Source organism: Conger conger, chromosome 8 (genome assembly GCF_963514075.1).
Source record: "Conger conger chromosome 8, fConCon1.1, whole genome shotgun sequence".
Taxonomy (NCBI): domain Eukaryota; kingdom Metazoa; phylum Chordata; class Actinopteri; order Anguilliformes; family Congridae; genus Conger; species Conger conger.
Genome location: NC_083767.1, coordinates 55,383,894 through 55,455,411, shown reverse-complemented (window position 1 = coordinate 55,455,411; position 71,518 = coordinate 55,383,894). Strand labels below are relative to the sequence as shown.

Here is a 71,518-nt window from a genome sequence, read left to right as displayed (position 1 = left end):
TGTAAGCAACTCCCAAACACACAATCCCCCACCCCCAAACACACACACACACACACACACACACACACGCACACACAAAATATATGGCATGTGGAGCCAGGGACTTTGATTTAGCTTTATTTCCCTGCCCAAGTTAACACACTCCTAACGTTCCTGCTTCTACCCACCATGAGATTTATTACAATAAGAGGCCTCAACACAGGAATGCAAAGCCATTTCTGAGAAGCCTTGAACTTCCTCCAATCTGCTATTTATTACCTTGAATTGCTTGAAAAACAAAAACACCAGCTCCAAAATACCTGAAGGGGGTTATCCCTCATGTTGCTCGAGTGCTATGCTGCTTCGCTAAAGAACCGAGAACAGCGTGCATTCAATTTCACACTAAATGAAGACTGACACTCTGATCCAATTAAAGTCTGAGGCTTATTTTCTTCAATATGAATGCGTAAATTAATAATATCAGCAGGTAATTATTAAATTTGCCTACCCCCCTCTATATATTTGTATTGCATCAGAAGTTATTGTTTGTGTGATAATCAAGTCCACGTTTTGTTTTGCCGCCAAAGGATAATGGTTATTATGCTAATCCAACAAAGCTATTTGCATGTTATGGAATTTAACAGTAAACCTGTGACCTTATTAACCCCTATAATCCTTGCACTGTACGCACTTGATAAGAGGCTTACACTCACACTTATTGACAGTTGCTTTGTTTCCATGCTGATCGTTCACTTCAAAAACGAGCCAGTTTGGTTCCATATACCTGAAGATCAGACGAAAGGTGATTTGAAGTAACTGCAGGAAAGGGAAAAAAGCCCAAAGCAGTCAATGAGGGAAACGTTTTTACGTGGCGCTACAGAAACTAAAAGTCAGCATTAGATGGGGAGGGGGATTAAGTCATTAGATAAGAGCCCAGTCAGAGTGGTAAGGCCGGCCATGTTAATTTGAATGAATTACTTGTCAGTGTAGATAATTCTCTTAATAGACTGACTCCAGCCCTGAGTGACACTTTGGGTGAGAGACAACATGGCCGAATGGATGTATAACAATGCTTAGAGTTAATTAGTCAATACATGCCGTGGCAACCATTTCGCTCTTTCAGTAATAAGTTGGGAGTGTCATTATTTATTCATGTTGATCTATTGGCTGTACAGTATAGAAGGGAAAAATACAGCAAGAACCCAAAAATGATCATGTGACCATGACATTGAATTTGTAACATATAAACCGTATTTAATCGCTAGTTATATAGGAAGTTAAAATTTCATAAAGAATTTACATTGATTGAATAACTAAATATGATGGGTTTTTAGTGAAAATCTCACATAGGCAAAAGCGTGTACATTATGTGTTGGACAGTCATAACAAGCAAAGTGTGTCTTTGCTTTCATTTCCGACGGTGTTTGTTGACATTTACAGTGGAGAGAAGTGAACCCCCCAGCATACTAATACAGTCACCCGTTGGTCCGCTTCATATCTATTTATATTTTCACAATTTTTTTTCCCCCTCTTTCTGCCTGGCTGCCTGGTATCATTGTGGTCTATTAAGTCTCCTTTTTCTATATGCCTTGAATGTGAAATGAGCCCCCGTCTCCTCCCGCGGTGGTGAAGAAGCGCACCGTTCTCCCTGCTCACAGGGGGTCTCTCCTTCCTGTATCACACCCGGCTCTCCCCCCCCCTCCCCTCCCAACATTCAGAATACCAATTACCACACACAGCCCTGCCTGCTTGAACAGCCGTATCAGAATATTCTAATGATGTGTTTTAATCTCGCACGGGGACGGGATCTGTGAAGCATTGTCATCGCACGGCAGCGTGACGGGTCAGGCTCCTCGCTCGAGTGCCGCCGCGGCCCCGCAGAGCTCTCGGTAAGACACAAAGGGACGAGAGCTTTTGGGAACTTTTCGTAGTTTATTATTTATTTATTTTTTTCGTTTCGTTCGCTTGGGCGCTGGTGAACGTCAACAGAGCCATCCCCGTCCCCACCCTCCCCATATGCGTCAGCCGTCGCCCAACTCAGAAATCAATGTAGCGATTTCAAAAGCCGTCTAAAACACATTTTAACTTCAATGTCACGCTTCTTACGGCGTTGATAAAGCAGAGGCAGGGCTGCGAAAGGACGGGTAATGCCACGGAATGTACTTATTCCCGCCACAATGTAGCACACATATCCGCTTAATGGGATGTGCAGAGGCAGCCTGGAGCTGATAGAAGGGGGATATTGATAGCAAAGAAAAAAAGAAAAAAAATTAAGAAAAACACATATTTTTCCACAGCATAGTTTCTGCATTAATAGGAAATCCCCAAAATATCAGGCAAAGTAGGTCAATAGGATTTAGAGTCGGGTGCTTTTATGTAGATGGAGAAGTACGGTGAACAAGGGTGAGATCTGAACACAATGGGCCTATTTCTTTAGGACCGTCTCTAGCCACTCTGAGAGAGAGGGAGAGGGAGAGGGAGAGGGAGAGAGAGAGAGAGAGACTGACTGTATACAAGTATACACTGCATCTCTTTATCTAGATATTAAAGAAACAATTTAATTACACCCTTTCTCCAGGGAATATGCATATGAGGATAATCGGTAAATAGAAAAGGTAATTATTTGCCAGAAGTCAGTGCCTCTGTACCTGTAAGCAGTACATCAAAAAAAAATAGCTTAGATTTTATAATGTATTATGGAGATAGTTAATTAGCAGCTAAATTATTCAGTTAATTTATATTGAGTAAATGAGTTCACTTGCTATTGAATATTTCATAGAGCCTGTCAAAATATAACATGTTTTGTCAAATACAAATGTGACTCTCTTACTAATTTGTATGTTCATCTCTATACATGATATATTTGCAGTTTAATTGGAAAGCACTGTTAGAAATGGCTTTCACTCGTATTTTATCCGAATAGGAATAAATTGTCCCACAATGAAATAGTGCAATATTCTTGAGGTTATTAAACTGCACCAGTGAATTATTAAAATGTTAATTAATGTTTTAATATAACAACCTGAAGTCAGAGCATAAAAGTCTAAACTGTAACAGGGGCCAATTGCGCTTCTCATTGGATTGAAAGTAATCTTTCTCCCTCGGAATTCTCTGCCGTTTCATACAAAGAGACTATGCAATATTGTACTTTGAGAGGGCATCTTCTGTGGCCTTTTGACTAAATTTACCTTCTTTAAAAATCACGATCCAGAAGTAATTATAATTCCTAAGTGATTGCACTGTCAATGTCAAAGCTTGAGTTGGGAGAGAGAGCAAAACAATATACTCGGGCTGCAGAATTGTGAAGTGTACCATGGAAACGGTTTCCAGGAATTGGATCAGCGGCCACACTAATTTTGTGGCCGATATTAGGTCCCGGAAAATGGCTTCCTTAAGGAAAAGCTGACCGCTGACTCTCTTCACTCTCCCGGACTGTGGAATGATTAACCGGTGATCTTGGGAGAGGGTGGCCGTTGGCATAAATCACATGATCGGGGTCGGTGGCGCACGGTCCGGGGGATCAGGCCGCTGCATGCTACGGCAGAGGGTCACGGGTTTGAGTCCTTGACAAAGAGGCATTTCCCCCCCCCTCCCCGCCGGCGGCTACAGGCGGAGAATTAAAGGATGCATAAGACGCGGGGGTGGAGGTGTGAGAGTGCCCTTTGAGAAGGACGCGGACGCTAATGAGCCCCTCTCTGTCATGTGTGGGGGGCCAGACACACCTTCCCCTCCCCCCCGCCTCTGGGAGCGCGGCCCGGAGATTACGCTCCCTCCTCCTGCCTCCAGGGGGCGCTGTGGTCCTGAGGCTTCGCTGCTATAGGTGCTTCTCCATACAGGTCCAGCGGGTCGGTGGAGCTACAGAGGCCACTGTGAGTGGGCCCCCTCTGCTGGCCTCCGCAAGTTGAACGGAAGTGAAGAATAGCACAGAGCCCTTCATTATATGGCTAATATGGCTAATGCAGTAGCCATATAATGAAAGCTTTGTAACGCTTCCCAATCAAGAGTGCCTAGGTAGCCATCCTTATCTTATCGTGATGATCACCCTTGTTCCAGAGAGCACCTTTTTGGATTTTACCAGACACGTTTCTCTTCATTTTCTCTGAACAATAGCACACTTGCAGCAAGGGCTTTTTTTTTACCAAGGGCTGACCACAAATGATTCCCAGCTTCCTCTCAAATTCTGACTAACAATGTTTTTATTTCGGAATTAAATATTCCTACCTGTATGTATTTTACCCCTTCATATCTTACAGTCTATTACTACCATGGGAAAAGTGTACTGCATATTGCCATTTGACAACATTATTAGGTTAGACTATGAACTGCCTATAGCCAATTTATTCCTGTTGGGAAACCGGTAGAAGTAGGGTGAGTGACTGTACCAGGTTGAGATTTTGACTTTTCCTCTTGGCACATGTTGACATGTCATATCTCAAGCCCCAGGGGCTGGAAGACTGAAACCCACCCTTAAAGAGACAGATTAAACAATGGGAAGCGCCTGCTACTGGTAGACACTGAAGGTTTCTAGATTACGAAGGAGAACGTTCCTTGCTGTCTTTGCTTCGAGTGGGGGATGGAGTCAGGGGGGGTGGATACCTGGTTCTGTGACACAAGCTTTGCTCAGCCCTTTAAGGTATAAGGTAGTCAAGAAAACACATTATTAGTACGTTCTTGACTGTGAACAGTCTTAATGCCGGCGTTACACCCACAATGGCAATTGAATGGCAATTGAAAAGCAATGGACTTTACGGACTTATTTACTGAATTCTGGAATAAATAAAAAAACCTGCTCTTGAAAGGGTTAAGCCCTGCTCGCAGATGCGGAATGATGTGGCACCGGAGCCCGGGGTCCGGGCAGTGGTACAGTCCGCTGATTCGCTCATTTCATGCTAGAGCGGGGAGCGGGAACAAGCAGTAACCTCCAGAAAGATCATTGGGGAGGGCCCGCCGTTAGCCATGCACCTCTAGACTTTACAGCTCAAATAATGATAATGGAAATGTGTGGGGGCCGGACGCGCGGACTGAAAGTCACTCTGTGTTTCAGACGGAGCGAAGGGCTGGAAATGACCCTCGCGAAGGATGGGTAAATCATTTTTCATTGGGGACCACTCGCTGACGCTAACCAGCTTGGACTGGGATTGGACCGCAGTGAGAGAGGAGGTACTCTGGGGGCACAGAAGGGTTTTATGGGGGGGGGGGGGGTTCACTGTTTTTTTTTTTTATACCTTCCATAAAAGTACCATAAATCCACCACACAATTTGCATGCCTTCTCAAACGCACAGGATATTGTCATTATCAAGCCGTGTCGAAGTATAACAGAAATAAACACGAACGTTACATGACACAAAGACAATTTACTAACTGCATTGTACTTGTGTGTGCGTGTGCGTGATAACTGTGCGTTCCAGAGACCAGTGTCACAGTGAAGTGCGTTCCCTTTGTGTAGCGTTGCCTTGCCTTATCTCAGATTCCTCAGACGTACTGGAGACAGAATACGAATACCCTGGCCCTGGCTAAGACTGATAAACAATACATGACTAAAAATCTTCATGGAGTCCTGCTTGTTGTGGCACGTGCTGTGACACCTCATTCGACCACACGAGGGCAGTACAAGTCAATAGAAATAAAACTGATATTCAGATCAGTCTGCACCTGGATGGGGTTCTCTGGTGAACAGGGCAGCACATAGTATTCCACTTAATTATTTCTGTGTGACATTTTCACAACATGTATCATTACATCACTTTAAAGTATATTTATCTGAATTGTAATACACCTAAAACAGAGCGTATCCATTACTTTAAGCCATTTCATAATTTTCTGGGAAATTTTATTTAACAATCGTGGTTCTAGGTTACCACTATGACACCCACAAAACTACACAGCAGGAGCTCGGCAGCGAAACCGTGCGCAGTCCTTCTTGCCTGAAAGCCAGTGACCATTTTACCACCCATCATCCACACAGATTTAGCACCAAATGGAAGAGACAACTGTTAGCCTGTGGGCAACTGGCAGTTCCTTTGGAAGAATTAACGCAGAGGAAAGCCAGGAAAACCTGGCCAAAAAGGATTGCTTACTTTGCAGAGTTTTTAAAATATTATTTCAATTTCAGTGCATGTTGTCTATTGGCCCAGACAGTTTTTGTGCGCAAAGAATATTTTAGATACTTAAAGTTTCTCGCATCCCGCTGTTTCCACAACGCCCGGTATCGATGGGTTTGCGGTTTAAAGCCAGAAAATAGTTCATGCACCTCGAAAGCAGTTTGGACAGAAATATTACACTTTCAGCTGGTGCGTACATTCTTACATGTAATCTCAATGCCACTATAGCACGCGTTTAGGAAAGAAAGGGCACGGTGTCCATGTTTAAACACCTCATCCATAAAGTCAGGCTTCGATACATAATACTTGCCGAACACAGCCAAAGTCGCTCATCCTGTATATAGTAGGACATAATCATAGCTTCAATTTCACTTTGTTACTAACTTGGCTTGCATCACGCGTGGAAGAGCTGGCAGTGCGGTAGCAACCGCTTGGCCCGGCCAGCTGCGTGTAAACCACACTTCCCTGGTCCTTAACCTTGAGAGCGAAGAGCCACTTAAGAACTGAGAAGGAATGAAGTACGGGCACAAAAATTAAAAAACGTGTACGCATAGCCTCCGGAAAAATAACATCACTGGGCGCACTTCTGGAGGAGGTAGTTTAAGTGTATTTTCTTGCGTTAAACCACAAGTCTCTCAATGCTCGTACACGAGCCAATGTAAGCAGGCTAGTCCATGGTTCACTGCATACAAAACAAAGTTCTTGGTGAATTGAAAACACTAAAACTGGAAGAAAGAAAAAATATATATATATATATATATATATATATATATATATATATACACACACACACACACACACACACACACACACACGGACAAAATTGTTGGTACCCCTCTGTTAATGAAAGAAAAACCCACAATGATCACCGAAATAACTGACAAAAGTACTAATAAATAAAAATTTACTGAAAATTAACCAATGAAAATCAGACATTGCTTTTGAATTATGGTTCAACAGAATCATTTTAAAAACAAACTAATGAAACAGGCCTGGACAAAAATGATGGTACCCTTAACTTAATATTTTGTTGCACAACCTTTTGAGGCAATCACTGCAATCAAACGATTTCTGTAACTGTCAAGCAGACTTCTGCACCTGTCAACAGGTATTTTGGCCCACTCCTCGTGAGCAAACTGCTCCAGTTGTCTCAGGTTTGAAGGGTGCCTTCTCCAGATGTTTCAGCTCCTTCCACAGATGTTCAATAGGATTTAGATCAGGGCTCATAGAAGGCCACTTCAGAATAGTCCAATGTTTTGCTCTTAGCCATTCTTGGGTGTTTTTAGCTGTGTGTTTTGGGTCATTATCCTGTTGGAAGACCCATGACCTGCGACTGAGACCAAGCTTTCTGACACTAGGCAGCACATTTCTCTCCAGAATGCTTTGATAGTCTGCACAGATTCAAGACACCCTGTGCCAGATGCAGCAAAGCAGCCCCAGAACATAAACGAAGCCTCCTCAATGTTTCACAGTAGGGACAGTGTTCTTTTCTTGGTATGCTTCATTTTTGCGTCTGTGAACATAGTTGATGTGCCTTGCCAAAAAGCTCCAGTTTTGTCTCATCTGTCCAAAGGACATTCTCCCAGAAGCTTTGTGGCTTGTCAATATGCATTTTGGCAAATTCCAGTCTCGCTTTTTTATGATTTGCTTTCAACAGTGGTGTCCTCCTTGGTCGTCTCCCATGAAGTCCACTTTGGCTCAAACAACGACAGATGGTGCGATCTGACACTGATGTACCTTGACCTTGGAGTTCAACTTTAATTTCTTTGGAGGTTGTTCTGGGCTCTTTGGTTACTATTCGTATTATCCGTCTCGTCAATTTGTCATCAATTTTCCTCTTGCGGCCATGTCCAGGGAGGTTGGTCCCGTCCCTGACAGTCCTGTGTACCTTAAACTTCTGAATAATATGTGCAACTGTAGTCACAGGAACATCAAGCTGCTTGGAGATGGTCTTATAGCCTTTACCTTTAACATGCTTGTATATAATTTTCTTTCTAATCTCCTCAGACAACTCTCTCCTTCGCTTTCTGTGGTCCATGTTCAGTGTGGTACACACCATGTCACCAAACAGCACTGACTACTTGTCACCCTTTAAATAGGCAGACTGACTGATTACAAGTTTGAAGACACCTATGATGCTAATTAGAGGACACACCTTAGTTTAACATGACCTATGGTCAAATTATTTTCAATCTTTTCTAGGGGTACCATCATTTTGTCCAGGCCTGTTTCATTAGTTTGTTTTTTAAAATGATTCTGTTGAACCACAATTCAAAAGCAATGTCTGATTTTCATTGGTTAATTTTCAGTACATTTTTATTCATTATTACTTTTGTCAGTTTCAAGTTATTTCAGTGACCATTGTGGGTTTTTCTTTCATTAACAGAGGGGTACCAACAATTTTGTCCATGTGTGTGTGTGTGTGTGTGTGTATATATATATATATATATATTCATTTATAATTCCAGAAAATTAACTATCCTTTTAAAGGCACCCTGCCTCCAGCACCAATTCTGTTCCACCTTAAAGAGTTGCATGAAGGCCGTCGCCAGAAGGTTCAGACCGGGGCATATCCACAGGAACAGGAAAAGGAGAAACAATGAGGGAAATTATAATGCGGTTTGATTAATCAGGTTCCTGCTGTGTCGATTACACCAGCCACAGCATCGAGCGAACACGGCAACCTGCATCTCCTCCACCTGTCCGTCACCCGAGCTCCTAGCCAACGCACACACCAATGATGTCATGTCAAGTTGAGCCAGAGCATGGAGGATAGCTGACCGAATAACCAATTTGTCTTAAAATACAGTAAAGCCTGTGTGAAGCCATGGAGATACGTTCCAGTCGGGTCCGTGTTGTAATTGCACTGCTGTTTGCAGCCTCGCGGATTTTCTGCCTATTCTTCACAACCTCTGTTCTGCATCCAGGGTGTGTTTGTGCAGCTGCTGGGATCCCACTGGAGCGTCTGGCTGGTGTTGAAACGCGGAGTGTTTGACTGAGGCAGTCCCCCACCGGCGCCCAGTCCGCCTCCTCTAATTAAAAGCTGCGGTTTTATTTCTGGAGAACCGCCGGGAGATTCATGGGAACATACAAACATAAGCTTCTTGCAGCTAACCTCTGACCTACGAAGCCAATTTGCGGTTGTTCCTTCCAAGTATTAAACCGCTGCGTGCAGCACGGCGAGGTTTTCCCTCCCCGCCGTTCTGAGACGGTGGATCTCGCACTGCGGGCACCAGGAAGTTCAGACGCAGCACACAAACAATGGGGGGGTTCCTGCCGGCCATTACAGTGCAAAATACGTATTATTCCACGTTGTCACGGGACAAAACAATAAAAGGGATACGGTTGATGAAATAATGCTTCCTGCTTTTATCTTATGACGGTGTCCATTCTGGGGCATAAGGAGGGCGAGGTGTGCCACTTCCTGAGAGCCCGGGCCTCCGTGGCGGGGTACAGGCAAGGGACACGAGACAGAGGAACCGGGGGGGCCCGTGGCAAAAGGGCCAGTCAGCCGAGCCGAAACCCAGCCCGTCTCCGGCCCCGACAACCCATTCGTCTGACGCCCGGCTTCGGGACGAGTGACATCACCCCGCGGGCCTTCGGCCTATTAGAGAGAGCCCACTCCCCTGCGCCCAGCAGCGCCGCGACCACTCGGGAGCTCCTCTCTCCGCACTACCGCTCATCCCGAAAGCGAAGTTTCCTCATGTGTTCTTAACCCGCTCCGCGGCCCAGAGCCAGAGACCCGGAGACCAAGGGGGGCCTGACTGTTCCATCAAGGTACACGCCTGGCTTAGCGCAGCCCCCCGGACGCAGAACATCGCCTTCAGCCAGATATAACATTCAAACCTGTTACAGCACCTGTGCTCCTGCCCTTCTGCTACGCCCGGGCACAAATCCTCTACGCTCACAGCGCAGGTGTGCGAAGAAAGTTAAGATGGTGTGGCATTGGCACGTCTAGCGCGGAGGTAATGTTAGACTTCACAATGAGAGGGTATTTAGCCTGCAGGTAAAACACTTATTTAGGGCTCTTGGGTATCATCCTTGGGCGCAGTGATCCAGACTAATATCCCGACCCTGATGGTGCTTTGTGCTGATGGCAGCGCAGGGACGTGATGCACCACTGATCACAGCACTGGCTGGAGTGGGAGGGAGTCTCGCCTACAGTTAGTCTGCATTCATTACATTACATTATTGGCATTTGGCAGACGCTCTTATCCAGAGCGACGTACAGTTGATAAGATTAAGCAGGAGACAATCCTCCCCTGAAGCAATGCAGGGTTAAGGGCCCAACAGCTGTGCGGATTTTATTGTGGCTACACCGGGATTAGAACCACCGACCTTGCGTGTCCCAGTCATTTACCTTAACCATTACGCTACAGGCCGCCCGCATTTAGATTAACAGACCTGGATGAATGTAGTGACTGAGCAGTGTTTCCCCCGCCCCTCCTTTCTGATATCCCTATCCTTGTGTAACCCCCTTTGCACTTATGACGACTATGTTGAGAACAGCATTTCATGTGTATTTTCCTAGTTCTGGATGTGATGCTTTGACTTATGGTAGAACCTATGCACTTGTAAATCGCTTTGGATTAAAAGCGTCTGCCAAATGACAAAAATGTAAATGTAAATGTTTCTCAACTCCAGTCCTCGGGACCCACCTTCCAGAAGTTTTTTTTTTTTTGTAGTAACCAGGAACTCACACACCTGATTTAATAACTGAACGATTGAAACCACCCAAAAAATGTTGTTAAATCAGGAGTTCCTGGTTACAACAGAAACTTTCTGGCAAGTGGGTCCTGAGGAGCACTGCTGTGGTGAATTCCCCTTCAACGAGTCATTTCCTCAAGCCTGACGAAAACAAATTTGACGTCAGAGCTTGATGTGAAAAGGAGATATGAATGCTGGCGTTTGCAACGCAGTGACTTTTTGGATAGGTGCTGTAAATTCGTTTGGATTGAGTGCTCATCAAATGCTCCCGTTAAAAGCAAAAAATATAGACTTTTTCACTTCAAATACAACATTCAGAGGAGCAATTGTTTCCCCCTTTTCAATAGCTTGGATTAACCACATAGTCCTTGAGCATGTAACATTGTGTTAAGTGGATCTATACCTACGACTAGTAAATTAGCTAGCAAAAATGAAATGCATCCTCACTTAAAACACTGGCTAGCTAGCTAGTATTGCTTCCTGGATAGGCATCACAGCAAAGCATTGCAACCGTTCCATTACCTGTGTTTTCATTTAATATGCCTCACTAAGGAGATTTTATTTGGGGGTACACCCAGCTTGTAGCCGAACTAGGGGGATAAAGTGTTTCACTTCTCATGTTAACACACTTCCATTCTGCCAATGCACTGGCAAAGCCTAACTATTGCAAAAGAACTTCATTAGCACTGGTTAGGTGCGGCGTGTCTCCATAATGTACAGTATATAGCATGTCCTAATAACCTATACGACACCAGTCGATTGTGTTCGGTGGGCAGATGGGAACAACCTAGCATGCAATCTCTGCCTAATGAAAAATAAAGACAGTTGTAACTTGGGAGAATGAAGCACATCTATACCTGGCTGGTAAGAACAGCCCCGGGAGGACAATAAGCGGGATTCCTAGGTGTGACAGTAATAGTAAAATCTTTCGAGGACATAAATTCCCTGGAAATTACACGGTGATTATGTTTTCTGAGCGTGAAGTTTCTTTACGACTAGGAATGTGCAGTACAGTCGACTCGCAGCTTATGAGCACTAGCAATGGACCTACTCTAGGGCCATTCGCTGTATGCGTGTAGGTATGTTGGGAGTAACATGGAGTCCTTATTCACATGCGTAGTCCGTTTCTGTTCTTTATTAGCCGCATAGCAGCGGAACCCCCACCCCCACACCGCCACGCGGAGCGGAATAGATGGGTTTTGTCGAGGTATGAATGTAAAGATTCGCTTCCAGGCCAGCGGTACAATGCCTAGCATTGTGCGTTTCCATCCGAACGCGAGCGCAATCGGATTTACAAACCCTCATGCGAGCGATAGGGGCCTGCCCGCTGGCTGCCTGAGGTTTGCCTGCCATATCGGGTTACCCCGCGCCAGCCCTCATCTGCACCGTTGACATTAGCAGTCTGCGGTGGAGGGACTGCATCTGGCAGGGCCTCTCTCTGTGGGGAGCACTCTGCACAGGGCCGTACCCAGATTCACTTGGAAGCGGGAACCTCCGCCTTATTAAAATTAAACATTACGCCGTTCCTTGCTTAACTTGGAGAACACCCAACGCAAGGAAAGAAAATAATTTTCTCCTAACTGTCTTTTTGAATTGCCATTTTGCATATTACACAGCGCTAGCATAATAGGCCGCATTTAAACCGGTTATATTTCCAGGGTAACTGGAGAGCTTAACAAAATAAAAATGACACTTAAATTATTATTAATTCTTTTTAAAGTATACCAATTTAGGACAGCAGTTGAAAGTTTTCCCAAAATAAGAGCACAAAGAAAATTCAGTTCATGACTGACCCCCTTTTGCTAGGAAAGACTCCGCTCACTTCTTCATGGCGGACTGAGAGTAATTTCTCTTAATGATGTCGGCGTAGTCTCTCCCTGAGCGGTACATGGTACGTGTCAGCTGCGGATGTGCAAAGTCCACGTGAAACAGGCCAAACCGAACGCTGAATCCATCAGCCCACTCGAAATTATCCATCAGGGACCAGGCAAAATAGCCCCTGACACTGACTCCATCTTCACGGACAGCTGGAAAAAAATGGACAATAAGGTTATTAATATCCTTGTGACAGCTCAGCTATGGAAACCCTTCGGGACCTGACCTGTTCTGAATCCCAACTCCCATCACCTCCACTCTACATGCCTCCACATAATCAATATGCCTTTGGCCTGACAGTGATGCTACTCTCTTATAACTAGACTGTCATTAAAATCAGGGTATGAAAGCATGCAGGATCCTTTACCGTTAAAGGTACAACAGGTCATTTCGGACTTCTAACGGTCAAGAGAGGAATTGCAGCAACAAACACGCTCAAACCAAAACACTGTTTATCACACCCCTTTTCTGTGAACGGGCTGACATTGAAACGCCATTGGCTGTGGCAATTAGAACCAATGTTCAACCAATGAGCTTGAATTATTGTACTGCTATACAATTTCTTGGTACAGCTTGCCGGCCTGTCAACTGTATATTTTGAAACATATACTTCTAACAATGTTTTAACACAAAAATCGTACCTATTGTACGTTTAATGCTTACCTCTGGAAGCACATTGATGTTATATGCATTCAACACTATATGAATAACTCCAGTATGTATAAGCAAACATATTCCTACATCAACCACTAGGGGCACCCTTCCACAGCATGGTACCTTTAGAGACCTCCAGGAGGGTGTCCTGGTAGAACTGACCACGCTGAGAGTCTTCCAGGTCAACCGCCCCAACCTGAGCAAAGCCATTCTCTGTGATATAGATGGCAGGCTCTTGGCAGGTGTCCTACAGGAACAACAGGCGTTCAGTTGACCATCCTCACACGGTTCGAGGCAATAAATATGTATTAGGCTGCCATGAACTCGAGGGGGAAGCCGTTTAAAGTAACTTGATACTACAGCACTCACTTGGGCCTTCGGGTTCTGACTGCTGCCAATGACTCTGCTGCTCTGCGTGAACTGGCAAGCCAGCGCCACAGGAAATTGAGTGTTTTCAGACAAAATAGTCTACCAATGTTTTTTAATGTGGAAACTATGAAAAGACTGCACATCTGTTTCGGAGCGTGCACAGATACTTTTCATATCAATAACAGAGCGCTTACCGGGGCATCAATCACGCCTCACGTTTTCCCCCCTTTACCTTTATGTACTTCAGCAACTTGCGCAAGCCGTCGGGAACGACAGCCAGCCAGGGGACCCCGCACACGGGCCAGGACGGGTCCAGCACGTCCTCCGCCTCTCGGTCGCCCTTAAAGCTCAGAGTCCCGGGGGGAGAGCTCACAGCTCTCACCCGGCGGGACGTGTAGTAGTTCAGAGCAAAAAAGTCTGCGGTGCCCAGAACCCGTGGCTCCGTGTCCACGAAAACTGGCAGCCTGTCCCTCGGGAAGCCTTGCGCTAGGTTCCTGGCCTCTATCTGGGACCTCATGGTGGCTGGATAGTCTCCAGTCATGAAGACAGGGCTGGCGAACCAGCCTAACGTGAAGGCCATGTATCTCTCCGTGGCAGCCACGTCCTGAGGGCTGCGTGGATCGAGAGGCTCTGCCCAGTCGCCGTTGAGCGCCAGGGACACTAATCCCTCCTGCTCGGGCCTGAAGAGGGCGTCGTAGGCGTGCCAGGCCCTGGCGTGCGCACGCAGCATGTTGTGCCCCGCGCGGTACGCGGAGACGCCCGGGTCCCTGACGCCGGGGGCGAAGAGACCGTCCTCGTGGCCCAGCTTGGCGCAGACGTACGGCTCGTTCAGAGTGAGCCACAGCCTCACCCGGTCCCCGAAGGTCCGGAAGCAGAGCACCGCGTAGGCCTCAAACGCGTCCGCCACGCCCGCCCACGTCCACCCGCCCCGGTCCTGCAGCGCTTGCGGCAGGTCGAAATGATACAGGGTGACCACGGGCGTGACGTTGCCGGCTAGCAAATCGTTTATCACTTTGTTATAGTAATTCACACCTATTGGTTAAAAAAAGAAAAAAAGGGGAGACGTATTCAAATTACCAGTCAATTTTCCGACCACCTTTTGAGTTTAAAATGTAAAAAAATGATAATAATTATGAGACTGTGATATCACAAGTCTGAAAATAAGACAAGACTGCTGATAAGGCCAAGTAGTCGATTTGTTGCAAGTGTCATGCAAAGACAAGCCCTGAAGGCCGTCTGATAACTATATCATTTCTATTAAAGGATAACAATTTGAGTTACTCTTGAGTTTCTGTGAACAAGCAATTCCACAAAAATTACACGGCATCCTAAAATGGAGCAGCCTCATTTAAACAGAAGATGATGGTACAAATGAGACAATATTGTAGGGAATGTTTGACATGAGGAACTGTTGGCTTGTGAGGGTCGAAGACAAATTTGAGGGTGATCCTGTCAATCGATGAAGCAGTTACAATAGGACTGTATTTACACCTGGATTTAGGCCATTACCATATGGCAATTAAACACAATTGTGCATCAGTGATTATACGGGATTTTGGGTTCCATTTTGATCTATGCTTCTTTATCAAACTGTGTTTATATTAGAAGTGAGCAGCTGCAATGACTGGTCCAAGTGACATTCCCTTAATCCCTCATCCTGACCTTTTTCAGATTTTGTTGACAGCGGCAATCATCTGTCAGACCCTGCAACAGGTGTAACACATTGTGACTAGTATGACTGTTTCATAAAGTATGCTCCACAAATGGGTACGACAACCAACAACAGGTTTGTTCGCTAGCCAACAAAAGAAACAGTTTCAAGCTATGGAAAATGTGTGAATGAGCGAGTTAGAACTACAACTGGTAACGGTGTAATTTGAGAGCTGAAGGGGCCCCAAGGGCTGATAGCCAAAAGTATGTGGAAAAACAGCAAGCTGAACTACACTCAGTGAGCACTTTATTAGGTATTTTAGATTTTAGTATTTTTCTGACTTCTACCGCCGAGTTATGATGCGTTGTGTGTCCAGAGATGCTCTTCTGCATACCGCTGTTGTAATGTGTGGTTATTTGCATTACTGTCACCTTCCCGTCAGCTTTGACCAGTCTGGCCCTTCTCCTCTGACCTCTCTCATTAACAAGGCGTTTCTGCGGTGTCTGCAGAGCTGCTTTTTTTGTTAGTTTTTTTGCATCATTGTTTGCAAACTCTAGAGACTAGTATGTGTGAAAATCCCAGGAGATCAGCAGTTTCTGCCACCAACAATCATTCAACGGTCAAAGTCACTTAGATCAAATTTTTTCCCCCATTCTGATGGTTGATGTGAACATTAACTGAAGCTCCTGACCCGCATCTGCATGACTGTATGCATTCCACTGCTGCCACACAACCAGTTCATTAGATAATCACATGAATAAGCAGGTGTAATAAAGTAAAAACGTTCGTAATTAAGTGCTCGGTGAGTGTATATGCCTCTCCCCTTTACATATAGATATGCATTTTCTTACCTGTTAGAATGCAGCACGTAAAACACTCTTAGTAAAGCCCTGCTGGACCACATAGTTACAGTCGATATTATATCACCATCAGCTACAGCAGCGTTACTGAAGGCAGGAGTACCTTTCTGGTTGACGTGTCTTGTGGTCCCATCAGGCAGCAGGCGGGACCAGGACAGTGACATACGGTAGTGTGTCAGACCCAGCTGCTTTATACAGCGCAGGTCCTCCTCCCAGAGCGTGTAGCTGTTACAGGCCACGTCTCCGCTTTGGTCTTCAAACACCATGCCCTTCCCATGGCTAAAAGTGTCCCAAATGCTCAGACCCTTATCATCTGCATTCCACCCGCCTAGAAAGAGACAATAAACACGGCCGTTATAACCATTCACGTGCACAGATTGACACCGACATACGCTGAAGCATATGCCCCCTCCTCCCCTGAGACATCAAAACTTTTGGCCCTTATAAATGATCGATGCACCCCCTCTCCCCCTCCTGCCGCAAAAGCAAGCTACCCCCCAAGCAACCCCACAGCTCAATATTAGTATATTCCCTCCAAAAAGTATGTCCACCGCACTGGTTACAACGTACAATTCAAACTACAATTCTATTCACCCAAAGAAATAGGCAGTGACGTTTGTGGGAAAGTAAAGCCTTTGCGTGAACCTTAGGTTGATTTATGAGAGACGCTACATGATCATTGGCAGCCTTGTTGAGCCCACGAAAGCTGCAGCTTGTTAACTTTATCCTTTAACAGCCACATTATACTGCATAATATAATGTTGGGCTTCCTTCCCAGAGATCAAATTACAATAGGCACGGAGGACTCGAATGATGGATATTTTATAATACAAATAAATGCATTGTTTAGTAACACATACCCTCTATCTGATAAGCAGAAGTTGCAGCTCCCCAAGCAAAGTCATGTGGAAAGACGTTTTCTCGTTTATCACAGATAGACATGCTCTCGTTAAGTAAGCTATCCCACGTTTTAGCTAGCAAAATAGCTAGTACATCAAAACGACATACTTTCTTTTCCTGTTACCAATGGTTTGTGAACGTATACACCCGTTTACTATTCATACGCCGTACCATTTAGCAAGTTGCTTTTCTCAATAGACAGCTAACTGCATTAACTTTCCATGCAGCATGAGCGAAAAGTAGCGCAGCAGTTTACGTCCCGTAACGTCACGTAGTTTACGTCTCTACGTATGGCACGCATGTAGATTACGTTGCTCACAATTCTGCCAATTACAATTACATTTTATTTCAGAGTGGTTCCTATATGCGTTAAACTCTTTAAATGACACATTTTAAACGGTCGATTATGTATATTTTGTATTTATATTTTACTAAATTTTAAAGTCGTAGATTAATAAACGTTCATGCTCATATTTTTACTCTCTGCCCAGAGAGTGTGATCTAACAAATGCGTAGCTTTGCTTGCTAATGCTATTGGTGATACTGCCGATGTACACTCATTGAGCACTTTATTAGGTATTTATTAGACTTGTCTTTTAGACTTATTGATCTTCCGCTGCTGTAGCCTATGGAGCTGGGGTCATGATATTCAATCATTTCCATTACAACTTAAGCAAACAATAGATCACCATCTCATAATCTATTTATATATGTAAACTGTATATGTAAATATGTAGTAAAGTAATGTGTAGTGCATTTAAACGATTTAATTCCTGGGTTTTCAACAGGGGTACTGTAAGGGGTCCTTGGCAAGAATTGATATGAATTCATGATATAGATTTGATAGCGATAGGTTTGGGGAAATATTTATGAAATCTTTTTTAATTATAACTCTTCTGACTTAGGTTTGGGCATCCCCTGGATGCCTTTGGGCTGGGGTGGGGGTCCCTGGATCAGAAAAGGTTGGAAACCCCTGATTTAACGGTTTCTTCTTGTGACCTACAGCTACTCCTGGCTGCCACAAGGAGAAGGTATATCTGTGCGTATCATTCACACTGTATTTCTGTCAGGCAGCTTGTCTATGCTTTATTGAACATAAAATGCATTTTATTTCACCCAAGGGCAGTATTATATGGGGTTATTGTGCTGAAACTTTCACACAGACATAACCCGAGATGTTTGTGTCTTCCCAATCGCTTGATTCATGGTGGCAATGTTTGCCCTACTCTCTGTTTCATTATCTTATGTGAACATTGCACTCTTCTCACCCTGTGCTGTCATTTCTCACAGGAAGGCATATCTTTATGTTGTCTAAAGGTAAGGCAATATGAAGGTGGATTGTGAAATAAGTTCATGAGATAGTCCAGGTCATATAATGGCATACATGAAACCAAATGTATATTTTTTTTGCATATTGATAACGGAAATATTGAATTTTAAAATTGTAAAATGAATAATGTGTTGTACTGATACAAATTACCCGTATCAAACACTAGGGAGCAACTTAGAGGGAAAATGTTTATTTCATACGGTCATTTTATAAAACATTTCCTGTTCCATATTTTGGGCGATGGGGATGTCATATTTTTGGAAGGCCTGTAGCATAGTGGTTAAGGTACATGACTCGGACCTGCAAGGTCAGTGGTTCGATCCCCGGTGTAGCCACAAAAAGATCCGCACAGCCGTTGGGCCCTTGAGCAAGGCCTTTAACCCTGGGGAGGATTGTCTCCTGCTTAGTCTAATCAACTGTACATCACGCTGGGTAAGAGCGTCTGCCAAACACCATTAATGTAATGTAAAAAGGTAATGTCAAGAAGCACTGTTGTCTGTATGCTGCCGGCCCTCCTTCAGCTCCAGTCAAAGCTCTCAGAAAGAAGAGCCTGAAAACAAATTAAGACTAATGGAAGTGAAAGCCGCGTGGCCCCAGGACAGAAGAGGACCCTGTATTCCACACGAATGTACTGTGGGGCTGATGCTGTAGTTTCTAATGTGAAGGCCCTTAATTGCACTCATCATAACAAAGATGAAAAGAATGACAGGCCCCAGGCAACCTGAGCCTTATTTCTTTTTTTTTTATTATTAGTCCCTTCACATGGTCATCTCATAAGGAAAAAGCAGGACTAGCAGTGAATGAGCTCCTGGTGAATGTGAGTACTGTCCATGGGCTTTTAAAAAAAAAAAACATTAACAGACAATACAGGAGGAGCTCGACTTTTATAGGAGGAAACATTTTATTTCAAGCTTGCAAAAGGGGTTTTCGTCTATGAGTTAGAGCACCTAAGATATTTTCACAAGGAACATTTTTAGAGTCAAAATGGTGCCTCCCATGGGCTACAGCAATACTTTTGTAGGTGCCACAGCTCTGTAGTGATACCCACAATGTTTACGAATGTAACTCTAAATTATTCACATTGAGAACATATCTATTTAGCTAAAACACTAAACAAACCGTGCAAAACCTTGAGACTCCTCTCTCGGATGAGGGAACACTGTCTTTTGAAAAATTCCTTGAAGGTTTGTGAACACATTTTCTTGTATTCTAGTTTGAGTCAGTACTGTAAGCAAAAATAAATGTTGAGTTGTGGGAGATGGGGAATGTATACAATCACTAGAACGTCTGTGGACCCGCATGTTGTGTCTACGTGTTGTGGAAAACCTGTCCATCAGCAGGCTTCCATTACACTTTAAATTGTGCGTTATACATGTTGAGAGATTGCAGAGAGAAATGCTAAGAGTTTTATTTCCTCTCCTTGTTTCCATGGCTCGTGGCATATCCCGACATAACATCATTGTTCGAGCAGTTCATTTGAAGTTACCAACGTGATGTCATCATACTTATCATGTAAACAAATCACAAACCCATACTTTGAGGCAGAGGGATCAGCTTAGGAGAGCTTATCCTCTGTCAGGTTGAAACTTGGCGCAAGGACCCAAGAGCCGGCCGATGCCGTCTCTCTTTCAAGCCCGCACAGTGCTCTGCCTTTGAAGCTCAAACCATGAATGATTTATTTGACGGCCTGCAAACAAAAACGGGGCTGTGATCAACATCAGCACATCCCATCAAAATTCTCAAGTTACCTTAAGATTCTCCAGAGTAGGACATGCAAGCAGGATGACATGGGACCATAAATAACTCAGATAAATATCAGCAATACAAATGACAGGTATTGTTTTCAATGTACATTTCCTTCGTTGTTATACTTTACCTGTGTCACTCTGGCATAAACTAGCGAAACAGACTATTCAGGCAACATTATGTGAATATACACTCAGTGAGCACTTTATTAGGTAGACCTGTACACTAGCTTGTTAATGCAAATATTTAATATATGGCAATCGTGTGGCAACAAATAAATGCATAAAAGCATGCAGACATGGTCAAGAGGTTCAGCTGTGTCTCAGACCCAATTTCATAATGGAAAAAAAAAGTGATCGATGTGACTTTGACCGTGGAATTATTGTTGGTGTCAGACAGGGTGGTTTGAGTATCTCAGAAACTGCTGGGATTTTCATACACAACAGTCTCTAGGGTTTGCATATAATGGTGTGAAAAACAATAAAACATCCAGTGAGCAGCAGTTCTGTGGGCAAAAACGCCTTGTTAATGAGAGAGGTCAGAGGAGAAGGGCCAGACTGGTCGAAGCTGACAGGAAGGTGACAGTAACACAAATAACCACACATTACAACAGTAGTATGCTGAAGGGCATCTCTAAACACACAACACATCAAACCTCTAAGTAGATAGGCTATAACAGCAGAAGACTTAATAAGTAAAAGAAATAGGTCTAATAAATACCTAATAAAGTGCTCGCTGAGTGTATTTTCAAGGACTGTGTGGCATAGATATAGTAGCACTAAACATAATCCTTGTCAGGCCCATACTGATGCCAAAATTTGTGAGGTATAGCATTTATAATGGTAATTCAGAGAGACAATTGAATGACCTCAGTAGATGGAAGAGGACTTGATGCAAGACAAGTGCTCTTGAGGGACATGGTTTCCAGTATTATGAAGGTACTGTATGTGTCGCTCAGCCTAAGTATGTCACTCCCATTTCACAGGAATGCTGCTTCAGGATGGAACATTTTTAAAAGGCAATAAAACACAGGTCTATTAAAAGAGCCGTTCCCATTTAAAAGCCTTATCTCAATGTGAAGCTGTTAACTCAGTTTTACTGTTCATAAGTACTGGGCTACTATCAACCAGTGAAGGAATGATTATTATTCACCATTTTGTTTGGCTGTTTCCTATGACTGCTCATTCCATCATGAGTCAAAGGTCATAACAATGTGTTTTATTCATTATGCACACTCAACGCAATTCAACAGGCCCAGTATCTGTCAGTATTGTTTGTTGGGGATGGACTAGTTAACTTGGCTGCGTTAGTGGAATACCAACCAATCACTCACACAATCGGCCTTTCTTTTAATGAGAAACACTACGAAACTGTTTTTATTTATGACAAACATGATATTTTTAACACATTACCAAAGCGACCAAAGGGTCACCCTGCGTGTATCCTGTTTGGAATTCCCCGAAGATACACATAACCACGTCCAGTCACCAGTTATCACAATGAACCCCAACAGACTCCTTTGTCTGGTTCTGTGGTGAACCAGACACTTCTCTTTTGCGGCAGGATTTTGCTGTATATCAGCAAACATGGCTTTTGGAAGATGTCAATACTTACTCTGAGCTTGGTGGACAATAAAGCAATACCACATTTCATTTAGACACATAATTATCTATTTCTTTTTGTATGTGTAAATTGCAAGATAAACTTAATTAATGATCTACTGCAGATGGTTTCCCAGTGTGCTCAAACATATTTTTTTCCAAAACAAAGATGGATGCATAATTTGGCGATTCCTTGTTTTTGTGTTTTTGACCTCTTTGTGCGCAATTTCAATAATCTCTTTCTAAAAATCACTGAGACACATTTTATGGGCAATCTTTTTTATTTAAAGATTAAGTATTAATTATACATTAAAATTGGAGAATACAACGATTTCCAACAGATGACCACTATTTTGCCAGCTGTGATAATAGGAAACAATTGGTATGAATTATTAAATGAATATTAAATATTAAAACCCTGAATTGCAGTGATGGTTAAATCGGCATAAGCTTCAGTACTTTCTTCATAAAGAAAAGTGGCGATTAAAATATACCCATTGACTGTAAAACGATTACAGTTGGATGTACAACGTAACATGAAACTTTCATGGGAGGTTGTACGCAAAAAGGACAGACCTGTGATGACGTCAGGGGGTGGAATTTCAACATGGAGCCCGGGGCACGTCTGTGAGAGTGGAGTTCCCAATGGATAGCTTAAGAATAACTGCAAGGACTGAATCGAGGAGTCGCTAACGCAGGAGAAAGTACAAAACCTGAATGTTGTTGCCAACTTTTACGGCATTAAATGTACGACCTGTTTATAATTTTAACTATAATACCAAACTTCAAAGGATCGTTATAAATGAGAAAGAAGTTTATGCGTTTTGTTTGCTTACTTTGCTAGGAATTGTTTTTGCTTGACGTCGTTTAAGATTTAGCTCGCTCGCTACTTCTGTGAAAAGTTAAGTTAAAGTAGGCGAACTTTAAGTTATTCATCAGCCTGTTGAAAACGGATTTTTCTTCACCGTATACCTAAGCTAAACACTGGGCCGTAACGAGTGGATTGTGGTGTTTGTTCAATGGATGAACTCTGCAACCAGAAAGTTTTCTGTCGACTGGGGCTTGATCAGATTTTCTGAAGTTACAGTCTTCGCGTGGAATGACTGCAGCTGTCTCCTCGTGAAAAGGAAAGCAAGATCCCGACTTCGCTTCACTCACTTGGCAACAAAGGAAATGTAACTGGAGTTAAAACTGCATGTTGTGTTGTGTAACCATTGTCGCTCCGACAAGAATAAATGCTACACTTTTTCTACACCCGTGACATAGTGAGAGCTACAACGAGATGCATTGGTAACGTTAGCTGAATCCAACCGTTCGGCAAACAAAGAGGATGTCGAGACGGTCTGTCGGTTTGATTGACGCCGACCACATACAACCAAATCCATGCAAAAAATGGAGAGAAATGCTACAGTGCGGAGGACGATGTGGTTGCGACATTACTGAAACATTTTTCTGAAACATTGGTTTTATTTGAACTGGATTATCGTGGACCACCAGGCCGTTTTTAAAAATACACCACCTGAAACATTTTGCGTGCATTCATCTTGTTTGGATTTACAGTTACCCCCTCTTATGTGCGCGGTTTTATTTCTAATATTCATTAGAGATGAGGGTCCACATTGCAGACGTCTTGCGAGTCATTGCATTTTTGTTTTTGACGAGCGATGGCCTGACAATATCTTCTGATTGTAAAACATCTGAAGAACGTCAAAGAAACACTGGGAAAGGTTCCTCTCCCGCAGCGACGTTGGAGAGGGTGGTGTGCAGCAATATGGACCTCGATCAGGTGCTGCCTTCAGATTCGTTTACCAACAGGACAGTGACCCTGTAAGTAAAAGAAAGAAACGGCGATGCTACGTTTACTATGTCCTGAACGTTTCCTTTCCAGCATCCCATGGTGACAAAATGCATCGTACATGCAAAATACAGGTCGTCACACAAACACAGAAAAAACGACTCCTTATTTATACAAATATGAATTATCTAGATTGCCCCTATAGTCAGCGATTTGATGCATTTGACCTGTTTGACCCTTCACATTAGGCTACTGGCGAAAAGGAAAGTTCAGATTGCACAGGAACTCGGCTATTGTCCCGTAACTAAGACTACCAAATATTATCGAGTATTTTGACTGGCCTTGAAGACGGTAGGCTGCGTGTTATTTGTGCGTTAACGTTGTAATGTGCAACTTTGTCACGAGTAATGAACCTAGATTGTCTGTAGTCTGTAAATTGTCAGCTGCCATCTGCTGCTGACATCACTTCATTGTGCTTCATTGAATCTCTTCAGTTTGTGTATTCTGTCTAATAATGACAACTGCCACATTTCTACACAACAAAATGACCACTCTGAGCTCTCTGACATGGGTAGAAAAAAAAATAGACCGACTGCCTCTCGACACCCAGGCAGTGCTCTCTAAACTAGAGTATCGCCTATGGGGCCCCACTGAGTGTTTGTTCATCTGGGCTCTTATTCTGGACCCCCTTTACTAGTATGTGGTTGCTGTTACAATGCTTTTCTTCACTATACAAGTGCCGCAGGGCTGACGGAGATGCATCCTGTTTAGTGCACCAAAAGTCTGTGTTTTTTGCTGGGTTAGTGTTCTTGTGCACAGATGATTTCTGTAAATCACTGCAGCTGCTTGCATGCCTAATTAAGCATGTCTGTTTAAACTGGCCAAAGTAGTTTTGTGACAAGAATACAAGACACTCTCTTTCTCCGGGTATGAATGAGTAACCATTGAGTGTTTGAAGTTTGAAGTTTACTGATCACGACATTAACTGAGTAAAGTTTTGTCGTAGAGGTTAGGACATGTATGAGAAGCTATTGTGTGAAGTTTACTGGTCATGGCATTGACTGAGTAAAGCTTTGTAGTAGAGGTTTGGGTATGAATGAGAAACTATTGAGTGAAGTTTACTGATCACAACATTAACTGAGTAAGGTTTTGTAGTTGAGGTTTCTTCAGCTCTGTGGTACTCGGGTAGGTAGGTGCAAACGGAGTTAACTGCTGAGATGAACAAATGGGCAAAAAAACTAAAGGTGAGAATTAGTCTTGCTTGTGGGTGCTAATTATAATTTAGTATCCAAGTCTTTTTAAAAAACGACACATAAAAAGTATTGTAGTCTCCTGTAATGGAGTGTCTCATTTGAATGCCTCATTTTAGATTTAAAGGAACTTTTTTTTTTTTTTTCACTGTTTACATTTGTTTCCTTTTAGCGGGCTGACAAACAAAAAAACCCACACATTTCCTAGGCCTAATCTGATATCCACTGTCGTGGGTGCTTTTTATTTTTGTAGATGCTTCTGAAGCATGCCTAGAAAGTTCTGTGTTTTGTATCAATTTAGTAGCTATTATGAGTGTCCTATTCCTCGGTAGTTCAAGGAAATGCTTCTATTCCCTGGATTCCTTGGAGGTAAGGAAAGAGGGTGCTATTGGTAGTTTTCAAAGTTGTTTAATACATAATACTTATCCCTGTGTTGTTGCCAGTGAGGTGAAATTGTAGTGTTTCTTAAGGAGGGTTCTCTCATGGGGCATGACAGTGACTGATGTTTTGTAGATGGCAGTGAAAATGGTGCCTTCCTCCAGAGACAACAGTGGGCCAACTTAACTTGTTTATTTGAAGGATGTCTTTCACATACTCGCTGGAGTAAAATACTCACAGCCCAGCGGCCCCTCTTCTCCGCCAGCTTTACCATACCCACGGCATGGACGAAAATAATTAGGTTTTGTTTGGAAATTATTCCACCTCCTTGTTGTTTTTTTGAATAGCTGTTTTGGGGGAGGGGTGGGTGTTGAGAAGGGGGGCTGAGAAATGGACTTGCTAATTCTGTCCAGACATGCAAGTGTAACAGAAAGGTCCGGCGTAGACCAGGGCTTGGGGTGTCTATTAACGGCCTGTAAAATGGGTGGCCTGCCCGTTTTGCGCTGGTTTGGGAGGTTTTACGAGCCTGCTCCAGTGTCCCGCGGAGGAGCGGTTAGGGCTGTCCGCTGGCTGCAGGGCTGGGCTCGCATGATCCCGGCCAGGTTCCCCGCTGCTCCTGTCAACCTCCCGCGACCCTGGAAATCAATCACTTCCCCTTCCCGGACACTGTAAATCTCCCTTTCTGTAGGCTACTTTGCGTCTTTGCTTGGACTTTCTGTGTAGCAACAGGGAACGCTTATTGCTAAGGAAAATGGAGGGTCAGCAAGAAGGAATGAACATGTCCTGTGCGGAATATTACTTGTGATGGATGGATTGTAGTTTCTGACACTCGAGTGAATAATGATATTTACAAATGCGTGACCCCCCCCCCCCCCCCCCACCCACGCGCCCTGTCTAAGTTAGTGAGATGGTATCGGCTTGAAATCACATTTGCGCTGAAACAAAAGCTGTGTTGTGCTGCACTGACCATGTGAATGGAATAGTTTTTTTGTTTTTCTTTTACCATACGGGCCATAGGGGAAAGTTGTCGGGTTTTTTTTCACTCAGTTTGACCTGAGTGTGGACTTCCGGAATGGGAAATGCGGGAACGTGGATGTCTGACGCTCAGCCTCACCTTGCCGCTGTGGAAAAATAAACTCCGTTCCCCTCGGTTTCTCTCAGGACCTCTGCTACTAGTCGACCGGGGCAATAGGTGACGGAAATGTTTATACTGCTTTTTGTGGGGGAGGAGGGGCAGGGGCCAGGAAGAGTGGTCCATTCTCTCCAAGCTTCTCAGCCCATCACACATTCCCAAAACCCCCCCCTCATTTCACACCCGTACTCTGCACCCAGGTCATAGCCTGCCTCTCGCCAGGCGGGATAAAACAATTGGCCCGTGTGAAACCTCCTGCTGGGGTCAGAGCTGTATTGACAGGGACTTCATTCCTGTTTCCGTCGGCACATAGCCGCCTTTCATGTGCGGGGCGGCCGGTGCGGCCCGGGCTTGTTTGAGCCCCGGTGTGAAGCTGTGAAAGACCCAGGTGGGGCCGGGGCTCGTACAGGGGCTCCACGGCGCTCCCGTGTTAGGAGCGTCTGCTCCTGATTGATGAGTTGATGATGCTAATTGCGATGCAGTAGCGTGCTCCTACATTTTTTATTTATTTATTTGTATGTCAACTTAAAAAGCCATGTGAGCTCCTTGGGGGAAAATCTGTTAGGGTGAGAAAGTGTTACGTATTACTGACCTACTGTTATATCCGTGGGGCTGTACTCAGCCGTAGGTCCATTTCGCAAAAATGTACAATGGAAAATAAACCAGTAAATATTTGACTAGGAAATAAATTTTATTTTATTTCTCTGTGTGATCAGTGCACAGATTGTATTCGGTAGTTCTACATCGTAAATCTGCTTATATGAGGTCTGCATTTTATGTGGTGATATAAAAATGTTTCATTCCTTTTCTCTGACGTGTCAGACACAAGTTAAATTGCGCTTCAGTAATAATCGGGTATATCGGTTTGCTCATGTTTTGCGGGGCAGGGGAATTGCTCTAGTGAAGTTCTACACGGCAGGAGATGTGCATGGCCTCAAGCGCATTCAAGTGCTAGCCATTCAATCTCGCATCTCTTTAACGTCCTACACTTACACTGATAAACAAAATCATGGTGACTCTACCGTGTATACATCTTGTGATGCATGTAGTCTGTATTTGTTACAGAATGATAAGTAATACATAGCACACAATAGCAGCTTTAGCAATATGACACCCCACTGCAAAATGTGTTGTGTGGACCATTAATGGATTTTAAGAAACTTGGACACACCTAGGATAATATAACTTTATTGACTATAACGTTAAATTAAATATCAGCACCTGAGCTATGCATTGCCTTTGGCAAGAAGAGTGTCAGCTGTCAAGTCTTTAGTCATGGGCTTCAATGAATGCAGGTTTTTTTTGTTTTTTTTCATAGGACCCCACCACTGTTACTGAGCGGACTTCATTCTGATGTTTCCCCGAAGTATTTCCACTAGTATTCCGCGTATTTTCCCTCCGTTCTGGAGAAGTTGTCATTCGGTGACTCAGTCGAAGACCAGCTCAGGAATCCACAGGCTGACTGACGGGCCCTGGCCCCGGCCGGCTCTGCTCAGGTTTCTCAGCGGGATGTGTTGAGCGTTAATGGGTTCCCTTCCCAGCAGCACCTGAGCAGTCCTGTCTGTAGATGCCCGTCTCCCACGGGCCGGAGAGCTGGGTTTGAAGAGGGAACCGTTTCCCGCTGCCTCCGCAGAGTAACTTTAATTTGATTGTACGTTCGAGCACTGTAAACCACCGCGATTCACTGCAGTGTAGAATCGGCGAGATGCCCAGGCGTTCCAACATGTTGAAAACTTTGGCCCGGTCCAACGCAGGCAGTTTTTTTTCCTTTTTTTCTTTTGGATAAAATAATTTCTTTTTGCTGCCATAAACCAGTTTAAACATTCCACTGGGGCAGCAGCCTAGTGTAGTGGTTGGAGAACTGTGCTTGTAATTAAGAGGTTGTGGGTTTGATTCTCACTGGAGCACTGTTGTTGTACCTTCTTGAGCAAGGTACTTGATGTGAAATTCTTCAGTAAGCTGTCGATCTGTCTTAATGGATTGCATGTGGTAAATATGTTACCTGTGTCACTGGATAAAACTCCTAAATGCTAGAATGGATTATTATTGTAATGTTGATGTGGAGTGTGGTGAAATATTTTGCTGCAAATTTATTTTTTGGAACCCTCTCCATGGAAGAAGCGTATCTGCACACACTTTGAGCCTTGTTGTTAAACCAGTGCATGTGGTCATGCCTGGCCTGTGAATAGCAAGTACAGATCTGCCTTACAGAGCTGAGCTTTCCTGTGTGTTTCTGTAAAAAAAACAAAACCGCCAGACTGTAGAGTGAACTAAGAAAGGAGGAGGGCTTCAGTGAATGGCATCTTTCTGTACTCTAAAGGATCAACGTTTCTGTCATTCATAAATGGATTACACCAGCTACAAGTCTGTGTTTGTAAGAGTTGTTCACTTGTTGTTGGATAGGCCATAGGTGGGGTATGTTCAACATGTACAGCTATAATGCATTTGATATGCACACCTTTAAACGCTTATTGTTGGGTGGTATAGGGGATCACTTCGCTCTGAAAACAGCTATGCCTTTCAGTGAATAGGCTGTCTAACTGGAATCGAAATACGATATGTGGAGACCTATGATTTCCGTAGAATGTCCAGGCACCATTTATGCCCTAGTGGAAACAGTACTCTATTCAAAGTCTTCTGCAACAACACAAGTGCTCCTATGTGAAACAAGGCGTTTCATAAAAAAACGGAAGTCTTAAGCACGATGATTTGACTTCCAAGTTTTCACTTTTGTGCTGCTTTATTAGAAGCTGTGAATGAATATTCCCTGGTTGGAATTCTCCCCTGTGTCAGGGCTTTGGCATGCGTCTGTCTGCCTACACCGGATTGCTTACCTAACCCTTGTGGGGCCACATTAAAGCCATATTAACATGTGTTAAGACGCATTCTCTTCTGTGAACAAAATGTCCTCTCCCAGAATATTGGATTGGCTATTCCACGCATGTATTCGCAACTTGATTTCAGGAGGAATTTTTGCACACACTACAGGTTGCAAGCCTTATTGGTCTTCTGCTGCTGTAGCCTATCCACTTGAAGGTTTGACACGTTGTGTGTTCAAAGATGCTCTTCTGCATGCCACTGTTGTAATGTGTGGTTATTTGCATTACTGTCACCTTCCTGTGAGCTTTGACCAGTCTGGCCCTTTTCCTCTGACCTCCCTCATTAACAAGGCATTTCTGTCCACCGAATTGCTGCTCACTGGATGTTTCAAATGTTTCAAATGTTTTTCACACCATTCTCTGCAAACTGTTGTGTGTGAAAATCCCAGGAGATCAGCAATTCCAAGCTTCTCAAACCACTCTGGCACCAACAATCATTCCACAGTCAAATTCCCTTTTCCCCCCCATTCTGATGGTTGATGTGAACATTAACTGAAGCTCCTAACCCGTTTCTGCATGATTTTATGCATTGCCCTGCTGATTAGATAATTATAAGGAGTGTAAGTAGGTGTACAGGTGTAGATGTTCCTAATAAAGTGTTCGTATGGCACGTTTTGCATCCAAAGACCAATTTAAACAGACTATGAATGGATTTGTTTTAATTTTTACCCAGTGTAAAATGGGTTGAATTAATTCATTTCACACACAGTGCTTCAATACCATACTGTCTACATTTATTCCGATATTAGATTTGGTTTTTGCTGAATACTGGAGAACCTGACGGTTAAATATTGATACTCAACTGTGTGCAACTTGGTGTGGAGCAGACCTGGGTCAATTATGTAATTGATTTGGATTCAAATACTTTTCTACTGAGCTTGTCTGGTGTATTGGAACCAATTAATTGCTCTGAAAAAGTGCAAATCTCACCATCTGGTCCACTTGGTTGGCTGAATTGCCCCAGGCAAGATTAGTTGAGCACAGAAAAGTATTTGAATCTAAAACAATTCTGTAGTTGACCTAGGTCTGCAGTGCATTCTGTGAAACTGCTCCCATCATGCTATTCAACTTTACACTAATCAGAACTACAGCCAGGAGGAACATGGTGACATACCTGTAAGATGCAGTTTGCTGTCAAACGTCATTGAAATAAGAGGCTTGTTAACACTGATGTCCAGCTGGGATTTGATCTTGGCCGACATTGAGACTGTAGTTCATATTTGTGGGCTGATGACGAGATTCACCAGAGCCTGAGGGAGAGTAGGCAAAAGGGAATAAAAAATGTTCCAGTCAATGTGAGTCACCGTTACTTTTATGTGCATTTCCTACGGTGTAATTAGACATTAGATCAAAAAGGTGTAATTGAGGCTCTAATGGTAACTTGGTGACATCAACTGCAATTTCCTTTCACCCGTACAGTACAAGTTAGTAACGTAGAACCTTAAAAATGCATCGGATCAATGAGTAGCATTAGCAGTAGCGTTAGCAGCAGGGAAATGGCGAACGGGGGGAATGAGAGTGCTGATTTGACTGTGAAAGGCTTGCTCACCGCCACGTTTGCATGTTGGGTTGTCCGCTATCATTTCAGAGCTCTGTTGGCCACAATGACTCCGGGGTGAGTCTGAAGGTGACGGCAGTCTCAGTTCAACGTTTGTCGGGTCGTCCTGCTATAAGGTAGGGAAACGGCCGTGGCGTTTTTCGCCCTGTCCTGTCGGGAGACGCCGCTCTTCTCCCACAGGTCCGGGCGCATTCCTTCCGGAAACGTGCCGTCCCGGGGGTTTATGGGTGGGCTCGTTTTGGGAGACGACTGCAATTTCAGCCATTAGGCAGGCTGCCGGTGACCCCCCCTTTGTCTGGGCCGAGGAATCCGCTCCACGCCGCTGAGGGGGGGGGGGCCGAAGGTTAGCCCAGCCGATTTTTTTTTTTTTTACGAGCTAACAGCAGCCACAAACCCGCTTCCTCCTTTGTTTTCAAAGCCAGGAGTCTGCATTTATCGAGTCTGCTTTTGTTTACAGGATCCGGCGCGGAGACGCGTCGACCGGAGAGCGTCCCTCTTCTGCGGCGGGAACGGGCAGTGAGGCCGGGGATGTGGCGGCCATTTGCAGCGTGTCCCCGTCCCTTATGAGAAATCTCTGCCCAGTCATTCTGTGGTGTCTTCTCAGACGGAACTCACCGGAAATTACCAGTTTTGAGTGGCCGATAAATCGTATTGTCAAGGACGATTGGATAGGAGGTAGCGTGCAGTCTATATGTCTGTGTCCTCTTATTGCATTAGCGTATGGGCTATAGCCTGCTGTCTCTGTTTAACTGCACCGAGCTTCACAAAACAATGGGATATTGTTATCGCATTGTATGTACCGCTGCTCAGAGTTTTAAAGTTAGAGGGCCAAATTAAATTTCCTCTAATTAGCGTCATTAGTCCGCATAGTACACTCTTTTGACCGAAGTCCGTTTAGCAAGTTAAAAAATAAAAATAAAACTGTGAGCGCGTGCCGTTGTTGCGCAACGTTCCTTGAAATTTGAGTAGAAAAACACCGCTTTTACTTTGAAATAGTTTCCCGATCCGTCAGCTGGAAGGGGCTGTCAGCTGCCCAGGTGCCGTCTGCACTGTTTGTGAATGGCTGAGTTCTCCACACAGGCTGTGTGGGTGGTCGGGCCCCTTCCTTCGGACTTTGGGTTTACGTAGAGGCATTCAAATTATTCAAAACTTGCACTACAATGCACAAAGATATTCTATCGGGCCACATTTTGGATATTCTGACCGCACTGCAGTGCTGTGCTCAGGGAATAGCCTAGGTTTGCAGGCAGGATGTGTGAGTGATTAGGCCGTTGCCTTTGTGAACGATCAGCAGTTTTAGCCGAGTGCCTTGTGGGAAGGAAACGTTGTTCTAATTGGCAGGTTTGTGAGTCTTGCAGCAAGTTTTGAAATGGGATTTGAGTTTCCGCGAAACTGCACATACGGTGTGTTTATTTCGAGAGCACCTCCGTGGCTTCCTGGAAGCGGGGCCATTGCAGGCTTGAGCGAGAGGTGGCAATCTGATCCCGGACGTGCCGGGACACAGTTGTTCACGGAGCGCGGCACGCTCCCTCTTAAGCTGCGTCGGAACGCCGGGAGAGAGCTGGGCTTTTTAGCCTTTGGTCAGGCATTCCTGTGTCCATCACTGCATGCCCGGGCTAAACCACCCAGCAGCGCGGGGCCAACCCCGGCTCTCTGGGGCCTGTAGCGTAGTGGTTAAGGTAAAGGACTGGGACACGCAAGGTCGGTGGTTCTAATCCCGGTGTAGCCACAATAAGATCCGCACAGCCGTTGGGCCCTTGAGCAAGGCCCTTAACCCTGCATTGCTCCAGGGGAGGATTGTCTCCTGCTTAGTCTAATCAACTGTTCGTCGCTCCGGATAAGAGCGTCTGCCAAATGCCAATAATGTCATGTAATGTGTGCCGCAGCTCTTGAACTGCGGCCGTTAGGGAGCGGACGGGAAAGACTCCCTTCCCCCCGGTGCCTCTGTCCGATGGCAGGATTTGTTCCATTGATTGATTACAGCCAGTTGTTGGTGGAGCGATGATGGGTCTGCCCTGTTTCCTGTGGGAGTGGCCCGTCTGTCTGGGGCTCGTGCTGATTGGCTGGCGAAAGAGCGGCCGGGCCTTGGTGGAGACGTCAGTTGAGGTTCTCACCTTGCATGGCTGATTGCACTGCTCAGGGTTTGGCTCTCCTCTGCAGACCTGGCTCAATTGCGTAATTGTTTTGGATTCAAATGCTTTTTTGTGCTTGATTGATCTTGCCTTATGCAAGTGAGCCAACCAAGAGGACCAGGAGGACACTTTGAGAGTGTTTCATGGGTTCTAATTTGCCAGACAGGCTCAGTAAAGCATAGACATAATTATTTTGGATCCAAATTATTTCACCCAGGTCTGCTCCTCTGTAGTTTCCATTTCCCCTCCTCTCTCTTGCAGCTAGTTGAGACAGGAAGACTGAGCAGTAGAGAGAGAGGGAAGATTGAACCGATGAACTCCTGAACTGATGTCCATTTTGTGGGATTGCTGAACCTTGGCATAACCTGGCAAAAAACATATAGGATGCATGCACATCCCCAAAGCTAGTACAATCACTTAGCAGATGCTCTTATTGTGAAAGTCTAGGCCATCAGCTTTCATATCTGGAATACAAATGTATGATCTCGCCAAGAAAGCACAGGAGGCAATTTTATTGTCAAGAAGTGTGACGTTAACCTAACAGACCAACAACAAGTATTGTAACACGTGAAAATACCTGACCAGGTTGAAGACCCCAAGTCGGTTATTATCGCCCTTTCCTTCTGACTGTTGTCAGCCTCTAATTTAGGTTCCTCTCAACCTCCGGGCTGGTACGAGCTGGTACACAGAGGTGCCCAAACGAGGCTTGTTACGGACTGGTTTGACAGCAGTGAGTTGTAAACGTGGGTGTGTGTGTGTGTGTGTGTGGGGGGTGGGGGTGGGGGGGGGCGGGGGCGGGGGGGGCGTTCTGCTAGGAGCGAATACCTAGCAAGGCCCTCAGAGCTTTTCTCCGGCGCGGGGTCATACTGCAGTCATGGGAGAGAGCTCTGAGCTTATGACTCTGACGGAGCCCCTTACAAAGATTTATTTTGACAGCCAGGGAGTCACAAGGCCGCCCGAGCACATTTATCCAGCCGTTCCTTTCAAATTTCCCCCAATTTGGTCTCTCCGCGCTCGCTGTTTCTCCAAACTAAGCCTCGCATAAACGCGAAGCCCAGTGTGCGAACGTAACCGTGCCTCGCCGAACCGTCTGAGAGGCTGCTGGATGTCTTGTGTCAATAAACAGACTATAATTAGAACATGCTTTTTCCTGAGGTCACGCAGCCGAGAGACGCTTATGTCAAGCTGTTCAGTGTTTTGTTTTGTTTCTCTCCCCCCCCCCCCCCCCTTTGTCGTCTGTTACCCTTACTTCCCTGGTTTATTTACTTTACTTCCTTCCTTAGTTTACTCTCTTTTTTTGAGCACTTAGTTTTATTACACCACCGTTCGCGTTCACACGCGGTGTGCACAGAAAAGTTGTGTATGAGCCCCCCCAACGCGATGACGCCGTCAGGTAGGAATCCAGACCCGACCTGTAGTTTCACAATGCAAATCGTGGTTGCTCCAGTATACCCTTGGGTGAGCGCCACTGTCGGTATCGCTTTATTATTTATTTACAATATTATGGTTCTGCGTTTGTCTGAGCCAAATTTCGACATCTGGAGTTTTGTGGCTGGGCTTATTCGACTGCACGCTGAGGTTTTGGAATGGAAGGCAGCATACTGGTGTCGGTCCTGGGTGCGCTACCCCTCCAAAGCCCGAAAAAATGTCGACCGCAACTGGGCTCTCTCTCTCTCCCCAGAATGACTTGAGGGCTTTTATTGGGCATCTCGGTGTAGCCTTCTCTGGGGGGGGGGGGCAAACAAAAATATGTAGCAGTGAGACGTGGCCGGCAGGAAAGCTAGAAAGTGCTAGAAAGCTTCTGCTCGGGCATTCGACGCCGCGCGGTTTGGATCAGGACGTGCTGCGCAGGCCCGCGTGGACACCAGTAGGTTTGCTTTGGACAATTTGCACTTGCGTGTTGTAGTGCGGACCCAGTGAAGCGGCCCTGTGTTCGGGGGGACGTATTTAAAAAGAGCAGCAGCTTCAGACTGACGGAGCTCCAGCCAAGAGCCTCTGTCTGCTGTTGTAGAGAGGGAGGGGGGCCTCCTCTGACCCCACCCCACCCCCACCCCACCCCACCCAACCCCCAGCTTTATTACCAGTGCGTTCACGTTTTGAGTTTCTGCAGCCATTCCTCTGTTTTTCTTTTTCCTTACAGTGCGGTCGACTGACTCGTGATTATGGACATAATTGCCCCCGGTGATTATCTGCATTCCCGTCACACGTCGAATGCGACCGTTTCATTTTCACTGCGGTTAATATGGAAATTTCTTCTAAATATTACTGCTTTATTTTTTTTATTTTTTTTCCTCTCCCCCTCCATCATTTTCTACTGTTTGGATGGGAGAGGGAATTTACTGCTTTTTCAGTTGGGATGAAAATGAGTCGAGAATATTTTACCGCTGCTGTTAATGTGTGAGAGCAGATGCAGGAACTGCCGATTTAACGGTGGCACAGGGGTTTATTTGACGCTGTTCACCAGCACACGGATCCTAATTGGCCTGCATTATAAGCCACTCTGGCGGGGCATCAGCGGGGAAAGCCCTGAGACACTTATTGACACTGAGTGGTGTGGGAGTGTGAAATCTTCTCCGTTCACAAGCATTTTGTGAGTCTGTTTTTCTTCAGCTGTGCCTTCAGAAAATGTGTTTTGTTCATTAAAGAACGTCCCCTACCTTGTTTTGAACAGATGATGAGATTGAAAGTGCACGTTTGTGAGTAAACCTTTTTCGTTTTAAGACTTATTTCTCGGGAGGTAAGCGGGGAATGTGTTTGAACTTGCGTTCGGTTACACCTGGGAGCGCGGCTACACCGGAACTAGACGATTTTACCTCTTCAGAGGATGCCACAGTACCGTGCTGCACTGCAGTTTAATCAAAGTATCAAAGACATCAGAACTACGTTTGACAGGGTCAGTCGAGCATATAATCTTGCTTCAAACAACTTCATACGGCACATAAAGCTATGAAAACAAGTGGTAAATTAGTCATACTTGCTCTGAGGCTGTTTATCATACCTCGAGCCGGCTCTGGCTTCGGGGGTTTGGATATTATCGTTTTAAGGAAAATATGCACGTTATCACTTTTGAGATACGTGATTGAACCGTACGCTATAGAGGCTGGTGTGCAGAGCCTAGGATTAGGGAGGCTGCAGCAGAGCAACGGCCTAGCAAGGAAGCAAAACAAGCCACAAAATGGAGGCTGTAGCTACCCGTCAGACACCGGAGAACATTCCTCACATCCCCCATTGAGGAGCATCTTGATTGAGGAGATCTGAGAGGTTTCCGAAGATAACGTAGCCTACATTTACTTATCTGGGGAAAAAGAAAAAAAAAAGAAAGAAAAATGTGTATTAAATGTATAAATGAAAACCAGTCGGTGTTGATATAATTTATCTGGTGATCCCAACCCTGTGTTGGGTTTAGTCATGCATATTAATAACCATTCCTAATGATCATACTGTTATCACCACCACATTATGCGTAAGTGGTTACATGTAGCTATGAATGGACATTTTAAACAGGGCATCCATCTCATAACTGAATTTCATATCTGTCATCAGCGGATTTGTGCATTGGTGAATCAATATTTGTATTTGAAAGAAATTCATTTAATTTATTTATCTTTTACTGAAATACTTCATTTTGTGCCATTTTTACTTCCACAGGATTTTAAACAACAATAAAATTCAAGAACTGAAGAATGGCTCCTTTCTTGGCCTCTCTGCACTGGAAAGATTGTGAGTATATTATCTTTGCCCTAAAAGAGCCTGGTTGCCCACATTGTCACTGAAATGATGATCCTCGGATATTAGCTGTGAATGTTCTCACCGACAGACATCTATATATCAACGTGTGTGTGTGTATAGCACACACACACACACACACACACACACACACACACACAAACACTGTTGAGGCTACTCCTAATTGTAAGATTTTATAAGATTTTTCTTTCTTTTTTTTTTCTTTCCTGTTATTGACATTTGAAGATTCATTATTCCTATTGAATCCAATATCACATGCAAACCGGTGGACACAAGGGTTTCTGAACAGGTTTTTCAGGAATAGGGCTGGCATGTGCTCTGCCTTCTCTCTGTCCTGTCCTGCCCTTTAGGAACCCTGCCTAAAACACAGGCCCCACTGAACCTTTGTTTTCCCTGCGTCGGCTGAGAGCGATGGAGTAATCACAGATCTGCAAACTTTAAATTGATATGTAGACGAGTGATTCTTACAGAAGTTTCCGCTCGGCCAAAAGTGATGCAACTGTCTGTAGAATTTGAAAATCTGTTGCTGATGCGTCCCCAGAGGATTGTGGGAAATAAGTTTGCCATGTGCGCACAGGTTTTCATGATTTATTGGGCAGAGATTACTTCATGCTGATAAAATAACCAGAGCATTGATTGCCTGCTTTTACAGAGGCTTGGAATAACACATGATGAAATTAATGTGGAATGTTAAGGACATCTTTTCCATGCAAGTACTCCAGGTTTTTCTTAAAAAGAAAATAAATGAAATGAAATATAAAATATTATGTTTAAAAAAATAAATATAATGTGACTGGCCAACAGAGCCCACAAGCAATTTTCGTCCATAATACGGTCATAATTTGGCCGTTTTTTATTGGTTCTAAAACCTCAGGTTGACAGGGTTAGGCTGAAGGAAGCCACCATTGTAATGTGAGCAGCCCACAGTCTCCTGTCCAAACAATACCACTCCACTGACTAGCGCAAGTAGCCAAAATGGCTGCCATCTTGCCATGTTTTCTACCCCAGTCGCATTTTAGCAGTCATAATGACCAGCCCTCACAGAATAGCCCCTGCTTTTCTTTTTTTTTAAATTATTTTACCGCTTCTGTGGATGACAGGTGTGATGTATGGTCATGCCTCGTCAAATAAAACAAAGAATTGGGAGTTCTTCTCGAGCGTCATCCATCAAGAGAAAGTCAATTAAAGCCATATCTGATTCTGACTCGGGTGACTTGGCCCTGGAAGCCGGCCAATCACACGCTCCAGCCTTGTGGCTCTGCCCCACATCCCAAGTGGCCAATCTCGTTTGAAAGGCTGTGGGCACTGAAATATTTTTTGGGATGTTTTGCAGCTGGTAGACCAGGGGAGCTTGGCATGCCTGTCTTATTTCGGTTTTCTTTCAATTACACGCCACGCTGTCTCTGCACTCCATAAGAGTACCGTGCGGAAATTATGTCGGGGATTGGAAAGATGCCATTGTGAGAATTTCCTCCTTTAAAGCCTGTGTCCTAAATGTCAGAAAGGGGAGAGCAGAATATGTGGTGGGAGTGTAATAAGCTCAGGCTTTCTATCTCCCGAAAGTGTAAACAGCTTTGATCCTCCCAGTGTGCTGAACCCATCGGCATTCAGCTCCTTCTCTACAGTGAATCAATTTGGCGCGTTTCATTCTCCTCCTGATATGTACCCAACGGCACATTTACCTCAGAAAAGAGCCCCCTTTGTGCTCGCCCGGGCCCAATGCGGCACGGGGCTTTGTCATTGTAATGAGCCCGGGCCGGGGCCAGAGGTGTTGGCAGGGTGAGCCGGCCACCATTCTGCACGGCTGTGTGTGTGTGTGTGTGTGTGTGCGTGTGTGTGTACGTGAGTGTGTGCGTGTGCGTGTGTGTGTCCACCTCCCCCTCTGAGCCGAAGATGGCGTGAAAACGGGGGTGGGGGGGGGGTTCTCCTCGAGCGTGGGGAGGACGAGGAGATCCCGGGGAGAGAAACTCGCGGCTCGGTGACTGGCAGCCGGGCGAAATCGATTCGGGCGCCCCCCCAACCCCCCGCCGTGAAATCGCACCGAGCCCGTGGAAGAGGGGCCGGGCTTTTGTTATGCTGAACGAGGCGCCCCCCTCTGGAGCTCTGGAGCGGAGAGTCCGCTCTGTTTAGGTTTTTTTTTTTTTTTTTCTTCTTCTTCTTCGACTGCCTTTTGTGGGAAGTCTGAACGTGATACTGCGCACATGGTCTTTAAGCGCTCTGAGGCACAGCATCCAATACCGGGAACGGTGAGTCACTGCCGTGGAACGGGCTGAAAAATTCCTCCTCCTGGGAAGTCTTTGACCCAATGGGCTTTGCCCGTCTTCTTTAAACGCTGGAAGTTTGGCGATGAAATGTTGGTGAATTATAGCGGTGTTATCCAAATACAAATAGATAAGATGTAGTATTTACTCATTTCTGGAATACTGTCTTACAAAGCAAAGTGATTCCAAAACGGCATACGGTTTTAAACAAGAGCAGAACTAAATGTAAATCCTTTCCCACTTTCCGCTATTTAAAACGTAAACACATGTTGCATAGCAGTTACGGAAGTTGCGTTGACACAAGCCTGATGTTACAGGAGCAGAGACTTGTTAACTTCTAGCAGGGAAACATCTGGGATTTCCTCCAAAAACTTGCCATTAAAAGCATCAGTGAGTACACTTCACTGCGGAGCATCGCTTATCTTTCTTCCCATAAATGCATGCTTAATGTAAAAGAGATTCGCCGTCCCAGAAAGCATTGACATTTCACAGCAATGCGCAGATCAGATTCACTCTTACCTACTTGACTAAGTCTATTCTGTGGGGCTAGGTTTGTAAAATTGAGGTAGCCTAACATAAAGGAAATTGGAACAAGACCAGGCATTAAAAACAAGAAGAGGAGGACGTTAATTGAACTCTGAACAGAGCAGTTTGACGTTAGCCAGTTGTAGCAGTGGGTGGCACACACGAACAGGATCTGCATTCATAATAATATGAAATTATACCAGCAGTGCCTGATGGTTCCCTTCTCCATTAAATGCATTTGATCGTTTGTGTACAGTGTAGCCTTCCTTTTTATATACACGTAGTCCCTACTCAGTCAACTGGAGCCAACCCGACCACTGTGTAAGGACTACTTGTATATAAAAAGGTAGCCTACTTGAAGGCCTGCTTGGTTCTATAACCCATTCAAGTACTTTACAGGAAATTAACCCAGATTTGCATTCTCAGTCATTTTCAATTATTGTGGCTAGTAGGCTGTTTGAAGAGTTTTATGGCCTGATCTGGCTGACTTCACACCACGAGACGGTTTGCTCAGAAACACTGCTCAGAGCAGTCATCCATTGGCTACAAATGGACCATCTAATGCCATCTATCCAGGACTCTACATTATGCATTTTGGCTGGCTGAGAGAAGATTAGTTTCCACTGAGCCAATCAACAAGCAGGAGGGTTGAACTTCAGGATCGTTTGAGCTGTAGTGTTGTAGTGTTTAAACCACGCTACAGCAGAAAATGTTGCTCGATTATCCCCAAAAGAAGGGAAGCAAACTTTAACATTTTGAAAAATCAATTTTGGCAAACATGCGCAGCTCATGAACAAGGATGATGAAACCGCAACTGGAGCAGATGGTTGTGTGTTTTTAAAATTGTCGCATCGCAACGATTCCAGCTCATTTTAAAAAGCACCAGCAACACTCTGCCTTCCAGAATATCACCATGGCATCTGTTGTTTGCAGACTGTGATATTTACCCTGGATTGTGAAGAGCCAAAACAAAAGCTGTTCGTGGAAGAAGGTTCCGGAAAGCGCCGCAGACCTGGAGACTTTGTCTGCCCTGCTCTGCCTGGGAAGATACCCGCAGTCTGCCTGCTGTTCCCCCCCGTCCGCAAAGTGCTGATTTGAAAAGTGCAAATTGTTGTTTTCGGGACAAAGGTCCCCCTTCTTAACCTTTTTCGTCTTCCCTGAAAAGAGTCTGTAGATTGGCCAATGCCAGTGACCTCAGCCACAGCCTTGCAGTTTAACCTCCGGATCTGTGCTGAATAGTCATCTGCTGGGTGGTGGTGATGTGATGTTGAGTGCAGGGCTGAGGGCTCTGCCTTTGACTGGAGCTCTTGTTATTTCAGTCTCTCTCTCTCTTTTTTTTTACCAGTTATCGTGTATTTTAAATGGCTGGAAAAGATTTGAAGAATCTGCCCCTTCTTGAATGGTCTTTTAAGCCTTAAGGCAATGATTGTTGGCTGTTTGTAGCCCATTAGCTCAAGCTGCTTCAGGCAATGGGGAAAACCCTAATGCTACCAGTATGAGTATGCCTTAGGAGGAGAAAGAGTAGAAAAAGATGTTTCGTGGTTATGTGGTGTTTTCTTTTTTCCTGTGAAAATATAATTCCCCCTTTCAATCAGCGTGAGCTATGTGCTGCCAATTTTAATGCACATGACATTAATCCTTTAAGTGGCTCTGACTTGCTCTTCGCGTAGCGATATTACTTCAGGGGAACATCTAAATCAAATAGTCCTTCAAATCAGTAATGAGTTTCATTTTGTAAAAGTGTTCTCAAAGAGATTTATGCAAAGAAGGAAAATGTTATCATTAAAAGTTATTGACGAAGTGTTCTGTATGGTAATGTTTGAAAAGTGGCCAATTTATTGTACTTTAATAGTATTAAAAGTGCCAGAGAGCTGAGAATGTTCAGATTGATTTTTGTACTCCAACCAAAAATACTCCTTACAGCCTTGTTCCTCAAATCACAGTCCTCAAGGGCTGAGAACTACTGGTTTTCCACCCTCCCTTTACCTGGGAGTCTGGCCAATCGGCAGCACTAATTGTTCAGGTAATGTACCTGGGAGAAAAGAACCTGGCCCTTATTTGGATTTGAGGGTAAGAGTTGAGTATCCCTGCTCTAAAGAGCACCCGGGGCTTGTGTTGGGGAAGGTTGTGTTGAGTGCTGTTTGTGACTGTCAGTCAGTGGCCATGTTGAGTGACGCGGCTCCTCGACGCTCACAGGTGGTCCGGCGGCTGGCCCGCGATCGTGCCTCCGTTTCCAGCCTTTCGCCGAGCCGCGCCGGGAAAAGGGGGGGGGGGGGCAGCTTTGCAGGAAACATGAAAAGCCCCGGGAAACGCGGTGAGAGATGTTTACGGCTTCGGCTGGCCCAGGTGTAACCGCCCTACGGGGGCGGCTCCGCTACATCAAAGAGCAGCCGGGGCCCACGCAGCGGGGCGTAGCGCATACCGGGGCCCGCGCCGCGACCGCTCCGGACCCCGGCTGCCGAGTGACGCGTGGGCCCAGAACGCGCAGGTGTCCCGGACCGCAGCCTTTGAACCGCACCCTGGTGAAATGGACTGCCCCCCCCCCGACACTGACAGCCTGTCGCTGACCGACAGCCAAACGCACCGTCACTTCACTCCTGAAGGGCGCCTCCGCTAATAACGGCCTTTATGGATTCGGCATTATATACCGCATGGAGCCTCTTTAGGCAAAAGTGCTCGGAGGTGGTAATTGCAGTATCGCGTTCACAAAAGCACTAGGTGCTTAAGTGTGTGTTTTGTCGAGGCAGAAGCGCAGCACCGGGTAGCGCCAGACGCGAGGCGGCGGAGAAAAGGCTGGGGCCTGCCCCGCTTTATATCGTCTGATGCGAGCCGTCCGTAAACACAGTGATTATATAACTACCGCTTTAACTGCAGGTTAGTGCTGACTCACTGCTCTGTGAGAGCCCACTTGTGGGTCGAGTTTAGAGTTGGCTTTCGGTGGGGGGGGTGGGGGCAGGAGGACTTCATGAGATAGCGTGCAATTACGTCAACCCCAAATTTGCGTTCGGCTTTAGTTATAGCAACACCGCGAGCGTTTCCGCAGTCGTACGTGGTATTTATTAAAAAACCCCACGCAGGTTTTATTTTATTTCCCAGCTCCATGACTGCATCCTCTTCGTTGCGGTCACCGGGCCAGCTGTGATTTCCTGTGTTTGGTTTTTACAGGGACGTTCGGAACAACACCATCAGTCACATGGAGCCCGGGGCGTTTTCGGGACTGCTGGCCCTCAAAAGACTGTGAGTATTATCTGTGTGCAGCTGCGCCCCCCCCCCCACAGGAAGCGCCGTGTTAAGCAGTGATGCGTTTCCTGTGTAGCCCTCTCATCATCGGCGGTCATACACCTGTGCTTCCCTGTGTGTGTCGGCTCCGCCTTGCGAAGCACTGTGCTTCTTCAATACTAATCTTTACTGCTTTTTGATTCGGATATTTTCCACTCCGTGTTAGCCGGTAATGGTCTCCATTTTCTTTTGACAGCGCGATGGGTTTGTGTCATTGCTTTTTCAAAGTGCCTCGTTCTCAGAATGACACCATTATGCGGCGCAAGCTTCAGCGAGCCCCTGATGTGTGGAACGGAGCTGTAATGCCGGCGTTTACATCGCGGGGCGATATTAAAGTCTTCAGAGACCGGTGTACTGTAGTTAACTTCGACAACTGCCGGCGAGGTAGTCGGTGAGCAGTTTGCGGTATCTTTTTTTTTAATTTATTTATTTTTTACACATTATGGAGTAATGGTTCCGCTCGGTTAAGATTCTAGCCCAGGGCCGCTTGCTTATTTTCAGGTTCCTGTTCGTTTTTGGTGTCGGTTTTGATACCCCGCGGTGATTCTACTGCCGCTCTAAGCCACTACATCTGCCTCTTCTGTAAATATAGGAAGTTCTCCAAATAACCCCGGCAACCTGGATTATTACAGTAAGTCAGGGGATACAGCTGCGTGAGCACCCAAATCTGCAGTAATTACCGCGAGGGTTTGAGGTACAGAACGTACATGTCAGTGCCATGCAATTATTTTTCTATTTTTTACCCGCATTGCTTTTTTATTTTTTTTATTATTATTTTTTTTCCAGGGCAGCTGCCCAACGATTTGAATACATATTTCAATGGTTGTGTGTAGTTTTGTATTTTTATTTTTATGATCTGTTTCACAAATACTCGCTCACCAGGGTCCAGATGGTTTGTGTTTGGCAGTGTGGGGAGAATATGTGCAGTGAATGACTTGGTTTTGAGCTTTGTACAAATGTAGCTGTGTTCGTCTGGTCAGATACCACTGTACTGTATTTAGAGCTCTCTGTGTCTGTCTGTGTGTGTGTGTGTGCGCGCGCGTGCGTGCGTGCGTGTGTGGAGGTCTACTCATGGGTGTATGCATATATACTATATCTATATACATGCTTGCTTAAATGTGCACGTATGTGCATGATCATCTGATATGATCCAGGCCCTGCCAGTGTAAACATTGGCTGGGTGGTTGGGGTGCACCACTGGGACTATGGGGGAAGGGGTATGAACACATTCTAGGGTTTGGTTTTGGCCTGAACCCTTTTTCCCCTAATCACTGGCGTTCAGGATGAGGGACTCGTGCTGCACGACGGAGAACAGGGGGCAGACACACCACAGCTCTTTTACCGTTCGTTTGACTTCGTTATTTGATGTTTGATGTTTGACGACAGACATTACACCAAATTGGTCTGGGCAAAAATCCCAGTGTTCAGGGTTTCCTCTAGTACAGCTCAGATAGTCACACTAGTTATGGCGGAGTCCGCTTTCGGGAACCCTATGTTGGCTGGAGCAACAATGAGATGTCATCGGTAACGGTCTTCTCTGAGCCAATCAAAAAGGTTTGCTTCACACAGCAAAGCACCGTGATTGGCTCCGATCAGCGAGCCATTGTTGTTGTTTTCTGCTGTGTGTTGGTAAATCCTCTGATGGAGGGAGTGGGATGGCTCATTGGGCAGCGGTTGTCTACTGCCAGGACTGAACCGGGCTTGTGTTCCAGACCAACTAACTCTTCAACTCTTCAGCTGCGTTTCTTGGGTCAAGTTGAGCCAAGTGGAGAACAATGCTGCTGGAGGCCTAATCTGATTGGCTGACACCACAGGCAGACTAGGGGGAGGGCTGGCTTCCTGCGATTGGTTTGGCTGTCAGTGACAGACCTGGCAGACAAACGGAGGTGTAACCACAGGTCAAGGCTGTCATCTCCGTGTGTTTAATAGCTGTTACGCTGCTGATGAACTGCTTGTACAAATCACCATGCGGGTCATTCTGTGTGGATTTAAGCATCCTACATTAAATATGAATTTTTGCTTGACTATGGAGATTCTGTCTCTAGATGAGCTGTAGTACTGGCTCCTGGGCGGAATAAAGGAAACTCAAACGTGCCTTTTGCTGGACATTTGAGGCCTGGAACAGTCCCCTTGGCTTGCTACTGGAGATGCGTTTGTAAAGCTTACTGAATGGCGTTGTGTGAAGCAGTGGCTGGTGTTTGATCACAAACTCGTGGATAACCAGCGCTGTGTTTGAAGGCTCGGTGCCGACTCGCACGGTGCAGATTCTCGGATTGGGGCGTTTCGCGTAATTGGCGTCTCGGGCGAGAAAAGCCTCGCTTCTTCGACGCAACCAAAGCTTCTCACGAAGAATCCCTGTGTCTGATTTCCCACCCCCCACCCCCCCCACCCTCCATCCCAATGTTTAATTTCTCCCATCTGCTGCTGCCTCTCTGTGAAAGTGTGTAATTAGATTTCGCTCCAAGTCGCGGACGCGGCTGAACCGCGGGACCCCCGTCTCCTCATCGCCAGACAGCCCAGTCGGGGGATGTCACTCTCCGGCCGTCATTTTTACAGTCCCGCTTCTCCGGAGGAGCCCCCACCTGTCACACACGCTCCTCCATGTAACACCGTACAGTGTGTCCCCCCCCCCTGTCACTGGACCGTCAGGTTCCGTTACCCCGCGCTCCCGCTCGTCCGCCGCTGACTGACAGCCCGCGAATGGGAAGTAGCGGGCAGTCATTACCGAAAACGGCAGATCGTCTGAGGGAGACGCTACCTTGGGGATTCTCGCCCTCGACCTTTATGTCAACCACACAGAAATTCCACCCCACCCCCACAAACACCACCCGTGTCCCAAGTTTCCAGCCTCACCGCAGGAAACTTGTATCGACTGCGTTTCACCGGTCGGCGGTAATTTAGAGTCGCGCTGTCTCACGTACAGCGATCTGAATAATGGCTGAAATTGTGTGCTGTAGGAGCTGACAGCCACAGGTAGACTCCCTCCCTCCCTCCCTCCCTCCCTCTCTCTCTCTCTCTGTGCTGGTTTTTCTTCTCCTCCGCCTCCCTGTTTTTGGGGCAGTGCGGTGTGCTCGCTGTCTGCCTACGCCCAGGTGCGCCTCCACGCCCTGCAGCCAAGGAAGACTCCCCCCACCCCCACCCCCACCATCATCCTCCCAAACTGAACGCTCCTGCCAGGCTTGGCAGCTCCCAAAAGGCTTCCTCACCAGAGCAGGACTAATAACCTTGCACAATAAAAGCCCCAGCTGCAACATAGCGCTCAAAGGTGGGGGAAGAAAAAAAAAAAAGCTAATGTTTGCACGCACGCAGGTCTTGTACTTCAATATGCTCGCCACCTCCTCGGTCATTGTGAAGGCGACGTGCACAGCAGGGCGGGGGGCGGCGGTAACATGGACGCCGGCCCTGTTTACGTGCCCCTTCCCCGGGGCTGAAGCCGTCTCCGAGGAGCAGTAAAGCGATTTTGACAGTTGCCGCGCTGCAAATCGGATTTCCGGAAACGCGAAGGGTTGAGCCGGTTCACTCGGTGGCAGAGCTCCGGTGACACTGTAGCCCCGTGTCTGTTCCAGAACAGGGTGAAGTTTGAGTTTCGTTTGAATGCCTTCGCATGCCACTGAACTTCGCCCATTTACGCTCCTGCTACCACATCAAACCTGCACATTTTTAACGCGTTGCCAGTAATCCTAAGCCCCCAGTCTAACTGACTTGTCAGAAACCTTGCTGTGCCGATGATGAGAATGCAACTTTGATGTGTTCGACAAGAATAATAACAGATTCAACAGAATTCTGTGTAGTTCTCTTTGATGTGGAAAGCCCCTAGGCAGATTGTAAAGGGTTGGGGGAAAAGTGAAAATTGTTACAAGCATTTTTAGAATTAAGTGATTTAAAAGTTTGATCTACATTAATGCATCAGAGTGCCTGATTTTAACAGGTGTGATGGGTACATATACGGCTGGATGTCAGTCGGTTGGTATTGCCGTTCAGCATGTCATGTTCTGCTCCTGTTTTGAAGTCTTTGGAGCCTCCTTCCAGAAACACGATGAGTGTGGAACTAATGTAGCTTTTTTGGTTGACATTTAAATTAGAGGTTTTCTGTTTTTTTCTTTTTCTTTTTATTGGGTGGGGGGGTCCATCAATTTTTGAAGGGTAACACGTACAGGGGCCCCCTGTGTCTGGGGCTGATGAGGCTGTGTACAATTTTACTTAAACACATGTAAAGTGGTACTTAGAGAAAACAATTACACGAGTGCTAACCATAGAATAGTTTTCATATGCCATACGTAATTGAATTGTATGGAAAAACAAATGGGTTCAACTTGAATTATTTTTAACATTAGTGCAGCTGTACACACAATTCATGCTATTACTCACACCTGGACATGTTATTGATGTACAAGGGAGTGTTCAGAGACATGGTCTGAAGTGTGTTAATTTGCTAACGATTCCTTCCACAGTTTCCTCTGTGTCACGAATTGTACTTTTCTGTCACCACTTGATGACAACACAAATGCACCCCTGATACACATGTGCCTACCCAGTGACTTTATTATTATTATCATTATTATTATTTTCAGTGACTATTATGAATAGAAACTACATGGTATCCTCAAAGTGGGACAATTGGGAGCGAGTTTGGGGTGAAATTGATGCACAGTTGAGAAATGTGGCTCCAGGAATTGGCTGGTTGATTATCTTATAGATGCTGACAATTCCTGGAAGTATAAGATATTAATACTGAAATCAAGGTGACACTTTCTATACATAATATTACAATATTACATTAATATTCTATGCAATCATATTACATTTGTACAGATTACTATTTATATGATGGTTTGCAGTAGAAAAAGTCTTCAACATTAAAAGGCGGTCATATTTCTTATTATGTTCTGAATGGTAGTGGTAAGCAAAAGAACATAACCCAATAATCCCATCTCTCCGTTTTCTTTGCAGAGATTTATCGAGTAACCGAATTGGCTGCCTTAACGCGGATGTATTCAAGGGCCTCTCAAATCTGGTTAGACTGTAAGTAGGTGTGCTTATTTTATGACTGTAATTTGCTAACCATTTGAGAACTTTAGCATTGCCATTCTTGCCGTGCGACGTTCCTGGCTGTTTGCTTGAGAGCCCAGCTTTCATGGGCTGCCTCACAGGTCAAAGTAATGTGGAGTGCTTCAGTCCGGCTTTGACTGTGAAGTCGTTTAGAAGCAGCTCCCTCATCTTGAAAAGAAGATAATTGGCCCGCGCTGAAACTTGGAAAAACAGTAGCAGGTGCGGCCAGATTAGAATGATGTGATAATGAGTGATTTTTGCCGCAGTCCTCCAGTGCATTTTGTGCACCAGCTGCACACCTGATGGTATATAATTTGTGGGAGGCTATCAGGGTGTTCTATGCGAAAACGATGGCTGGTTATCTCGGTGAAGGTCGTGGAGCCAAGCTGGCAGAGCTAAGTGATTGTTATGAAGATGAGTGTTGTACATTATCGACCCCCATTTGCCGGGTTCCCCCAAGTCCTTAATCTCTAACAAGGACTTGTTATCCTTATTCCGCTGTTCTTATTGGTCGTTTTGTCCCATTTCAGGAATCTGTCGGCAAACCTGTTTTCTTCCTTGTCCCAAGGGACCTTCGACAGTCTCGTCTCTCTTAAGACGCTGTGAGTATAAATAAATGGGGCTAAAGCATTTGTTCATGTTGTGCGCAGTGTATTTTCACGTTATTCACCAAACACTTGACCCGTATTTAACTCTGCTAGTGTGGTGGAAGGGTTGTCAGGGAGGGTGGTTGCTTTAGGGAAACGCTGGCAGTTGACGTGGCCTTGCAGACATCTTCAGAGTCTCCGTTGCAGTCTGGCGGCTGAGCGAGTGAGCCCTTGTTCCGTCCCCAGGGAGTTCCAGACGCAGTACTTGCTGTGTGACTGTAACCTGAGGTGGCTCCTGCAGTGGATAAAGGAGAAGAACGTGGGCGTGAAGGATACTCGCTGCTCGTACCCGCGATCGCTGCAGGGCCAGCTCGTCACCGCCCTCAAACCAGAGCTCCTCACCTGCGGTTAGTCTGTCTGTCCCTGCCTGTCTGTCCGTCCGCCCGTCTGTGTCTAACTGACTTCCTGCCTGTCTGTCTACTCCTCTTTCTGCAGTCTTGTCTACTCCTCTTTCTGCAGTCTGTCTGTCCCTACTTGTCCGTCTGTCCGTGTCTAACCGACTTCCTGCCTGTCTGTCTGCTCCTCCTTCTGCAGTCTGTCTCTCTTAACTGTTTGCTCCTTCTACAAACCTGTCTGCTTTCACCCGTCCATTTTACATATCTGAACCCTGTGCAGCCTTTGCCCATCCACTGGGGCTGCTGCATAGCGGAAGAGATCATCCCCCTTTTCAATAGAGAAAAAGCTTGAAATCAGAAGCTTCTTTCTTTTGTCTGAGACCGTTTTCTGCATCCATTTTTTTTATGGGGGGGTGGGGTGGACCTACTTCTATTCCTGTGTCTTTGGCAAGAGTTGTGAAATGATAAATGGTAACCGTGTTTCATATTTACAGGGGGCACTGCAATGTTGTGTAAGCTTGTAGTAGTTTACAGCTTGCCATAAAAATACGGTTAAATATTTAGCTTTGTGTAAAGTACACTACACCGCACTTTGTGTCCGTCATTAAACAGAGTTAAGCACCAAAGATGTTCCATGGATTCCCAATGGATTGTGTTAATGGGGTATTTGGCTTCACAAACATCACTGGCCTATGTTTTGGACGCAGTCCAGCAGTTTAAAAGGGGGCGATAAAAATGCTCGAAACAAGCTTTTCTCCCAGAAAGTTGATTTTTATTTTACGTCAGCGTGTTGTTGCGTAGCGAGAATATTGGACTACGGACGGCTGAGTATCCAGGCCAAACGTGACCCTCCTTCGCCAAACAAAATGGCGTCTCGGTTTGCGCGCGCTGACCTCTGGCGTGCGCTCCGTTCGCAGACGCCCCTCTGGAGCTGCCGTCCTTCCAGATGACTCCGTCCCAGCGGCAGATCGTGTTCCGCGGCGACAGCCTGCCCTTCCAGTGCATGGCGTCCTACATCGACGAGGACATGCAGGTGCTGTGGTACCAGGACGGCCGCATGGTGGAGCCCGACGCCGCCCAGGGCATCGTCATCGAGAAGAGCATGGTCCAGAACTGCTCTCTCATCGCCAGGTACCGCCCACGCTCTGCGGCCGTCCCGCCCCGCCGTTCTTCCGGTTCCCTGAGCCCCTCCGCTTACTGTTAACGCTGCCGTGTGCTGTCAGTCCCAGACTTTTAACTCTCTGGAGAACAGTGCTGTGGTTCAAGCCAGCAAATCGCTGTCGGGACACAGTTCCGCCATTGTTTGCGTCGGATAGTCTGGCTCTTCCACCACTATAGTGCATCCTTGCCATTGTGTTTGTTTCTCAGCAATTCTGTTCAGAAGAACTGCCAGTTTGTGAGTAGTTCTGGGTCGTGGTGGTCCTCCATGAGAGAATGGGCCCACTCGTTATAATGTTCTCATTATATGCATTCCAGTACATTACTGGCATTTAGGCAGATGCTCTTATCCAGTAGATTCTGGGTACTCTTAATTCGGGTTAAGCACTTTGCTGGCGGTTTGCTGGAGGTTCTACCCAGGAATTGACCAGCGGCCTCCAGGCTAATAGCTAAGTTCCTTTACCCGTTATCCTGCCACCCTCCCGGCTGCTCTCCCGGTGTAGTGAATGACGCACGGTCTCTGTCTCCGGCTTCCCAGCGCCCTCACCATCTCCAACATCCAGCCGGGCTCCACGGGGAACTGGGAGTGTCGCGTGCGGACCAGCCGAGGGAACAACACCCGCACCGTCCACATCGTGGTCCTGGAGAGCTCGGCCAAGTACTGCGCCCCGGAGCGCCTGTCCAACAACAAGGGCGAGTTCAGGTGAGGGCCGGGGCGGGATGAATCCCCCAACCCCCCGCTAATGCCTCCCACCGTCCTGCACTGTCTGCTGCAAAGATTATGAGATGCCTTACACGTGAACTCCTTCATTTATAGCCTTAACAGAGCTATTAAAGGGACGCACAGCCACCAGCACATCTTTTCTTGTAGCGACTCAATCCCCCTTGTTTCCTCTGGCAGGTATTTGTAGATTATGGTTCCTTTCAGAGGCGAGAACAGCAGCTGCATTAGAAGTTGAATGACAGCTAATCCCGCAGATGGGCCGCCGTCGTGTAGGAGTCATTAGCTATTGTTAGCAGAGGTGACTGCTTCAAACACAGACATTATCATTCCCTGCTTCCTGCTTCAGTAATCCGGGCTGTCAGTCGACAGGCGGGAGAAATCCTTAGCTCCACGGTGCCCTCTGGTGGCCGACTGTGTCTATGACGCCGAGCGACACTGGACGGTGGCTAACGGTTTGCTGTTTTTGTTCGGCGATGAGTGTGTAATGAATGCCAAGCGGAGTGCGCTGGAGAGAGGCCTCGTTTTTTGGCCGGCTGGCGGGTTTCGCCCTGAGAATATGAGAAGCTCTCGTAAAACTCAGCGTTGCGCAGCCTGAGGTGGACACCGGCACTGGAAAATGTGCTCCCGGTTTCATAACACCATATAAATTGCACAGCGATGCGTGTCAGTGGAAGTACCTCGTTTTATTACGCTTTTTGAATTTATGCATGGAGAACGGTTCTTTTTTATTATTCGCCGACCTGATTTTGTGCTTTGACCTTCTTCCCCAAACGGTTTCCTTTCTCCAAAATGGAACCGGCTCTCGGCTGTAAAAGAGTCGCCTGAATATGCAGAAACGGTCACGGCCGGGCGGCGTCCGAAATTCAGAACAAAATGGAGGTCCGTTGTACCTGCCGCGCTACGTGGCGTAGCGTAGCGCAACACGGGCTGCTAATCGACACGCATTCAGGTGTAGACCCTGTAGCCAGCCTGGCCCCCGTCTCCGTGGAAGCCCGATTGGATAACGCGGGCGAACGAGCGGGGGAGGCGGAGCCGGCCTAACGCCCTGTCCCCCTCCGCCAGGTGGCCCCGCACGCTGGCGGGCATCACGGCGTACCTGGCCTGCAACCGGCTGGCCTCCAGCACCGGCCTCTACTCGGGCTCCTCCGCCGACGACCGGCGGGCCTGGCGCCGCTGCGACCGCGGCGGCTTCTGGGCCGAGGACGACTACTCCCGCTGCCAGTACCAGAAGGACGTCACGCGCGTGCTCTACATCATCAACCAGGTGAGGGGCGGCAGGGCCGCCAGCGCGCTCTAGGACAGGAGGGCCCGCCCTGTGAGAGGCGGGCTCTGGAACCTGCTTCTCGCCATTGGCTGGGGTTACTCACTTGCCTTTTTTTTTTTTTTTTTTTTTGAGACCGACAATTCATTACATTACATTACGTGGTATTTAGCAGACGCTCTTATCCAGAGCGACGTACAACAAAGTGCAAATCAATCACAAGAACAAGTGCAAAAGTAGAGCTGAGAGGACGGTACAGTTCCGAGTCCTAGTGTAAGCATGCAGATATTCAGAACCCTTGAAGAGTACAATCAACATTCAAACTAGCATGCCACTGTTGGCAGCTAGAATACAACAACAGCCAATAAAAACAACAATACCTATACAAGTAACAATATCTATACATAAGTGCCATTACGGTCTAAGGCCAATCACAGTGATTGTGAGTTGTATACACCACATGATGCAGACGGCTACAAGTGTTTTTCCTTCATCACTGCTTGTTTTTGGGAATTGATGCAGTGTGCAGTATATTTATTTTAATTAATACATTAGCATTGACGCTCTGCCAAATGCGCAATGCACACAAAGTAATTCCTTACTGCTTATGTCAAAGTAATTAAGTACCAGGATCATTTTTTTTTCACTGAGTATGTAAAAATGGTGCTTGCGTTCAGGTCTGCTTTTTTTGCACGGACTACCCTGTCCTCTGTACAAAGCTGTATTTGACCCATATTAAATCTCTAATATGTGATTAGAAACTCTTTATCTTTTTCCTCTCCCTGTACATTTATCTTCCTCTACCTCCCTGTGTCTCTCTCTCTCCCTCCCTCCCTCCCTCTCTCTCCCTCCCTCAGATGCCTCTGAACCTGACCAACGCCGTGACCACGGCCCGGCAGCTTCTGGTCTACACGATGGAGGCCGCCAACTTCTCCGACAAGATGGACGTCATCTTCGTGGCTCAGATGATCGAGAAGTTTGGGAAGTTTGCGGAAAAGTACAAAGAGGTGGGTTCGGTCTCTCCCCCTCTCTCCTTGCGGAGCGACAGCGGAGGCTGCTGCTGCCCCTCCCCTTTCCAGAGCTCAGCCACAGGGAAGCGCCCCCTGCCAGCCTGCCACTCTCTGATTGGTGCAGCCCGGTCGCCGGGCCCCTCCCCCTCCATCAGCAGCTGCTTCACGCTGAGTGGTGAGGAGGGAACGAGGCGTTTGATTGACAGCGTCCCCGTCTCTTGTGGGCAGGGTGCCTTTTTTCTGTGGAAGAATGGCTTAACCTTTCACAAAACATATTTTTACCTCTCTGTTCAACCTGAGTGACGGGCACAGCTTTTAAAGCGTATTCCTGAAGGTAAAACGGACGGGGCCATCCGTCACACAGACCGAGCGTCCGGGCTTTGAAGGATGCGGCTGAATTTCTCAAAAGGTCCGGATTTGACGCCACTGATTAAAGTCCGTCTTTTTGTCCGCACTTTTTGTCGTCTCAGCCAGCGGCCAGCATGTAGCCGTGACACCGTTATAACCGCTCGGTGGTGATGCTGCCTTTTAATACACGCACACACACACACACACACTCACAATCACACAATCACACACATACATGCCCTACGCGCACACACACACACACATACACACACAATCACACAATCACACACATACATGCCACACACACAATCACACACATACATGCCACACACACACACACACACATACACACAATCACACACATACATGCCACACGCGCGCACTCACCTGCTTATGCACGCTTACACTCTCGCGCACACACACACACACACACACACATATGCAAATTGTGTACACACACACACACACACACACACACACACACACACACACTGAAACCCCAGTCTTTATCATATGGTATGCAGTCTCCCAGCCCGCTCAGATGCACGTGCTCCATTAAGAGGAGGCCGCCTCAGAGCCGGGCCGGTCCAGACTAATCGCTCGGCTGCAAATTGAGATGGCCTCCCGGCGGCCGCCCCTGGCCCCCAGCCCCGGGCCGGGCGTCCTCCCTCCCCCCACGCAGATGGGGGAGCCCCCCCGTCCTCCATCCGTCTCCTCCTGCCCCTGACCCCCCTGTCGGAGCGGAGCGACTCAGAAGACACCCCCGGTACCGAGCGGGTAATTGCGCCCCGGGGAACATCTGCATGTTGTTTGCGCGGACGGGGCCGGGGCGTGACGGCCGATGACAGATCGCAGGAGCGGTAATTACCTGCTGCTCCGCGGCTCCTGGAGGCGTTTCATCTCGCGCGCACCTGCTCACGGAACCACCTGAAACGCGGGGCGGGGCCCGGAGCCCGCGTTTAGCTGACATCACCCTCCCGACACCTGCCTGGGCCGTGCCGGGGGGGCGTGGTCTCTCTGCAGTGATGTCATAATGTGGGTTAGCGGATCACTGGGGGATTGGTTCTCTTTGGGTGTAGAGCAGGGGTGTCGAACTCCACTGGAGGGCCGCAGTGTCTGCTGGTTTTTGGTGCGTTTCAGCTCGAGAGATACATTTCATTGTCTTCATTCAGTATTTCAAGGCCTTAATTGGCTGCTGATTGAAAGGAAACCACAAACACCAGCAGACACTGCGGCCCTCCAGGACTGGAGTTTGACACCCCTGGTGTAGAGGGTGAGAGAGACCGATTGGTTTCATTTGGTTACACTTGACACTTGTCACTCAACCCGGTAAGGCCTCGTCTCTTTGGGCTGTCCCCTGCCGTCCCCACAGTTAAGCTGCTTCTGAGGCCTAAAATAAGGTTTTAGTACCTCGGGAAATGGAGGCACACCATCTGATATTCATCGCTTCTTTGCATTTCCTTGCTTGGGGCCCTTCCATTCATTGGCGGTTGCTCTCCTTACCTGGTTTTTTTTCTCAATCGAGAGCCGTATCTGAAAGCAGTGCCAGTCATTGACACTAATGTGGCAATGTTGGGGCTCTGGCTGTGTAGATGTGTGTGTACAACAGGGAATAAAGTTATTGGTAACTAAATTTAATTCTCGCGTCTGGGCTGTTATGGTCTGCCCCTGGTGGATCACAATAAAGTTTGCATGGACAAAAACGCTCAATAAAAGTCAATTTATTCAACAATAACAAGAACATAAAGGACAAAAAGTCCACGCTCGAGACCACAAGATGGCTGTCGTTCTGGGGAGGTGCTCACTGGTATCCTCACTTGCTTGTTATCAACGTCTTACCAGGTGTTCCATGTCTATAATGAAAAAAAACCCTGGCCCACCACAAGGGGCAGTCAAGGGGCAAATGACTCAAGGAAAATGTGATATGGGCATGTATATGGGTCACTGAGGGAGTGTTTCTGTGTGTGTTTCTGTGTGTGCATGTGTGTGTGTGCGCGTCTGTGTGTGTGCCTGTGTGTGTGTGCCTGTGCGTGTGTGCCTGTGCGTGTGTGCCTGTGCGTGTGTGTGTGTGTCTGTGTGTGTGTGTGTCTGTGTGTGTGTGTGTCTGTGTGTGTGTGCGTCTGTGTGTGCGTCTGTGTGTGCGTCTGTGTGTGCGTCTGTGTGTGTCTGTGTGCGTCTGTGTGCGTCTGTGTGCGTCTGTGTGTGTGTGTATGTGTGTGTGTGTGTGTGTGTGTGTGCTCCTGCAGCTGGGGGACGTGATGGTGGACATCTCCAGTAACCTGATGCTGGCGGAGGAGCGGGTGCTGTGGATGGCGCAGCGGGAGGCCCGGGCGTGCTCCCGCATCGTGGAGTGCCTGCAGAGGATCGCCAGCCACCGGCTCGCCAGCGGGGTCCAGGCCTACTCCACCGTGAGTCTCCACACGCTTACTGTGCGCTGACACGCTCATACACGCACGAACACACACACAACTCACCAGACAACTACACACACACACACACACACACACACACACACTGACGCACACACACACACACATACACACACACACACACACAGGCACACAGGCGCACACACACACACACACACACACCAGACAAGTACACACACACACACACACACACACACACCTACACACAACACACCAGACAAGTACACACACAACACATACACACAGACACACACACAACACACCAGACAAGTACACACTGACGCACACACTGACGCACACACACACACACACACACACACACACACACACACACACCCACCAGACAAGTACACACACACACACACACACACACAGACACGCACACACAGACACACAACACACCAGACAAGTACACACACAACACATACACACAGACACACACACAACACACCAGACAAGTACACAGACACACACACACACAGACACACACACACACAACACACCAGACAAGTACACACTGACGCACACACTGACGCACACACACACACACACACACACCCACCAGACAAGTACACACACAACACACACACACACACACACACACACACACACACACCAGACAAGTACACACACAACACATACACACAGACACACACACAACACACCAGACAAGTACACACTGACGCACACACACACACACACACACACACACACCCACCAGACAAGTACACACACACACACACACACACACAGACACGCACACACAGACACGCACACACCAGACAAGTACACACACAACACATACACACAGACACACACACAACACACCAGACAAGTACACAGACACACACACACACAGACACACACACACACACAACACACCAGACAAGTACACACTGACGCACACACTGACGCACACACACACACACACACACACACCCACCAGACAAGTACACACACACACACACACACACACACACACACACACACAGACACACACACACACAACACACCAGACAAGTACACACACACGCACACACACACGCACACACACACGCACAGGCACGCACACACACAGACACAGACGCACAAACACACCAGACAAGTAAACACACACACACACACACACACACACACACTAGACAAGCACACACATCTACATAGGGAATTCACAAGTGGCCAATCTGTACGAAGCAGCAGTTCACACATGGGGCACATTAAAGCTGTAAATGCTTTAAAATTACTGCGCAGTTTGTTCATTGTGTCTCTTAAATAACCACTATGTTTACAGTTTTGAAACATCTCCTGTCCCCAAAGAAAATGTGAGATTTAGTGATGAAAATGAATTGCTTACAGAATGCAGTCCTCACAGAATGCAGTTTAAAACTTTTCCACTGTTACAGACTCGGGTTACTGTACAGCAGAGTGTGCTGTCAGCGGTACACAGAATGGATCTGGACAGGTTTACTACCCGCTGCCCTGTAGTGAATGGGATGTGTTTATAGTCTATAATCAGAAGTTTGGGCGCATCGGTGCTGGCCCAGGTGAGTGTCTGAGCGGGGGAATGATGAATGGCTCTCCCTGCAGAACTCGCCCAACATCGCTCTGGAGGCCCACACCATCAAGGCCAGCAGCTTCAACGGCATGACCTGCACGCTGTTCCAGAAGCTGACCCCCGAGCGCGCGGGCCTGAGGGAGCTGGGCGCCCGCGACCCCGACATGAACCTGGACAAGCAGCTCAGCTTCAAGTGCAACGTCTCCAGCACCCTCTCCAACCTGGCTCTCAAAGTCAGTCTGGCCCCCTCTCCTCCTCTCTCTCCTCCTCTCTTCCTCCACCTCTCCTACCCCCCTCTCCTCCTCTCTTACCTCTCTCCTCCTCTCTCTCCTCCTCTCTTCCTCCACCTCTCCTACCCCCCTCTCTTCCTCTCTTACCTCTCTCTCTCTCCTCCTCTCCACCTCTCCTACCCCCCTCTCTTCCTCTCTAACCCCCTCTCCTCCTCTCCAACCTCCCCCTCTCCTCCTCTCCTAGCTCATTCCTCCCACTCCTTTTCTCCCTTCCTTTTTACCCTTTCTCTCTCGCCTCCCTTCCTCTTCTCCTACCCCTCTTTCCCTCCCCCTCCTATCCTGTCCTCCCTTCTATCCTTCTGACCCCTCTTCTCCTTCCTCTGCCTCCCTCTAATAAGATCAATCAGGTTCTTCTTCTGTGGAAAGCTCTGCCGAGGGTATTACTGCAGTCCATTGTGAGGGCAGGACTCCTCCTCCCTTTCCCCGTTCCGTGCTGTGGAATTTATTTCATTTTGACTAGCAAAAACCTCACCAAAGAGGGATTTCTGACTCCGGGCCAATGCGGAGATTGAGCCCCTTGTAAATTCACTGTTCAGGGATAATTGGCCCTGGTTCCAGCAGAACCACTGGGGTGTTTTATGCTGGTGATCATCCAGTGTTGGAACAGAGCTTAGAGGCCTGCAGAACTGGAGTGGCTTTGTTCCCTGTAAACCTCTCTATTTGGGCAAATTAAGTGTTGTGGTCCTGTTAACTGCTCGTGTGAAGAAATGCAGTGGCTGTTGTCCTTGTAAACCTCTAATGAGAGAGATGGAGTTGTTTTTAATCCTTGTAAACCTCTAATGAGAGGGAACGAGAGAGTTGTTTTAGTCCTTGTAAACCTCTAATGAGTGAGATGGAGTGATTGTGATTCTTGTAAACCTGCAATTCAAGGTGTGGAGTGGTTGCTGTCAGTCATTGTAAATGCCTCTTGAGAGAAATGCACTGGTTTCATTCCTTGTTATTTAATGAGAGAGATGCAGGGATTGTGGTCCTTGTAAATCCTTATAGTGAGAGAGAGACTGTGGTTTTAGTCATTGTAAACCCTCTAGTTAAAGCGATGCAGTGATTGTGGTATTTGTAAATCCCTCTAGTGAGACAGATGCAGTGATTGTACTCATTGTAAACCACTCATGAGAGAGGTGCAGTGATTGTGGTTATGGTGAACCCTCTGATGAGAGAGGTGCAGTGATTGTGGTTATGGTAAACCCTCTGATGAGAGAGGTGCAGTGATTGTGGTTATGGTGAACCCTCTGATGAGAGAGGTGCAGTGATTGTGGTTATGGTGAACCCTCTGATGAGAGAGGTGCAGTGATTGTGGTTATGGTGAACCCTCTGATGAGAGAGGTGCAGTGATTGTGGTTATGGTAAACCCTCTGATGAGAGAGGTGCAGTGATTGTGGTTGTGGTAAACCCTCTGAGAGAGATGCAGTGATGTTGGTTACAGTAAACCCTCTGATGAGAGAGATGCAGTGATAGTACTCATTGTAAACGCTCTGATGAGAGAGGTCCAGTGATTGTGGTCCCTGTGGTTTTTCAGAACACCATTGTTGAGGCTTCGCTGCAGCTGCCTGCCTCGCTGTTCTCCCAGTACTCCGGCCAGGCCGAGGAGACCTTCTACAAGCTCCACCTGCTGGCCTTCAGGAACGGGAAGCTCTTCCCCGCCACCGGCAACTCCACCCAGCTCGCCGACCAGGGCAAGAGGCGTAGCGTGGCCACCCCCGTCATCCTCACCAAGATCGGTGGGTCCACTACTGGGTCACCTGACCTGACCTCACCAGTGTAGAAGACATGGGACACTTTATAGGACCGTGGTAGAACACTAGCACCCTGTGGGCCTCCCGAAGGAATTGAGGATGTCTGTCTTTAGCTTTAAATTATTCCTCAAATGCCGTCCTGAAAAAATGCATTCTTCCCAGGGAACTTTATTTAGCCTTTCTTTAGTCGAAACCACTTTAAGTGAATCAAAAGTTTTTGGAAAGTTCGGATGCCTCTGGCCTGCTGACAGCTATGTGATTCGGGTTAGCGGCGGCTGTGTGATTCGGGGTGTCGACCGCTACGTGTTTTTCGGGGTAGTGACAGCTATGTGATTTGGGGCGAGTGTGGAGCTTCTGTCTGATTCTCCCCCCCACCCCCACCCCCCCACGCAGAGGGCTACCCCCTGAGGAACCTGCGGGTCCCGGTGAACGCCACGCTGCGCCGGTTTGCGCACGGCGCGGACGCCGCGGCGGCCTACTGGAACTTCAGCCTGCTGGGAGGGCAGGGCGGCTGGGAGTCGGAGGGCTGCCGCGTCCTCCACTCCGACGACAACTTCACCACCATCTCCTGCAACTCGCTCAACAACTACGGAGTGCTGATGGTGAGCATACGCCACCCCCCCCCGCCGCCACTGACTTCCCCCGCCCTCGTTTCTGCTTATAAATACTCAGGGCATCTGCTTAAGTCACTTCTGTGGAGCTACGCCGCTTCCTATTCGCTCAGTCAGGTCGATGCTCTGCTCTGCGAAAACAGACTGCAGTTTACACCGGCAGTAATTGGCCATTATACGGCCATCCTCCAGGAAGTTGGCTTTGGGACCTAAAATGTCTGCTGTGATGTTGCGGCAGCCAGACCCAGGTCCTTGTCCCTGAGACAGATGGATGTTTTATCTTCCAGGACCTGAGTAGAGGGGAGTACGTCTATCCCAGCGCTGACCTTCTCCACCCAGTCATCTACGCCACCGCCATTATCCTGCTGCTGTGTCTGCTGGCTATTATTGTGAGCTACATCTACCACCACAGGTAAACAACGCCCCTGTTCAGCCCTGCCACTGGGCCTCCGCTTACCTGGGCTCACAGGGCCTTCCAAATGCACCTGAGAGAGTTTAGGTGGTGTCTCAGCTTTTTCCCGTTGGCTGAGGTTTGCTTTTTATTTGCCAACTCTGATCCAAATCTGGACCCAGCTACATTTGTCGTTATATCACTTGAGACCATCACGCTACATTACTTTTTACCATCTGTGAGCGGGATCCTTGCTAAGAGAGTCTTCACTCCTAAGTTCCGAACAACTTCAGAGTCCAGTCGTTTCCTTTATTGCTTGTCATTACTTGCTTAGAGACCCTTTCTAATGAGAAAAGTTTTGAGGAAATGGTCATATTTTCTTCCATTTGTTCCGTAGGTAAAAAAAGGAACAAAACAAGTTTTATATGCAGCTTAACGTGTCTTTTTCGCTGGGCTCTTTCCAGGTCGGTCCGGATCAGCCGTAAATGCTGGCACATGCTGATCAACCTGTGCTTCCACATCTTCCTGACCTGTGGCGTGTTCATCGGGGGCATCACCCAGACACGCCACACCAGCGTGTGCCAGGCTGTGAGTGCCCCCCCTACCCCCCCCAGCTCTTCTCTCTCAGCAGAGCTGTCGAGCGTGTCTGGCACATACACTCACTGTTTACAATACCGAACGGTCTGCTGTAGCACATTGCAGTCGGGAGGGGGGGGGAGGGTTTTGGCACCATTTTGGCTCCAAGAAACTGAGTCGGCCAATTCTTCCGGCTCAGTCAGCTCAGCTCCCGGGCTGTTTGTAAATGAAACTGGTCGGAGGACGGCTCTGCTCGAGGCAGATACGGAGGAAACCTGCCACGCCGATCCCGTTCTAACCGGCTTGATATGGGAATTTGACACGCTATTCTTTACAGTTGATTTATGTGTTTGTTGCCCACATTATGTCTTTCCTCCTTTCCAAAGAGGCAAGACAATGTGTAGAGATGAGATTTCACAAAAAGAACATATTTTAAACGATGTATGGATTATTGTTATGTAAATGCTTTGGAAGCGTATGTAAGCCGGTGGGAGTGTGGGGACGGTTCAGTACAGCGTACGGTCATAAGCGGCTGGGTCAGATGGCAGTTTTATTCTCTCTCTCTCTCTCTCTCTCCCTCTCTCTCTCTCCCTCTCTCTCCCTCTCTCTCTCCCCCTCTCCTCAGGTTGGCATCGTGCTGCATTACTCCACTCTGGCCACCGTGCTGTGGGCAGGAGTGACGGCACGCAACATCTACAAGCAGGTCACCCGCAAGGCCAAACGCTACGAAGAGCTGGACGAACCGCCACCACCGCCCAGGCCCATGCTGAGGTATGGCACTACAACCCCCACGATGCACCTGGATTGACTGGTTGTGCTACCATCTTGGGCAGAGGGGTAGTATTTCACTGTTGCTGCACTCTGGTTACCTCACTCTGTCCTTGTAGGCATTACACCTTTATGAAGCGAATCTCCTCAAATAACCTTAAAGCAATTGGTTCATTATTTGAAAACCTTTTTTTTTTTTTTTTTTTTTATATCTTTTTAAGATACAGTTGGAACTGAATATATACTGTTGTTCCTATAAGACTCAAATGTAAATTTTGCACCATCTGTTGAAGCTCCCTCTAAATTGGAGCACATGACTACTTCTAATGATTTAACACAAATCCAGGAGTAACTATCAGTAGCGCATGAATAGCAAGTTCATGAAATGGTTCACCTCAAAACGATCAAAAGTATATTTTGCCTTTTCCTTCATTTATGGAGTTTCTTTTTTGATGTAGATATAGATATAAATGTGGTGTATGGTGGTGTGGGATTTCATGCGTGCATTTATTTTCACGCAAATCGTGTTTACATAATGCAGGCTTTTTCAAGACCGTTACATTTTTGAAGGTAATACAAACACCCAAAGCTTGGAAGTGTGTTGAAATTGTTCTGCTCTAAAAGGTAGCGCTTTTAAAATGACTTTCAAACAACTGCACACCAGTTTAATACTAAAGCGTATGCACATTCCGGTGACTTGTCATTAGTGGCTTGTCATTCTCTTTGCAATTTCAAAATCAATGGTTTATACACCTGGGGGTACCTGTGCTTGTCAAGCAAGTAGACGTGCCAGTCTGGTGTTTGTCTTTTAAACTTTGTGAAAGACAGTTGAATCAGCCCTCTGCATATTTGCCTGGCCTCAAGCTCTCTGTGTTTTTTTGTCCCAAGCCTTTGTCTATAATGTCTGTGAGATGTTGTTGAAATGCTTCTTTACAGTATAACAGGATTTTAATTGGACGCCTGAAATTTCTAAAAATGAATGCAGTTGTATATTGGTTAAATCACTACCTTAGCAGTGTCAAGGGGAGTGTTTAACAAATCTGCAGAATTCCTTTTCACTGTACACAAAGGTATAGGGTTATGTAGGTCCCCCCTAACCAGAAATATGCAGTTTTTATGTCATCCCCTTGTTAAACGGTGGCTGGCCAAGGACTTGATTTGAAATCCATTTTTCTTTCTTTTCATAGGTTCTACTTGATAGGCGGGGGAATCCCCATCATTGTGTGCGGTATAACTGCAGCGGCTAACATCAAGAACTATGGAAGCCGTGCTAATGCACCTTTGTAAGTATGCTGGGCTCCCTAATCCCATAATTGTAACAATGTTGCTTTCTTATTTGCCAGCTGAAAATCTGAAATTGTTTTACATCTGCCGGGCACAGTTTTGAATATTCTTTCCCTATTCACGATTCACGATTCACGATTCATAAACTGAAATTGCTTTTTTATCATCCAACTGTTTGTTTTTATAAAGAGTGAATATTTGTTTATAAAATGAAGTAAATATAACGGCCTATTTTAAGTTTATCTTGCCACTTTGTGAGTGCCAGTTTTCTAGGCTGCCTCTCTCGGTAATGGCAGCTGTTGGGTTGTATAAATATTTTGACTGAGGTTTTGGGTTTAATTAATTTTTGTGCAGAGACGCAACAAAAACTGCAGATCGGGGTGTTATGGGTCGCAAGCACTCGAAATGCAAAACAAACCTTACCACGCAAAGCACCTCCGCTAATTCACTGTATCATGCCTGAAAATGACTTTTAATTAAGTTTCACATTTAACCTAATGAAGCTCATTTTTTAATGACTCCAGATCATGGGTCCGTATAAATCTTTAAGATATCAGCCGACTGACTCTTGGAGAGATGTTTGAGTTCGTGAAAATGTGCGGTAACACTTGACTTGATCCCCTTGCCATAGGGCTGGCATACAGAGATACTCATACACGACATAGCAGTCACGAGATGGCATAACCGATGATGTCTGTTGATGTCAAACGATATAAAAGTGGAATGATGATAAAAGTATGACAGTTTTATGTCATTTGACATTACCTCACATCAAACACCACACGCTCCTAACCCTATGAAGGCAGTGAGTGTGTTGCTGACTCTCATAACCCCGTGGGGTCAGTGAGCGTGTAGCTGACTCTCCTAACCCTATGAAGGCAGTGAGCGTGTTGCTGACTCTCATAACCCCGTGGGGTCAGTGAGCATGTAGCTGACTCTCCTAACCCCGTAGGGTCAGTGAGCGTGTTGCTGACTCTCCTAACCCCGTAGGGTCAGTGAGCGTGTTGCTGACTCTCCTAACCCCGTGTCCTGTCCCCCCAGCTGCTGGATGGGGTGGGAGCCCAGCCTGGGGGCCTTCTACGGGCCGGCGGCCTTCATCATCTTCGTCAACTGCATGTACTTCCTGAGCGTGGCGGTGCAGCTGCGCCGGCACCCGGAGCGCAGGTTCGAGCTGAAGGAGGCGGGCGAGGAGCAGCAGCGGCTGGCGCCCAGCGAGCAGGGCGAGGCGCCCGCCCCGGACTCCGCCTCCGTCTCCCAGGGCGACTGCTCGGCCGTGTCGCTGTCCGCGCTGGAGAACGAGCACACCTTCCCGGCGCAGCTGCTGGGCGTGGGCTTGGCGCTGCTGCTGTTCGTGGCCCTGTGGCTGTTCGGGGCGCTGGCGGTCTCCCAGGAGTACCCCGCCGACCTGGCCTTCAGCTGCCTGTTCGGGGTGGCGGCCCTGGGCCTGGGCGGGTTCCTGGTGGCGCACCACTGCGTGAACCGCGACGACATGCGGCGGTACTGGGTGACGGCCTGCTGCCCGGGGCGGCGGGAGTACTCTGTGCAGGTGAACGTGGCCCCGCCGGGCCCCGGCGCGGGGGCCGAGGAGGCGCCCAAGTGCCCCAACGGCAGCGCAGAGTCCTCCTGCACCAACAAGAGCGCCTCCAGCCTCAAGAACTCCTCCCAGGGCTGCAAGCTCACCAACCTGCAGGCCGAGGCGGCCCAGTGCAAGCCCCCCTCGGCGCCGGCCCCGGCCCCCAGCAACGGCGCCGCCCTGCTGGACAACAGCCTGACGGAGCACTCGGTGGACAACGAGATCAAGATGCACGTGTCGCCCGTGGAGGTGCAGTTCCGGCCCAACGGGCACCCGGGCCGGCACCACAAGAGCCGCACGCGGGCGCACCGGGCCAGCAGGCTGACCGTGCTGCGCGAGTACGCCTACGACGTGCCCACCAGCGTGGAGGGCAGCGTGCAGAGCGCCGGGCCCCACAGGGCCCGCCACGCCGGCCCCGAGGGCCACGCCCGCAGCCGCCGCGCCGCCTACCTGGCCTACAGGGGGCGCCAGCACGGCCACGCGCAGCAGGACAGCAGCGACGCCAGCGCCTCCCTGCCCCGCCGCTGCCGGAGCAGGGGAGGGGGCGGGGGAGCGGGAGAGGGGGGCAGGGAGGCGGCCGCGGGGGGCGAGGCCGAGACGCACAGCGGGGGCACGTCCAACGCCAGTAAAGACAGCTTAAAGCAGTCCATCACTGTGGACCTGGAGGCCCAGCCCAAGTCCTACGGCCTGAACCTGGCCAACCAGAACCCGGCCAACCAGAACCTGGCCAACCAGAACCCGGCCAACCAGAACGGGCAGCTGAAAGACAGCAGGCAGGGCGCCCCCTTGCTGGGCTCGGACGGTAACGCTGGCAACATTAAGACTGGCTTATGGAAACATGAAACTACTGTGTAGCGATTGTTCCCGGCTGAACTCAGAGCGCCCGGCGTACTTCTCATGAACTGTGAATCTTGTTCCGTATTTTATTTAGTTTAAATTTATTTTATTTTATTTCAGAGACGCCAGAGACGATTTTTAAAAGCTTTAAAAAAAAAAAAAGAACGTTTTTTTGGAAATATCTTTTTAAAAAATTGAACTGAAAAGCCACAGTAATTGTGTATGTGAAATTTGAGTGAATATTTGTGAAGAGCACCAGGGTTTGTAAGAAGAAGCAGCTTTTACCATTTTGTAAATGATCTATTTTTATATACTTTTAACCCTGTCCATCACAGATTTTCTATGTGAAACTGCATGGCCTGTGCTGTTGCCCTGTGCATATATAATGGGCTGGTATTTTTTATTTTCTAGATCTTGAATTTTGTTTTTGCATAATAAACTAAATGTCTCTAATTGCACCTACTCTACCACTTAAACATGTTTTGCAGTGCCTGACACACACATTATCTACATTACCTCACAACCTCTATTTTTCTTATTCGAAAAAGTCACTGTAGCAGGTTGCAAAACCCAGATGGGTAGAGGCCATAGTTTAATAGTGGCTAGGTCACCCTCCATATCCTGTCAACTGTGTCAGAATGGCCCGTGAAATGGTCACTGAGTGAGTCAGACCCCCAGGCAGGCACATAACCAGTCTAGGCGAGGCCGGCAGCCATCTTTCAGTGGTGGGGCGAGCTCGTCCTTGGAGAGGAGGATAATTAGAGGAGTCTCTCACCCCCCATGCCTGGCCAATCCCTTACAGCTAAGAGGTCTAGGACGGATACTTTTTAATGAGTTTGTTCATGGACTCGGCTGAACTCTCCCAGGTACTCATCGCTAAGTCCCAATTTCCTCCTGGAAAATTGAAATTTATACACGCCGTAGTTTCTTTTTCCAATTTACAAATAATTTGAAATTGATGTTCGGATCGTCCAGTGTACAATGTTCCCACCCTACTTCAAATCAAAAGGGCGTTCAGGTAACATGGGCGAGTGACAAGCGTCGCTGTGGCTTGGTGTCAGGTCACCGTGCACTCTTTTATGTAGGTTAAACTTAGTGGAAATAAAATCTTTTTTTTATGGGGGACCTGGTTAAAACACAGTCCAATTTTGCCTACTTCAACAAATGTCTGGCCAGAAAGCATTTCACTCAAAAACCTGTGGCATTTATAAGGGGTATGTATGGCTGCTGGACTCCACCACTATATTTCAGTTTGAGTTTAACCCTGTGCCGGTCTGGAGGCGGCGGAGGGAGACGCCTGGTCAGCACTTTGCTCCACTGCCTGTGCCCTCCTCTCCTGGCTGTTATTATGCAGGTGCTCCTCTGCTGTTAAACGGGCTCGAAGGGCGGCAGTCTGTGAAGGGCACTTTAACGGCAGTTTCCTGTTTGGATGGTAGCCTTTTATTGAGGTGCCGGTATTGTTTAGAATGCTTCCAGTGCAGAAAATGAAACGGAAACTCGACTGAATTTTAAAAAAAGAGCGTTCTTCCACTAGCACGTCGCCCAAATGTAATTCCAAATGCTTTACCGCGGCGTGTCACGCGGGCTACAGTTACGGCCTGACGGCCTTATTAAAGCCTGCTTATGTACTCCTTTCTAGAACGTTCCCTCCTGCTCCACTACACCCTGCTGTTGCTTCAGCAGTCCGAGGAGGTGCATGCGTAATGCCTTAAGTTTCAAGGTCGGTTTCCTTTTGTCAGGCCAAATAACTTCAACGAGTTCGGCTGCGCTGTCTGAATAATTGCCAATCCAATCCCCCCCCCCCCCCCCTTTATCATTGGTGTGACCAGCGAGTGCTTCCCCTTGTTGCCGTGGTGAAGGTCATTCAATAATAATTAGAGTAATGCATTCAAACACTCCTTATCCATAACTGTCACCTACCATTACAAGCCCTGTGCTGTACACTGAAAGCGAATAGCATGCTAGCACTTCACCCCGCTGATGATGCCTTTTAATGCAGATTTCAGGAGGACGGAGATGTATTGCACAGCCATACTGGATATATCACAACTTAATAAGCCTTTGATTTATGTTTAAGGCAATAATTACTTTGTTGGAAAAGCTTCAACAGCCTTAAGAACTCATCTTCCAATCAGCATTCAGGCGGACAAGCAGAAATCAGATATAATTCCCCCTACTTACCTCGCACTGCAAAGCCCAATTTACCCAATTTACCCAGTGAGCAAAAGGCAGAATCTAGACCTTCAATAGGGGTGGACAACTAGGCTCCAGCCTCCAGCCTCCAGCCTCTAGAGACGTTTTGACATAAAAGGGCTAAACTCACCCCAGTATAGCTCTGGTTTCACCAGGATATAGTCTGGCGAGGTCCTAGAAAACTTTCACTTTTCAACCAAAAGTGAAGTTGCTTTCACCAGAAATGTTCCCTGGGCTAGTGTGCTGTGGGTCTTTAGAGTAAAATGGTATCAATGAAACGAGCAACACACTAGGCCATTCCTGCCAGGCTAGCATATCTATGGTACTCTGCCATTCATATGTATGGCATAGTACCATAGATATGTATTAAGGAAGTATGTGTCAGCAGATTTTCCACGTTCTTTCCACTGCATTCCACTGTTTTTACATTGGTCTTACCCACTTGGTTTTGTCCACCCTGAATGACGTGGCCATTTCTCCAACAAGAAAGTGAACTAACATTCATACGTTCGTCCTTTATAGTGTCACAGTTGTTGAAATGGATGATAATGGATGTACGCCCATCTGTCCAAATACCCACTATTACAGACGTACATTATCACAGGAATTCATTTTTATGGTCTCAAAAGAATTTGAGACACCTTTCAAATATTTTACATGAAGTTTTGTGTTGCACAAATATTTTAAACTTCTCAGGTGCAGATTATCATTGTCACTTGCCATTTAAATGACATTCATATCCGTTTGTTGAGATTATGATTAACCTCATTTAAATATGTAACAATTTCAACTGATAAAATAGTACTAAAATATATTTTTTAATATGTCTTAGCCGCTGTATAGCTTTAAATCCTGAGTTTATGTACAGCCTAGTCAAACAACACTCACAATCTGGTGCTAATAACACAGGCATTCAAACCTGCAAAAGGATTGGGAAAATACACTCATTTTCAAAGGTAGCATACAGGAAAATGGTTTCCTTGTATCTGCACCAGGCTTCAGAGAGCAAACTGTGATTATAATTTGATGGCCTGAACAGATGGCCATTCAGTAAAGCAATTTATTTATTTTTTACAATGGGCAAAATTCCAGGGCCAGCTAATGAGAAAGAGGCCGCAGGTAGCAGTCCTGCAGACGATTCCTCACAAAGTAATTTAGAGCAGAATCAAAAAAGTTCATCCGTGAGTTCAGATATGTGGTGCAGTCTGTTCGGGCGGCGGACTCTCCAGCCACATGAATCTCCCTGCATCAGGGATCATCAAATCGAGGGCGGAGAACTGCTGGTTTTCCACCCTCCCTTTACCTGGGAGTCTGAAGACAGTCTGGCCAATCGGTAGCACAAATTGGTCAGCTAATTTCCAGGGAGAAAAGAAAACTAGGGCAGAATTTGATGCTGGCTGCCCGACATGGTTGGGGGTTCGATGCCTGGCATTGCACTTCCTGTTATCCCCGTCTGAATAAAAAGTACAGAAGAAGAGTAGACTGCCTGTGTCTTTATAAAGAGCAATGGCCATAATTTAATAAAATTCCAAAACATTGTAACTCCCTGAAGACATTTGATTAAATAAACACACATTTCCTCTTCAAGAGCTTACCCAGCATGGCTGCACATCATTCTGTTTATGTCCATTTTCTGCATGCTGTGAATCAAATGTAACATGCATGAAAATGCCAGTGCCAAACTAAGGCAATGAATCTTAATTCATCTGAGGGGACTTTTGTTTGTGTTACGAATAATCTGTTGATTTTCAAGTGAAGATTTGGAGTTTTGATTTGTCTGTCTGGGCTGTCGTGCCAACTTTATACGGCATTGTACCTAATATACTCTACCTTACTCTTTCCAAAATGCATACAGTATATGTTTAGCAGCTACAAATCTTCAGTATGTAAATTGGTAGGGATATAACATTGCACCAGAGAGGCTGTGTACCAATTACTGCATTGGCTAATTACTGTAATAAAGGCTGTACGGAGTGACTACAGTGTGTTGGGTAGCTCACTCTGTCTCACTGCTCACAGGCCTTTTTCTATCTTGGCACGATCCGAAGCATTTTTATGCACTAGACACAGGCTTTAAAAATTCATGCCAGAAGTTAAAAGCATTGACTTACATGAAAATGCCTTGTGGGACAGGTCACCTTGCCGTGCCAAATCCTTTAGAAAATTGTCTTCACCTGCATGATGTTTTATATTGTCCAGGGGCAAGGTTCGGTCTCGCTTATGATGGATGTAAAAGTTCAAATGCTAATCATTTGGTGACTGACAGCGTAAAGATGTGAGGGACCGCCAAGCTCTCCATTTTGTTTCTCTGCAGATTTATTGAACAATTTGGTTTGTATCCAGTTTATTACATCTCAGAGTACTGTGAGGAGAATTATATTCTTAAGAGGGACACTGACACAATGTATGGCTTGTTAGCCATGTTGCCCTCTGTGGGAAGCACATCACATGTACCCTGTTCAGTGGCAATTCTCTCCTGTTATTTTTAAGCTGATCTTGTCTTTCATGGCGATTAACCACTGGGGGAAAAAAAAAAGAACATCTCTGCTGTGCTTTAGGTCTAAATATGTAGCAAATACAATGGAATCCAGAGACAGTCAAATGGCCTCTTCCAGACAGTTTCTTCACTGCCCCCTGGGAACTGTCACCCTAATGATTACTGGCCATCTGCAACACGCTCCTGTTTCACTGTGCTGTCTCATTCAGTCTTAACTTCACGGGGCCACACACTGCCATCTCTACAGTGTCCCCGGCCTCACCCTTGCAGTGTCTCTGGCAAACCATTCAATTTTTTTTACTTTGCTGTATTCTTCTAAATTACAACTCCCTTGTCAGCTATTACGGAATCAGGCTTGTAAAGGTGATCTTGTCGAGATGTACTTAATGAAAATGATTGTATTCTGTGCGTACACCTCAAATGTAATAACCCAGCAGGCTACTCCCAAAAATGATGAATGCACTCACCTGAAATAGTAGCTAAAATAAGTCCTTTCCTTATCAGCTAAAATACAATTAGGATTAGTCTGGCAAACCCGTGATATTGAATTGTAGTCCTTGAGAAGTGTCTGAAATCAGAAATATTTCAGACTTTCAGTATTTCAGTCCAATACAAATGAGCATATGCCACCAGTTAGGGACATAGCCATGGCTTGAGGGTAATCTATGGTGGCTACTTGCCACCCGGTTGGCTGCGTGGAAGCACCCTGTATGTTCACCATTCCTAATTATAGGTAATTCATTCAGTAATGGTCATTCTTTGCATATGTTTATCAGGAAGTATACAAAATGTATATCAGCATGCTAATAGGACACAACATATTTCTTGTTAGTCATGAAGTCATTAACTAGTGTAGATTTACTTAACCACATATTTGTATATTTGTAATCTTATACCTTAAAGAAGACAATCTGAAGCTCCCTCCCCTTCCAACAATTGCAGCAGTGCCTTGTTGACACTGACAGTCATGTGCTGTGCTTGTGTGCTGTCAACAGGCACTGCCCTCGGGCACTTTTGTGATGCCTGCACTAATGCTTTCCAACCTCAGTCTGGCCACTCCACTGGTATGTTAAACATCAGCGATGTTAAAAGGCTGTATTGCATTGCTATTCAAAGTCCGTAGCCAAAATTAAGGTCAGACAAGGGAGCACAAACTGTTACCATATGACAAAAGAATCATGGTATATTTTCAACAGCAATCGAATTAAAAAAATATATAGACAGTATAGGAAGAGAATATGACATAAAACTATTGATGCACAAAATGAAGCACCGGTCCAATTTCTTTCAATATTAGTACATTCTAGTACTTTTCCTGTCGGAGTCCAGGTAGCCTATATTATTTTGTTGATAAAATGGTCAGGATGTCTCGCAGCCACGCGCTCCCATTCACTCGCACCAGACGCAAAATGAATGCGTAAGGACGTGGCATGAACTCCGGCGAAGTTGGCAAGTATCCCACATCTTGCACCATCCAAGCTGACAGGCAAACGGGCTTAAACCGAAATCCTAATGGACGCGAGAAGTGTGGAAAACATG

At 46.7% G+C, this 71,518-nt stretch overlaps 2 protein-coding genes across 5 annotated transcripts; one reads left to right on the top strand and one right to left on the bottom strand.

The window, feature by feature from the left end:
* Positions 1-11,645: 11,645 nt before the first annotated feature.
* LOC133134912 (cytosolic beta-glucosidase) lies at positions 11,646-17,396 on the bottom strand. Of its 3 annotated transcripts, none has more exons than XM_061251513.1 (5): positions 17,269-17,396; positions 16,301-16,525; positions 13,919-14,718; positions 13,441-13,564; positions 11,646-12,815 (listed from the first exon to the last, which is right to left on the bottom strand). In XM_061251513.1, exons 2-5 carry the CDS (start codon positions 16,461-16,463, stop codon positions 12,607-12,609), a joined length of 1,296 nt encoding a protein of 431 aa, XP_061107497.1. In that variant the 5' UTR covers positions 16,464-16,525; positions 17,269-17,396; the 3' UTR covers positions 11,646-12,606. The 3 variants fall into 3 exon arrangements, with proteins under 3 accessions (XP_061107497.1, XP_061107498.1, XP_061107496.1); XM_061251514.1 differs by lacking the exon at positions 17,269-17,396 and adding an exon at positions 16,792-16,893; XM_061251512.1 differs by having other exon boundaries at positions 11,832-12,815; positions 17,058-17,384.
* A 4,990-nt stretch (positions 17,397-22,386) lies between these two features.
* adgra3 (adhesion G protein-coupled receptor A3) lies at positions 22,387-65,747 on the top strand. 2 transcript variants are annotated; one of them, XM_061251480.1, is made up of 19 exons: positions 22,387-23,601; positions 36,547-36,618; positions 42,597-42,668; positions 47,661-47,732; positions 48,290-48,361; positions 48,593-48,753; positions 49,659-49,872; positions 50,438-50,602; positions 51,686-51,887; positions 52,742-52,891; positions 55,489-55,650; positions 57,259-57,459; positions 59,033-59,234; positions 59,643-59,851; positions 60,148-60,272; positions 60,716-60,839; positions 61,453-61,598; positions 62,783-62,878; positions 63,921-65,747. In XM_061251480.1, exons 1-19 carry the CDS (start codon positions 23,381-23,383, stop codon positions 65,305-65,307), a joined length of 4,053 nt encoding a protein of 1,350 aa, XP_061107464.1. In that variant the 5' UTR covers positions 22,387-23,380; the 3' UTR covers positions 65,308-65,747. The 2 variants fall into 2 exon arrangements, with proteins under 2 accessions (XP_061107464.1, XP_061107465.1); XM_061251481.1 differs by lacking the exon at positions 36,547-36,618.
* The last annotated feature ends 5,771 nt before the right edge of the window (positions 65,748-71,518 follow it).

Coding starts and splice junctions, on each gene's coding strand:
- LOC133134912 (XM_061251512.1), bottom strand. CDS start 17,139: ATGTCTATCTGTGATAAACGAGAAAACGTCTTTCCACATGACTTTGCT. Junction 16,526..17,057: donor TTCTGCTTATCAGATAGAGG/GTATGTGTTACT, acceptor GTCTCTTTCTAG/GCGGGTGGAATGCAGATGAT. Junction 14,719..16,300: donor AAGACACGTCAACCAGAAAG/GTACTCCTGCCT, acceptor TTTAACCAATAG/GTGTGAATTACTATAACAAA.
- adgra3 (XM_061251480.1), top strand. CDS start 23,381: ATGAGGGTCCACATTGCAGACGTCTTGCGAGTCATTGCATTTTTGTTT. Junction 55,651..57,258: donor GGGTCCAGGCCTACTCCACC/GTGAGTCTCCAC, acceptor CTCTCCCTGCAG/AACTCGCCCAACATCGCTCT. Junction 60,273..60,715: donor AGCTACATCTACCACCACAG/GTAAACAACGCC, acceptor GGCTCTTTCCAG/GTCGGTCCGGATCAGCCGTA.